Below are 72,089 nucleotides of genomic sequence, written 5' to 3'. Positions count from 1 at the left end.
AAAGACCATGTGGTAAGGGTGGAAGGAGGTGCTCAAATGAATCTGTCAATAGATCCTGATGAAGACTTCATCAAAGGCGATCACCCTGTAAGCGCCACGGTTGCGTTCCCAAAGACACCCAGATTGGAAACTCAATTGTGTTGTATTGATCCGACTGGCCATCGGTGAACACAGGGCTGGCTGGAGCACTATGTCTGTGGCCACCACCAATCTTCTTAAACGAAGGCTAAATACGGATTCTGTACTTCAGATCAATCTCCCGGGCTTGTGGAGTGGAGTGAAATAAATAACGATGGCCAGAGTCACGATGAAGCAATCATGCTATAACCAGGTTGACCTCTGACTGACATTGACCAAAATAAAAAAGCAGGATTAATGTGGCTGGCCCAGCCATGCATGTGGCAATCTAAGGTCTGTTTTTGCAGGTACGAGTGGAGCGAAGGAGCACACGTACGCATCCAACTCCAGTTCAGCTTAATTGGTAGAAAAGGTTTGTGAAATGAGCATATCAGGATTCACCATTGGCCTAATCCCATCTACCTTTACCATGTTGGAGCCCCCATCCTGCTGCTGTGTGCTTTGGAGTGAGCAGCCAGCCATGTGTGGCTTACCTCTACAAATGACCCCAGCAGAGAGAGGGGGGAGGGGGCTGAACCTTTGCCCCCCAGGAGAGCACCTCAGGATGAGGCAGGCTAGGCACAGAACAGGAGCCATCTCTAACACATGCACATCCATTGGCACTGAACCAGAAAGGGCTTAGAACGCAGGGACCAACACAAGAAGATGAATCCATGCTGTGTACGAACCATCATGTGAAGAAAAAGAAAGTGAACAAGGGATTTGCCAAACTAGATGGTGAATGACGGAAAAATAAAAACTTGAAAGACAAACTGGAACAAAATCGATCATCTACATCCATATGTCTCACAATACTGTACTAGATACATAAACAATGTGTTAATATCGTACAAGGATTCACACTTGTCATATCATGATGTGTCCAAAATAAGTTTGACTAACATCAGTGCAATGCTTCGTTAGCAGAGGGTCCGACTTAGAACTAGAGTTCAAACACAATACACAATCCTTTTCATGCCCAACACATCAAACGAGAAAAGGATTATTTTCTTAGCGTATTTGGCAGTGCAACTAAGTAACTTCCTTGTCCTAGTACAGCTAGTTAAATAAAGCACACATTGGACAATATCCAATATGGTACAAAACGCCGAAAAATTTAGCTGCATGAAATCAAACAGAAATGTAACACAAAACATATGCTGCCCACAGCGCTACTGACAACTGATAGGACTTTGATATCATAATGGCAAATACTGTGTTAGCACAAGGTCCAGTATTTCAGCAAAAATACTAAGCTAAACTCACGGCGTGCGTGGTACTCGGTGACCATCATAGGTAGTTTTTTCAATTATTGTATTTGGAATACAGAATTCCAGGTTTAGCCACAGTGTTCTCTACAAACAAAAAGTAAATTTTCAAAAGTATGCAGTCGTTCAAGTATCTCCATCACTGTACATTGTGTGCGCATGCGTATGTTAGTGTTATTGAAAAGTAGGGGGAGAGAAAGACAAGTATAGAACAGCATTGTGTGTGTGTGTGTGTGTGTGTGTGTGTGTGTGTGTGTGCGCGCGCATGCGGAGAGAGAGAGAGAGAGAGAGAGAGAGAGAAAAAGAGAGAGATGGGGGGGTCGTGCAAAGCTATTCAGAGCTGCACATGATTACAACACCAGAAATACAAACACTGCTTGGCTGTGGACGTTCGGGTCCCGCAGCCTCTTTGTATTTGCCTAATTGAATCACAAAAGGCTGAATAACTTTATTTACCAGCCTCCTGTGTCATATTTTACACAGTGCTATAAGCACACTACCCTCTCTTGCTCTTCCATGTCCTTCCACACGTGGCTCTTTAAAGCCTGCCACTTGACACTTTCAGGTTGTCTTTTACATCAGACAAACAATCGTTTCAGGAAAATAATTTCAGGAGATTAATCATCATTAATGTCCTATTCACTGTGTTTCGAGACAGACAAAGAGTCTAAAAGCCCCACTAGTGTCTCCTAGAAGTTGTCCTGCTCTTTACACATAACTCGCCTAATAAAGTGGTTTTAACTGACCATTGTGACCAATAGGTCATATTTTATTTTGTAAAATGTACTAAATAACACTAAAATTATGGTTAGTGCCAGAATTGATTGGAATGAAATTAAATAAAGTACCTAAAAAAAAGTGGAACATTGTGGCCCAATGATGGCGGCTAGAAGCCAAAGGGTCACCAAAGTCAGTATCTCTCTGCCCATTATAGTATGAGATTATCTTGTATGAAAAGTTAACATTTGGCGTTTGAGGAAAGGTGATTAGGGTCAGAATCTGAATCCACTCAAATGGTTAGGGTTGATCCTCCATTTGAGTGGACACATAGTTTAAACTTTTAGGGAGGAGTGCTGCTCATTAATGTCTCATTTGATCCTACTAGCTGTATCCGACAACAACCCAGTCATTTACTAACCGACTTTGAATCGCTACCACAACCATGAAACAGATGACACCATCGTTCGAGTATTCTGCACATTATTTCCAAAGTTGTGTTTTATAGAGTTCCTGTGCCATGCCCATGCACCTTATATATACTGCTAGTCTTTTTTGTGAACAGTGGTGTGAGATCAAGGAGAATTCACGATCATGATCTATACACTTATCACAAGCACTGCGCAGTGCCTGCGCACATACTGCGAATCTATAAGATATACTGTACATTCCTGATATAAGTAGCTAAAGGCGCCACCAATGTTTATATACCGGTACTGCAGTGTTGTAAATAGGTTTTCAATGTAATGAGTCCCGGGATGCAGGTTTGAGTCCCAGGGACATTTTATGAGTCCCACTTCAACGACGTTAGGAGTCTTTTTTTTTTTTTATGGTTATAATGTGGTTATATTCATGTAGAAAACTGAAGAAGAAATGATTATTATAACTAAAGCTAGCAAAATAAACTAGAATTAAAAACAGTACAGTAGTGCATCCCGTGGATGCAGAGGTCGTTGTTTTATTGCGTCCCTTAACTATAAACTGCGTTTTGGGATGCAAAATGCACCCCATTTTAATCTCTGATGCTGTATACGTTCCTATCCTAGTGTGGATATTTGTTACTAAAAAATAAAATAATGGTATGTAACACATAAGCAGTTAAGTAATATACAGCAATGATATACAGCCTTGTCAAATCACTGAGGCTCACACACAGGCACACGTTCAACCTGGGCCCCCAGACCACAAGCTCTCCGTGAAGATTTGCTCAAAACAAAATTACACTCTTGATAAAGGGGGTGGATATGTGGAGAGTGCGTTGAGGTTGAGGGAGGGGTGAATCACCCCGGTGACCAACGCAGCGGCCCAAAACCAAACACTGATGGTTATTGATCTAAAACTGTACTGCTGCTGGAATTAAGATCCAGGGTCCTTCGTAGCAACACCGCCTTCGTAACAACAGCTCCTCAGACTGAGGAGCGGGATGACGCTTTAACAAGACCAGCAAGGCTAAATGAAATCCAGGGAGAATTCACATCTGTGCATCTGTCCTGCACGACCGTCCTCTTATCAATCTGTCGGGAGAAGTTTGATGCATGTCAACTCTCGCTAGCCCTCCACCCCCTCTCGTTTCTCCCGCCTGCCCCCAGTCCCTGCATCTCTTGAAGGAAATTGGCACTTGTCGAAGGGGGCAATTAGGATGTAACAATGCTATGGAGCGCTATAAGGTCGTCTTATTTATTTCATTTTTTCGTGCCACAGTGGTATTTTATAGACGCTTTCAACAATGCCTCTGCACAACCTAAACAGGCAATTTGAAAGCCCCAGAGAAATTAAAACTTTTCCAAGTGCTTGAGAGGAAGGCTTGCTCACTTGAAGGGCTACCGGCCTACCGCCAGAGTACATTTCCTAGAGGGGCAAATGGAATATAGTTTGCATTTGTATATACAAGTATACATGCCATCTATGGTTCAGGGAGCAAAAGAGATCAGCAGATCTTGTACAGTGTTACTGTACAAAGGATTGACACAACATCCGACCTGCAAGCATCACAGTACAGCTATCGTACTGTACTGTGTACTTGTACTCCTGGGGCTTAGGCCTAATCAATCATCACACAGTCAAAGCTTGATAGCAAATAAATAAAAATCCATGTTTTAACAACTGTTCTAGTACCTTGCTCAATTTATCAATGTTGATTATAAACAGTAATAATGGCAATTGAAAGCAATGATTGATCCATGATGAATTCACGTTTTAATTGATGGCAACTTCTAATGGTAATAATGTCCCAAGAAGCTCGTCTCTCTCTCTGCCGTCTTAGAAATTAGAATATGACCATAAAGTCCATAAAGCCACCCCTCAATCTGCACGCACACACAATCACACCCACCTCGATCATTCCTGCTTTGTTTGCCACAATTGAGGCCCCGGTATTACAGACACCCCTAAAGACAAAAACAAACACACAGCAATGGCAGGCACCTCTGACCCAAAGGGCTGCATTCAAATTGCCCTTTGGGCTCCATATTGATCATTAAGACAAACTGGAGCTCATGTCACTGGGGAGATAGAGGCTTCCCATGTTTATGAGGTGTGAGAGAGCCTGTGTGAGACAGGATGATAGCAGGAGCAGAGGCATTGCGATCCAGACCACAGTGGCTCGTTGAGGAATGTGGGCGCGACACACCCCCACACATCCAATAGTCAAGGCTTTTCAATAATTCAACAAGAATAGTTCACATATCATTTTGTCCATTTATCTACATATACAGTAAATATCTCAATTTGACCGCTTAAACCCCATTTTATACTTTCTACAATCTGACAATGTGTTGCAACTTAGTTATGAGCTTGTACATACATTTTTGCTATATTCAAAAACTCACGCAAAATATTCAATATATAAAATATATGTACACCAAATACCACAGTGACAGTATACTACCACCGTACAATGTACTGTAGACAGTACAGTATGTGCTGTAGTATAAAATTAGAAGTAAGCTAAGCATTCAAAAAAAGGAAGTAAACCTAGTTAAAGTAAAGCGTGCATTTCAACAGCATGACTTCATTAGTGAACCTTGCCTGGGCTGTAGCCGGGGCCGGCGCTGCACTGCTTTGCACCTGTTATCCTGTACATAAAATGTATTTTCTATGCTGCATACTTCGCACAGAAGCTGTATTATTCCGGCGGGGAGTTGGCCAGGCCCCGGCGTCCAGTTAATGTGTTTCACAGCCTGCCGTCGCCCCTATGATGGATGGACAAATACTTTACGCTCAATCTACTTATAAATAACGGATGTTTTATCATGCTGAATTAAAACATATGAGTGAGTGACCGAGTGAGTGAGAGGAGAATGTGCACTGTGTTCACTTCCATGTTGTGTGGGAGTTTTTTTCTTTTTTTTAGGGGTGTGAATAAGTGGCAGTCTACAAAGTTTTTGTTTCACACACACACGCCTACAAGATATTCATGCAAATTTGTAAGTTCTCAATTACAACAACCCTTGTTATTCTGTGATGAGTTTGCTGGCTCTTTAAACCATTTCCTCCAGCTGCAAATGTGACCCTCTTACTAATCCAAATCTATCCAGTTAATTCTGATGCATAAGTATTTGCTTGTACTGTCATACAGAGGAGTGGTGCCCTTCAGACGAGGTGGCCTCGCATTATCACCTCTATTTCCAGAAAAACAAACAGTGGAGAGCAACACAGAACATTTCCATCCGATCCTTTGACCATGTACCCTTGCCAGTCTTGGTACGGTACATGTCTTGGGAAAGACACTGGGGCCCAAGGTGAGAGCGAAGGTTGGGACTGAGAAGGGCAGCGGGCTAGACATTCGAGGTGGGCCGGCCCGCAGCAAGAGTACGATGGCCATTCATTGGCGCTGGGTACAGTAAGGGGTTAAGCCACAGATGGCCGTCCACTCGGCAGGATAAATCAGCACACATGCTCCGGCTTGGACTGGATTTCACGCCCCTCTTGATGAGTAGTGCCATCCACAACTGCACGGAAAGAATGAGGGGAAGAGGCACAGACAGCGGTAGTAGAGAAGTTCAAGGCAGAACGCAAGACGATAAAAAAGAGGGGGAAATGAGAAAAGATGAAGAGCCGAGATTAAACTAGATAAAGTGCCCCTCGGGGCACAGGTCTCCACCAGGCCAGGTCAGGTTGTGGCCTCCTGGTGGCGCTATAATAGGCCAATGTGAAAAGGGTGCCATTTCTTCTTACGCCTTGGATGGACAATTGGATGATTTGAGGCATTTTGTTCCAAAAATGTGTTTTGCAAAAATCCACCCGTTGGTGGCGCTATAACAGGCCAATGTGAAAAGGGTGGGATATATTCCTCAGCCTAGTAGGAAAGTCTGTGAAAGATTTCACGTAAATTGCACGCTACGTTCATGATTTGAGGCTTTTTGTTCAAAACAGGCCAATCCTGCAAACTTTGAAAGCCAATGTTAGCCAATTAGGATGGAATATGAAAAATTAGACAGATCCGTCTTGAACACATGACTATAGAGATAGTGTGTAACGATTTGCGGGATTTGTGGACAGAATCTGGAGGACTAATATCCAAAAATGTGTTTTTCAAAAGTCGGCCTCCTGGTGGCCCTTTAACACATTTTGTGCCCAAAACGTCTGTGGACGTCCTGGGTATTACCGCACGTGCATAGCCCAAGACGTCTGTGTCCTCCAAAAAAAGATATATATATATATATTTTATTTTTATATTTTATTTTATTTATTTTTTTATTAAAAGAAATCAGAAAAATCTAAACACTTTTTTTTTTTTTTTTTTTAACACGTGGTGCCAAAGTTTGTGTTTTTGCCATTGAGAATGTATTTGGCGTTTAAATTAAATAACTCAGAAACTATAAAACATTTCAAAGTAAAAAGTTCCAGCATGTGTCTCCACAGTCAGCTGAATTATAAAAAATGTGAATGGATTTTCTAGGTGAAAGTGATTTTGGGCAGTTTTGCATGGGCTCTCAATGTGTTAACAGGCCGTTCTGGAAAATGTGGGGCAGAGGTTCATCGGTGGCATCCAGGGAGTGTGCGTGCAAAATGTCGCACCGACCGGATTAACGGTGCCGGAGATTAGCTGGTAACAGACGGACGGACGGACGCATGCACACACACACACACACACACACACACACACACACACACACACACACGGACGGAGTGCAAAACATACTCTCTCCCCATGCCTTCGGCCTGGTGGAGACAATGAGAGGGGAAGGAAAAGATGGGGAGGGAAATATAAAGGGAGAGAGAACAGCCGAGAGACAAAACGGGGAGTGGGCTCGTCCTTATTTGCTTCACCTGCTGCGTTCCTTCAGCTCCCCACTAATGGCATTCCCAGGGGTATGAGAGAATCCTGCAACCATGCACTGTAGTTTTAAACAACAGGCTGGGGCTACTGTGTTCACACAGGCCACAATGCCCATCGCCACACAGGCGCATACTAAAAAACCGCAGGCAGCCCGCCTGGAATTACAGCCCAACAGTTTGGACTCGCTGAGATGGCCAATTTTATTTGACAGACTGCCTGTGGAAGAAAGAGTCAGACTGCCGTTTCTAAAACAAATGCTTCCATTTTTGCAAGGAACTACTCTTAATCCATTTAGGCCTGACGTCGAAATAAAAAAAATGTTCGCTCTGAAATAATATATACCTATTCAAAGATTTGTGCCGCATGTTTACGATTTTTCAAAAATAGCAGACCTACAAGTTCATAGCGCACCACTCGGTGGCGCGCTATGAGCTTGTAGATCTGCTATTTTTCAATAGCTAAATTATAACATGTTTAAAACACCAAAAGGGGTTCCCGCCCAAAAGGGGTTAATACCCATTCTTACATTTGATGAGAGACCAGATCACCTGCCAAGGTTGAAGTTGTTGACGTTTTTTTCCTCAATGCCAATAAGATGCTATTAATATTAAAATTTCCACTATGATGAAATTTTAATGTCCTTTCATGTTGTTAAATTCTTAATTCAAGATGTAGGTACAGAAGTAGCCTACAGTATAAATACAAAACTAGAAAAAGTGCCCCTCGGGGCACAGGTCTCCCTCCACCAGGCCAGGTCAGGTTGTGGCCTCCTGGTGGCGCTATAATAGGCCAATGTGAAAAGGGTGCCATTTGTTCTTATGCCTTTGATGGCAAAATCCACCTGTTGGTGGCGCTATAACAGGCCAATGTGAAAAAGGTTGGATCTATTCCTCAGCCTAGTAGGAAAGTGCGTGAAAGATTTCACATAAATTGCAAGCTGCGTTCATGATTTGAGGCTTTTTGTTCAAAATGGGCCAATCCTGCAAACTTTGAAAGCCAATGTTAGCCAATTAGGATGGAATATGAAATAGACAGATCCGTGTTGAGCACATGACTATAGAGATACTGAAAACAATTTGTGAGGAGTAATATAAAAAAAATTGATTTACAAAATTCGGCCTCCTGGTGGCGCTATAAAAGGCAGATGTGAAAAATGCAAGTCAAAGGTTTGTCCTTGGGAGTGTGCATGCAACGTTTCACACAGATTGGTGCAGTTATAATGTACTGTAGGTAAAAATGGTGAAAAGCTGCCTCATGGTGGCACTACAAATTTGGGGCAAAGGTTCATCGTTGACATCCAAAAGTCCAAAGTTTGGCATCGACCGGGTTAACGGTGCCGGAGATTAGCTGTACACAGACGGACGGACACACACACGGACGAACGGACGGACGGAGTGCAAAACATACTCTCCCCATGCCTTCGGCTGGTGGAGGCAATAAAAAATAAATCAATTGTTTTCAGTCACACAATAGAGGGGTATTAGATTGTGTGGGGTAAAGTAATGATCTGTTGAAGAAGCAGCTTGGACTCCTCGTGCATATTAGGAAGCATGAGGTCAGTCTGCCGAAGTGTAGCGCCCAGGATTACATTAGATAATTGACACTGGTGAAAAAATGGGTTGCAAAATCATGGGATAAAAATTTAGGGAAAAAAAAGTAATGATCTTTTGATTGTTTATCCTTTCATTCATTAATTATTATAGGTTACCCAGCAGTTGGGGGCTCTCTAATCTGCACACTGACATTTCCATTGGGATGCTAAATAACACCAACATTTCTGTTAAAGCTAACATCCATTAATACAAAACTTTTTACGCTACAGGTGCATGATCAGGTGAGGTAATAAATTTACCATAAACTACGTATATGGTAAATGGTGCATTTATTTAGCGCCTTTATCCAAAGCGCTTCAAAATGTGCAGGAGCAGTTTGCGTTTCATTGTCTTCGACACTAACCAGGGGGAGCTTGGGATCGAACAGGGAACCGTTCCATTCTCAGCCGGCTGCTCTACCACCTGATATGCCACCGTCTCATATATTATGGCTTGCCACAACTCAACTCTTCTCATTTGGTATTGCGGTTGCAATTGTTTATGTATTTAAGAACGTTCATATAATACCAACAAAATAGTGGCTGTGAATGTGTGAGAGGATCAAGGTATACTAGTCATTAATACAAAATAAGTCATCCAGGAACCTGCTGCAATAAACCTGCAGACGTATAAATAGGGTAGGGAATAAAATAGGGTTTATGTGATTAATCGATATATAAAACATTAAGAAAAAAAAACATGCTTCTCTATTATTCTGATAATCAAAAAAGTAACTGATAGAATAACATCTCATTGCCCGCCACTAAAACCCACGGGCGCTGTTGGCTACCAGCACCATAGACTCTCGTTCTATTTCGCTTGGAGAACAAGACAGTTTACTGCCCCTCAAAAATAGTTAGCGAAACTCAGCTAAAGCTAATTCGATCGTCGTCTATTTAAGAGTCTTTAGAAGCATTGTAAATTAGGTCCTTGGCGTTCAATGAGTTTTTAATCACAAAGAAAATGGTTGATAGTTGCAGTCCTACTAAAAGGTTTTTGTTTATTATATTATACTGTCCTCAACGGTTGATCACCAAAAGTCTTACATTACAAACTTGGCTGAAGCATGCTGGACAATAAACCCCCACCGTCTCACAACAGGAGCCACACAAGGTTAATTAGATCAATCCCCCAAACTCTGGCAATCTTCCAAGAGAGACCTTTCCAACTTCTGGTGAATTATCTCAAGGATAGTCATTATTCTTATACAACAAAATCAGACTCAGCTGTGCTACTGTTTGTGGTATTTTAACTTGTGTGAGGCTGAGGCAAGGTGAGAATGACTAGTATCCCAACAATTAAATACTAAATATACACTACATTTGCCGATCACAAATAGGGTAAATGCGGATTACCGATCAGAGTGAATATTGGCCGATATGGCCGATCACCGATCACTGGCCGATTATCGGAGCATTTCTAATTTGTAGTGCTCTTGGTACACAAAAGCGACGCCATGCCTTTGATCTGCCACCCAGCAAGCATTCTGACTTTTGCACACTGGCACACCAGTTATGTGCACCCCTGACATTATCTAGGCTACTCAGATATTTTTGCTTTCAGTTCAGATCCATTTTCAGAGTGGACCAAAAGTCTGACCATAAACAATCTAGGTTCATAATCATTTTTGGCTAATTTCTGTGATAAGAAATGGGGAAATGCAATTAATTTAACACACAGATCACCTTAAATATCAAATTGAATTATGTTACTTTTCATTAAAGCTAGTGTGAGCAAAGGCTTGGGGAAGCACAAAGCCACTAGAGAAGATTCAGCTGCAGGTAGTGAAGTCAGTAATCAGAAACAACGTACAGGAAACGAGGATTCAGTAGAGGCTGGTCATCCCATTTCATCCTGGCCTCGCTGTGCGAGCCCCTTATTTGAATGCAACCATTCACAGCCGAGCTTCATCAGTATTAATAGGCTGATACCACAGTATTTAGACGCGATGCACTCTTTATACCCACTAAGCATTGACAGCAAATCCTCTGTGTGTGTTTAATAAATCGCAGCAGTTAGGTGGTACGGCTTAGTCTCAAGTCACCTAATGACTATATTATGAGCTGCGGCATTAAGGGGGATTAATACTAATCTTGGCTGTTTCAGTTTACCCTGGGATAGAGGTGGGTGGGTGGACAGGACAACAGATCAGTGTATCCCCCCCTCCAGTCCAGCAGCCTGTCAGCCAGATCCTAAACACAGCAAAAGCACATTAATGAGGTAGTTTTGCATGCTGATCTCTGTTGAGGAAAGGGCCAATCTCTCTGGGGCTTGATGCTGTTTAGCTAGTCTGGAGCGCATGCACACACGCACGCACGCACGGACGCACGGACGCACACCGAGTAAGCAGTCTATCCCCACCCATTCCTGAATAGCCCTGTTATGTGCTCTGTACGGCTGGGATAAACACCCAAACAAACAGATGCTGAGACTGGATATACTGGACTGAAAGCCAGCTTGGTTTATCTTTTACTTTTCACTTTTACGGTGTGGTTCCTAGTAGGGGGCGAGCTGTCTAGAAGAGGGTCTGTCTGTCTGTGTTTGTGGCTAATCTTGCAAACTACTAGATCGAAACAACTTTTTTGGTTGACTGCACAAAAGTGAATGTGTGCAAATTAGTCTAGTTCGGAATTTAAAAAAAATCTAAGAAAATTTAAAAACAATGTAAACCTAATATTATTTCACACTATTTAAAAGATATAGGATAATTACAAATTTAGGCATGACTTCAATTACCCTTATTCTTATACAAACAGCACTAGGGACAGTATATCTACAATGCAATAAGGGTAAAAGTCAGTACAGTTCAGTGTAGGCAGGAACAGTGACCTCTAAACGTATCTGCACTTGAACTAAAGACTAGTGGCCATTCAAGAAATTGCTCTGTTGAAGCCTGACAGCGAGTTGCAGGTTTGATTCCCGAGCCCAACAATTGCTGCATGTGACTTCCCGTCTCTCCCCGTTCCCTGTCCATCTTCACTGTGCTACCGTATGTATTAGTTGCACAGACAGACAACTAGTCTTGCGTAGCCAGACTGTTGCCGGTTCAATTGCTTCCGGTCATGCAGTTGGGTGCCCTGAAGTTTAGCTGCGTTTAGCCACTGCCAAGCTTTTTGGGTATTTGGTTACCTTTTAGTAAGGTAAGTAGTCACAGGTAGTTGTTGTCTGGCTACACAAGACTACCAGACAACTATTCCACAATCTCCGAATCCTACATAGAGCCTGACTGGAACTACACCTCCCGAAATCCAAGACAGGAAGCTGGCATGCGATCGTCCCATAGAGTAATACAAGGATAGAGACCGAACCGGAGCGCTAGCCCCGCCCCCAAGCTATTCATTTCAATGGAAGTTGATCAATGACGTTTTGAAGCACCCGGAAGAATGCCGGAAGTACAATTATAACTCAATGGCTCGAGCGAGCGGAGGTTTAGCCTAGCCCGGACCTCAAATTTGAGGTCCGGGGCTGACGCACATGACGTCATGAACTTCCGTCCACCTCCATGAAAGTGCTGCAATTCCTCTTTTCGCCAGTAGGTAGTGGCAGCTTCAACGTTGGATAGCCTTACTGGGAGCTTGGTTCGTCCTTTCCGTTCAAGAAAATATATTTTCAAATATCTTTACATATTTTAGACAAATGGAAGTGGGGAGGAGACGTCACATCCCTTTTATCACTTGATCATTTTCAGAGCTCCCGTAATCCTGACGTATGAAGGAAACATTTGAAATTGTGGAAAGCAACGGTCTGGCCGCCTTAGCGGTGTCCAATGGCTAACAGTTAGCCGTTAACGTTGTAATCGGCAAACACTAAACGGCTAATGGTGAACCGATAAAATAAAAACAAAAGCGCACGGGCACCCTGGCCTCTTCTAACTCCCTCCACGTTATTAGCCTACACTCCAGAGCTGTTGCTAAAGTGTGTGCACTGCAGCAGCCACTGGGCTTTCGCCAAACTTAGGTCAAATTAACTATCATTGCATCTCTCGGCACGGCATGGTGGCCATTGCACTGTCTGCGTGCGTCACGGTATTTACACACTGGAGTTTACGCATGTGGCTCGACTGTTGGGACTCACCAGAGAGCGATTTGACAATTTGTGCCGCTATATTGGCGAGGAGTGGAATGTTTATTCAGCCGTCTTATTGACACAGAGTATGCCTGACAGACACACTGCAGACATTCAGACAACCTGGCTGGTAGGTAAACTAAACGATGCGGTGATTGGAGGCTTGGTAGCCTAGCTGGCTTTGCCAGACAGCGTGAACTCACTCACGCCTCCTCCCCGCTATGATATCGGGGAGGAAGCGAGATTAAATCCACTTTATAATATGGCCAAAACCAGGCTAGAGGCTTGGGAACTGAAGGACCGGTGCATTCAAACCTGTAAAAATATGTTTCCACTGTCGCTTCACTTTGGTCGTGCAGGTCAGCGTTGGTGAAAAAAGGAACACACTCCAGCTCACTCTTGACCGGGCGGTCATGCAAGATCTGTAGCTGAGCCGTCTTCCCCTTCCCTCGACTTATTGGGATTATATCATGTATATTTATAATAGATATAAAAAGCACACAGTAATCCAACATTGGGGTGTAACCATATGGACCAGCGTCCCGGTCGCTCTCTCCCCATTTCCTGTCTACCTACTGTAGAACTATCAATAAAGGCAAAAAGCCTATATAAAAAAAAATATAATGTATATATATATATAGATATATGTGTGTGTGTGTGTGTGTGTGTGTGTGTGTGTGTGTGTAATGTAATGTAATGTACGATGAATGTATCGCAGGTGGCCAATGGCACAAAGACTTTTTTTGTAAAAGATGTTATATAGATATTCTGTGTTTCATAACATGTCTTCTTAAAAAACACAAACTTTCTGTCCAAAAGCCAACGTGTCATGTAAGTTCACCATATGTGGAAGGCCTCCATCCCCATGGCAACACACGGTGACTTTATAGACAACAGAGGCTCGCGGGGTGACATTTATGCCCAATGATGCCACACGGGCTCCATGGTGGGGAAACATTAAAGCCTATCGGGTTTATCCCCACTGGGGCTCTGAAATGTCCAGCTCAGAGTGGCTGGAGATGCCCGTGGCTGGCTTAGCAAACCAAGGCGACAACTGTCATAAATTACTCCCCTGTGGGTCCACATGTCTGCCATACTGTAACCAGCATTGGGGGAACGTAGGGGCCACATGGTTTTACGTGAGAGGGCAATAGGCCAAGGGGGGTTGATCTTATGGGGCGTCCTCCTGCCGGCAGGTTCTTGACGCGAGATATACCACATCAGCAGTCTCAGAAGAGGTTGTCAGCAAGAGAGGGACATTATTCACTTTTGTGAGACATTTACATTTTTGGAGAATGCATACCTCCATGGGAGCCCATGGGCAGACAACCAATATTGATGCAGTCCAAGTAAACGAACGCACGCACATCCAAATAGAACTGCAACAGGTGCTGGATAAAATATATGTACTAGAGAAAAGAGATGATGTCTGTACGCCAGTTGCAATGTTGACCTGAAATGATCTCCATCAGGTACGTGACACAGGCCACTTCATGTCTAAACGCTGTACAGCACATTCAAATATTATATTAGAAATTAGAATATAATAGTAAAATATTATAATGCTTTGGAAGCATTCTAAAAAGAAGTAAAGAACATCTCTTTCCTTCAGACTTCATCTCTTTCCTTCAGACAACCAATTTCATTGCATCTTCTTCCCTGTGCAAGTCTGAAAAACATATTTCTAACACCAACCCTAAAATTATATTTAGATTTTTTTCGTTATTTTGTTAGAAATAATATTACTTCATAGTGTTGTCACTACATTGTTGCACAGTAGCCTATTGTTATAGGTTGACAATGTGTAACCTAATATGGGTGTCTGTGCTTACAACATGAAATAGCTCAACTAGACTGGAACATCACTTTAATACAAACTTTCTAGCACTAGAGCTTCAGAAGATCCGTGTTTCCAAGTTTTCCTCAGTGTGTCAACTCAAGAAGAGGGCTGAGAGGTTGAAGAGGGGGAAAAAAACTGAACCACTTCACTGCAGTTCACATGGCAGCTCACTTCCAGTGATGTATAAAGTGCACTTCCCTGGGGCTTGCTGTTTGTCATAAAACATCTCTCAGCACATAATTTAACCAAACTGGAGAGGCAAAGGCAGGGGAAAAAAAAGAATACAAACACAATTTACAAAAGTGGCGTTGGAGTCTAATACTGAGGCTGTTTGCCAGGAGTGCAGTAATTCTAAACCAACGCTGTAGTAAGTGGCTCCTCAAAAGATACTGTGGGGTAATGTCAGGAAGCTGAGCAAATGGGACGGGATCCAGGGAGTGCATTATCTTTATGAATTCATGACAAAATCTGTTACTGATAGCGATGGAGTCCTAGGTGTTTGTAAACACTGCTTTCACAAGAGAATGCAGACAGAGGAGCAAAAATGTACACTTTTCAGCAAGCTACTTTACTTGCTAAGATTTATTATATCTTGCCGTAGCTTAAATTTGAATAGCAGGCAGTTTTTAATTTAGTTGAAATTAAGCTAAAGCCTCACACTTTAAAATACAATAATGCTCAGCATATGGAATATCAAAGGCTCAAGTTTCCTAGAATAACTTTGAAAATAAAGAGGTCTTTTCAGTGGTTTCAAAACTGTAGACAATTTTCCCCCCACCCTGTCCTTCAAACCATCCAGTGTTTTCATGTCAAAACAAATATACATTGGATGCACTTCCCATGAGAAACGTGTGCCAATGATCAACAATAATGAAAAGATACATGAAAATATTGTGTGGGGAGACTATGAGTGTCTGGTTTCCAATTGATCTCGTAATGTGGTGCAATACATCAGGTCGATCACTGAGCCAAACGTTGAGACAACTCTGCTTACATTGCAGGCTTTACAAGGATTAGGTCCAAACCACAAAATGGTGGGCCTCACACTCTACCACTTTGTAGACTTCAGAAATAAAACGAAAAAGAGCCAACAACAACATGTTAAAGGTTTAAAAACCCAACTGTATCAGGTTAAAAGGACAGCGATAGTAACTACCACTTTGCTATTTACAGAAAACAAAATCTATTTTAACAGATTATCAACAGACGTGCTTATTACAAAAATAAATCCCACTATTTTCTCTGTTTGTTGTTACTTTCTATTCCAACCCTATGAATATATTCTTTCCTATAAAGTTGAGTTTCTGCAGTGCAGCGCGTCTCCATCACACCCAGCTCGTTTTGCACACGCAAGGCTGCGCCTATCCGATCCGACTGGCATCACGGCCATGGAATGCTGAAGTCCACATTTTTCCCATTCAGCAAGGAAAAACGTCCTTTCAAAGCCAATCAGCTAGAAATGTTGCTTTGTTTTTATTTTCAACTGAACTTCCTGGAACCTATTATGGAGCTGTCAGGGATGTATATTTAGCTATGGCAACACAGGGCCTCCTCTCCCCCTTGCGCCACTGGTCATGTCACCTCTGATAAACAGAAAAACAATTGGTTATCCCTTTTGTCACCTTAAAAGAAAATGGCTGTGGATAGTGTGTGTGTGTGTGTGTGTGTGTGTGTGCACGTGTGCATGCATGTGTACAAGTGAGATAGCCTGTCTGACAAACAGACAAAGGTGGAGCATCTCTCTGTACACAAGAGGAGTGTGTTGTTGTATAAATGTACCACGGATAAATTCATCCTCTCTATACGGCCTGGGATACTAAATTATATAAGCGCATCGACGCAAACGGACGATACGACACTACTGTACATTTCCAGTGATTAATTGAGAACAGATAATATCAACCACCACTTCTACGTCCTTTGGTATGATCCCATTGCCCTATAATCGTCTTACATGTGTGTTGAGAGATGGCTGAATCACACAGCTTATCTGCTACAGCTGTACATGTAAGGCTTAAGAGTGGAACAATGGTATAAATATTTTGCCATATAAAAATGTCCGGTGACTACGCAGACAATAAATACTTTGATGCCCTTATGCAAGACTATATTTTGAGTAAGAAATTGAAAATGTGTCTATATTGTTGCTTCAGTGTAATAATGTCCCACCGTCCCTCACCGTGACAAATTCTGTTTAATGCAAAAAGTTAAAGAAACAATTAAGATTCAAATGTCTAACCACAGTCTTTAATCCTTAGATAATACCCAACAATGTGAAAATCATCACTACTGAAGGTAGTTCAAAATAAATCGATTTAAATAATGAATAACCTAACCAGTGCATATTAGGTTAACTTGGAGGCCAGACAAAGACTACATAAATGTTGAACATCAACACACATCAATCACAAATATAATGCTAAATGAAATTCCAATTATATATACCACTGGGACTACTTACAGAAAGAAACCTACACAGAGTTCACTACTTCTTTTTACTTCTCTGCATACACAGATTTTCTTTCGAATAGGTGGATGCAGACGTCGGTACATGTTACTTTCTATATAAAGAGCAGACCTATACATCTGTGGTGTTGAGTTCAGAGGAATCTGTGTTTTGAGCCGTGGATTAGTCTGACCTATACTTGACTCAACAGTAACAGTGCTGTCCAGCAGTTCGTAAGTTCAGTGACCTGCCTTGTCTCGAGATAAAGAAGGCCTCCAGCCCCCCATCACCACCACCCCAAAGGCCAAAAAGGAACACAAGACATGGTGCCACTGCACCCCAACAAGTGTTCCCAGGTCGTAAAATCAGAGACAACATTTCACTACTCATAATCTGCTCTTCGACTCGATGGTTTAGCAGGAATTTTTTACAGTTTAAAACCAACATGGGTTTATGTGCTGTGCATAGCTGGCATGGCTGCAGACCGTGCCCTGGTCAGACACAGGGGAGGCAGAGGTCTTTAAATTGAGAAGGGCGCCCCTCTCACTGACGGATTATAAATTACAACGGGCAAATCTGAGGAAGTGAGGATAAATACTGCATCTCCCACTGCCTATTTTGTTATTACAACCTCAACTCTACAATAATTCATTTAAACTTTGTGTTAACCGACTGAATATGGGGAGTCTAGCTTGTATAGAACCTCAAATCATCTAAGCACAGTTTCACTGTATACATGTGCTGTAGCAAAACAATGAATTGAAATGACACAATATTTAGCTTTTACCGTTTAATCTGAGACAATGCATGGCACGTGCATTTCACTTTGATTCAATTTGTCCAAAATAATTATTTAATCAAGGCTTTTTGAACTATTAAAACATCCAGGAACCCTTCAACCCCAATACTACCAACCCTCGTTATACCAACTCTGTGTCTAAGCTACACTCAACTGTGTCTAAGCTACAGCACATCTCTTTGCTAGAGTAACACCATCCAAGGCCATAAAAATCTGCAGACAGAGAAACTAGGGAGTGAAACTGGCGGCATAGATCGGCAGGTCTATTTTGCTTTCAGACCAATCAACACCTCCTTGTTGTCCCAGGTTGTTAGCATGTCCCCTCGTCAGCTGCACTGGCTCACGGCGGCCCCGTCGGCTCCCTCCCCTGTCAGCAGGCGGCTTTTGTCAAAATTTGTAATCGGCAGCGCTGATCCCATTCTATTTAAGAAGGGGTGCGTCAACAGGTTTAAAGCACACTCGCCGCATATGTCACCTCTTCTCGATTCAATATTTATGCTTCCAAACGCATGTAGTTGTTTAATCACCCCCGTCCCCTCCCTGTATACACCCGCCAACACGCCTCCATCCAACTGCCACCCCCCCACCACACACAACTACACACACACACACCCCTTCATGAGCTTCATCCCTCGACAAGAGAGTTTTGACCCTAGTCACCTTTACAGCACACTCTCCTTTCAAAACCCCCAGCTGCAGCCCAGAAATAGGTCGTCTTTTTTTAATTCTATGTGTCCACTTGGAAGCTATTGCCTTTTACCAGTGTCCTTCTGTTCCGAGCTGAAACAGGAAGGGGGATGACAACCCTATGGATGTCCGGCAGAGTTTTGTACAGTGATTTCACTCAAGTGTAATGGAGTATCAGCCATGGCATGTTCAATGAACAAGGCGATGAGTAATCTCCTCTACGCACCACCGCCTCATCAAACACACAAGGCGGCGAAGCCGCCATTCTGGAATCAACAGCGAGTTATGTCGCATCTGGAAAGTGAATTACTTGTGCACCTGATAAAAGTTCATCCGTTTAACTGTTGCATTATGTGAATGGAAATGATCATTTCCAAAGCATATTCATCACAGGATTTAGATGTTCGCATGCATTTCTGCAACCATCAACAACACAAACAATTCTCAATATACTTGCATAGTATACTGTAGCAAACTAAAATAGTTAAAACAAAAAACTAAAATAAGACAAGACAAGATAATAAGTGGGAGAGTGCATATGTATCCATGAATGTACAATGTACAATAGGAAACTGTCATGACAAGCAAACTACATGCAAATTAAGGGTGCACAATATCGAAATATTTTCCTGATATCCAATAACCAATTATTTATTTCCATGGTTCCATGATATGGAAACAGATACAGCTAGTTTCCATCATTATTATATGTTATACTGCAACACTGATGCTGGGTGGTATCTAAACAACACTGCCTTGATTATTAGGCCTACTGAACACTAGACTGTGTCCAATGGACAGATTTACATAATTGCAACATCGAAGTGGGGCATATTATTGCAATGTTCATTTACGATCATTCTCTCCAAAATGTGGGATGTTGAATCTATATGCTTATTAAGTTTGGGGTCAAATGTGTTGTCACTTTCAGAGACTGTGGGCTCCATTTTCGTCACCGCTAAACCCCTTATCCCTAAACCCCCTTATCCCTTTTTTTATTTAAGACGTTTTTTTTTACATTTTTGAATAGTTAAAATGGCCAGTCTACAAGCTCACAACGTGTCAATGTAGATTGGCTAGTTGAACTATTCAAAAATGTTTTTCAAAATAGTAAAAAAGGCCAGGGAGTTTAGGGATAAGGGGTTTAGCGGTGACGAAAATGGAGCCCATTGTCTTCTGTGTAGGTATGTTTAACACAAGCAGTTTTTTTTTCACCAACGGTTCCCGAGACATGTGGCCCATAGGTCAGAAGCTCATCTCCTTTTTCCGTAGCATGAGGCTGCTCGATGTAAAAGTACACCCCTTTACATTACGCTAGGCTAGACTTGCATCTAATCCAACCCTTGGTACTGAGTGCTAACTGCTAAGTAAGGTTATGACTCAGCTGGGGATTGAACCCTGACCTCCCTGTCTCAGGGTTGACTCTAATCACAGGACACTGAGCTGGTAACACATCGTGTTACACATGTGCCAATGTGGTTGGCACATCATTAATGCGTCATCATATCAGTAAGACCCGTCGGTAATATATAATTTCTATTTGATACTGATAACACCCTTTTAAGTCATACTAAGCCAGTACCCATATGTTGACCGATATATTGTGCATCCCTAGTGAAAACTCTGGCCTAGGTAGAGAAATGGGTTATCAAATTGCATACATCCTGTAAATCTAACAAGGGCAAAAGCCAGTGGTTACTGCACACAGCGGATATTGGTGATTCAACCCAATGTTCCAACAAAGCAAAGTACATCTTTAAATAAATGTAATCACTTACGGCAAGAGTTAAAGAGAAAATACAATCTATGCCCACCACATACAAGTGTGGATGCATTGATACAGTATATGCATCTGTGAGAATCACAGTTTGAAACTAATGTGGGATGCAATGCTTATCTAATTGGATATGTGTATTAGAATGTCCGTGGTCGCAGCCCCCTTATGGGGCATGAAATAACAAGCAGCTGTGTGTGTCAAGAGTCCTCATGTTAGTGTGTGTGAGAGTGCGAGTGTGTCTGAATGCATCTGTGTGTGTGGGAGGGAGGAAGGGAGGGAGGGAGGAGGGCGGGCTGCCGAGAGGTTTATTAACCCAGTCCATCAAGGCAGTCTGGGATTCACACTGGGACGCCCAAGGCTTAAGGATGTGAGCGCCACACAAGCAAGACAGTGCCTCCTCGCAATACTAATATTGGCCCTTATTTTCCAGAACAACAAAAAGCACCTCCTCCCAGCTCCCCGAGACCAGACTCTGTGCTTTGATTTCACCGGCTTTACTACGCCACGAAGGATTATCCCATCGCTAGTACCAATGCATTCTCCCCTACCTGCCATTGTTACAAATATGTAAACAAAGTATGATATTGATCGATAGGCGAGAGTGAAACCAACTTTAGCCCTATATAACTAGCAATATTGACGCTCTTAGGCAGAAAACATTTATCATTTTGTTTTTTCATAAATGAAAGACCTATTTTGTACTTTGTCGTATGACAGTATCAGGCAAAAGTAGTGAAGATAGAAGATCTAAAAGCTCACAATGCATCACATCATGGCACACTATTTTTGCTATTGGGGGGGGGGGGGGGGGATTAGTATTTATTTTTGCCTATAATGACTGCCTGAATAAATAGGGATGCCAAGTCTAAAGTGGTTAAATCTGTCTTTTTAAAATATTTATATATATACATCAATATTTAACCAATGAAAAGTATTAACCCATTTTGGGCGGGAACACCTTTTGGTGTTGAAAAATAGCAGATCTACAATCTCATAGCGCGCCACTGACATAGAAACGACATCGACATAGAATTTTTCAGAAAACGGTCAGGATGTAGAAGACATTTTTAGAATCTGATCTCAGGTCAAAATGGGTTAAGAGAGCTTGTGACTACATTGGATCCATTGGAACACAGGTTCTTATTTCCATTTCCCGAAATGTAACCGTTGCAAATAATACTTCCACCGACAGTGACGATATGCAACAACCACTGTGTTGTCGCAGAGGAGTGCAGGACTGGCAGACCCTAAATCTGTCCACTCAGTGACGAACACATTCTGCATTTCTGCAACCCTGTTAGGGCAACACAGCATAAATTTAAATGATGGGGAAGACACTAAATAGCAATGGTGACTTATGTGCTGTCCACATTGCAGAACTTCCTGACTGGCTAGCGCCAACTTACAGCTCCGTGGCATTTTCAGAGTGTACGCATGTATGAAATGCTGCTGACGTTGTGCTATAAAGTCTACTACAGTTATGTCACTGTAATAAAATTGAAAACTAGTTTTGACATTTTTGAAAATGTTGGCACCTAATCCCATGTACAACTCACCGACCAGGTTTTGTTTTTTAGCACATTAACTAATATTCATAAGAATATCTTGCACAGTTTGCATCTGGTGCTATGCTCACGCACTTTTTATGTACTTTATCTCAGGTACCAACGACGCACAAAAACTAATTTCACCCACTTTTTTACTTCTGTAAACCTGTGATGTGACAATAAAGCTGATTCTGCTTCCAAATGGAATGCATTATGCATCATGGGAATTAAGAACACAGACAACGGAATAAACTGAGAGAACAGGGAATTTGATATACTAGACCTGTGCCCGATGTGCACCGGACTAATCGGGAACACCCTTGTGTTCTGATGAAAATCCGGAATGCATACCCCACCCAAGGCTTCGGCTAGCAATAACCGAAATATCCGTTTGTCATAGCACGCGTTTCAATTGTACCCATATATGGAGCTCTCTATACATGTCTGTCCTTATCCCTTTTATGCCCAAATATGGAGATCCCTGATATTATCAGTATAAGGGCATATACAGTATGGGCCTGGACATATACTGTAACACTTTAATTGCCCGGAACTATTTAATCCATTACATTCATGCGCCCAGTCGATTTATAAACACGGACGTTCGAAAGTTCATGATGTGTAGCAGCTAACAATAGCCACAGCACTTTAGAGTCGATCGACAACGGGAAACAAGAATAAATCTATCGAGACTAGCGACTGGACCGCAGAGCGCCGTCTAACACAGGATATTTTTTCAGAAAAAGACGGGATGATTTAGATCGCGATTTATGAACGTTTTAAGATTTTCGTTTTCATCAGCTAAACAGAGGAGGGAGTTTTTTGATGACGTCTCACTCTTGCGCGTCACCGAGGAGAGCCCAGCAGGCGCCTGGGCTATACAGCCAGGTGATCCGTTCTCGTATCAATAAACTGTCTTTAGGACAATACTTCGTCCTGAGCGTCGGGCGTTACTAATAGAAAGGACAAAGAACTTCGTCCTGGGCGATGGGAGTGTTACGGGCAGATGGGGGGGAGATCAGCGTCGTTGTGGGAAGTCCTTGTGCAGTGGTAAACGTCTGTGGAGAATTTGAGGAGAAAGTCTGAAGAATGCAAACTGAAAGTGGAGTGGTTAGGTAATCAAATGGCAGCTGTGGGGTTGCCAGGGCAATCAATTGGCTCAGCCAGAGCCTGTAAATTGTACAGGTGTGGTATATTTGGTCCACTGGCAGAGCCTGACCAGAGCCTTTTCTGGCGGTTCTGGACCACCGTGTATCCGACCGACTCAAGGCCAGGCACTGCACTCCCTGTGGTGGTGTAGAACGTGTGCGTCAAATTTGATTCGGTGGGGCGAACGGTTCTTGAGTTACGTGGATTACAGATGTACATACACACATACGTACACACAGACACGGAACGGATAGCGGAGCGGTCTTGATACCGGAAGGTCGCCAGTTCGAATCAGCGGTCCGACGTTAAAATTACCACCGCTGAAGTGCCCTTGAACAAGGCATTGAACCACTACGATGAAATGTGTTCTATGAGCAGGGCCTGGCTGGAAACAAGTTCTTGAGCCTAGCCCAGATACCCTGGGTAAATATAGTAATCATTTCATTTCATTTCATTGAAAATCGCCTCAACAGCTCCCCCAGCAGCCAGAATAGGTAATTTATCAGTGCAGCTGAAAAGGGCTCAGAACATGCAGACGATGAGATATTGATTGATTGAACGGGGCAGCGGTGGCCGAACGGTTTGCGGAGCGGTCTTGATACCGGAAGGTCGCCAGTTCGAATCCCCGGACCGGCACGTTAAAATTACCACCGCTGAAGTGCCCTTGAGCAAGGCATTGAACCCCTACCATGAAATGTTCTATGAGCAGGGTGTGGCTGTAAACAAGCATCTCGAGCTTAGTCCACTTCCCTGGGTAAACAAAGAACTTTGCTTTGTTTTGCTTTGAACACTAACAATTTGGAAACAGTACAGCAGGTACAATTACACAGTAAGTAATGCTAAAAGGATAACAACCACTGTGAAAGCATAGGTGGACCCCAGCCTAACATGACATGGACTCGCTGTGCATTAGAGCCTATTTATGGTATCGGCGCCACGGTTGACATATTTTTAACAATAACTAACCTCTCATATTGTTGTACAGCCAGATATGTAAACAAAAGCCAGGTTGCCTCTTTGTCTGAACCACTGTTTCAGCTTTGCGCCTGGTGCTAAAGTTAGAAACAGTCATTTACACATTGAAATCCAACACTTGGCACCTCCAAAAATTGCAAATACCTGCTTGTATTGCAAATCCTGTCCACCCCATCAAAGTGTCACCACGAGTGGCCCGTGAGTTTGTTTTTAGAGCGCTCTTCCAGTGAGCAGGGGGAGCAGGAGGTAGAGGTGTTGAAATGTCCCAAACTCTACCGTAATACCCACTGCTTTAATAATGTTCTGAGCTCAAAGTGTGGAGTCATTAAAGCAGCACTGAACTTAAGAGCTCTTACCTCCAGGGAAAACAAAGACAACATAGAGGGGTATCTCTCACACGGAACCAAATTACCACCTCATAAGAATATGCTTAACAGAACATTAAAATGTGATCCTGGTAACACAGGGGAACCTCAGCACTGATTCACAACTGACAACTCAAATTATGCAGGGACTCCAGACATGAACTGATCGATTCTAGACTCTGTGGGACCAGGATAAGCCTGGCAGGGGAATACATTTGGCTTTGGGACAACATCTACAATTGCACCGATAATAAAAATAAGAATACGTATTCAGCCGTAGGGCAGCTGTGGCTCAGGAGGTAGAGCAGGTCGTCCAATGATTCCTGGGTCGGCGGTTCGAATCCCGTCCACATGTCGAAGTGTCCTTGGGCAAGACACTGAACCCTACATTGCCTCCAATGAGTTGGTCGGTGTGAGCTTGCCACCATTGGTGTGTGATTGTGGGAAGTGAGGACGCTGGCGTCGACTGTTCGCCGCTTCACCTCCCAATGTATGAATGAATGGACCATTGTAAAGCGCTTTGAGCACTTGGAAAAGCACTATAAAAATGCAATTCATTATTCACACCCCAAAAAACTAAAAACATCTGCGCAGGTGCTGAACATAAAGTATCAAATCCAAGACAACAGATCACACTGCACAGTGCAGAGCTCCTCCGAGGGTCCGTCCGAGCACGGAAATAGCGTCAAGGTAACAGTCATTTCTCAACCGTTTCGATCACAGGGCGGCTTGCCAGAACCCAGCCGGCACCCTGGGTGCGTTACTGTGGGTCTGGAAGTTCCGGGGACCCCCCCGGGGACCCACACACGGAGTTGCACCACTCAGTTCACACGGGTGTGATTTTTATGAAAAGGAACGATGATGTCGGCATGGTCGTTCTTCAAAGGTTAGTGAAATCCAGGCAGTGAACGTGGCACTGCAATTACATTAATTCCGCAGTCAAACTGTTAATGATATCCGAGTTATGGTTTTTATAGGAGGGGGTGAAATGGTTCTACTGTACATGTGATATACTAATCTTATCTAAAAGTATAATCTACAGATCTACAAGAGCTATTACTTTTTCAGCTCGGTTGTATACTCTGTCGTACTGAGGTGTCGCAAGTGAAATTAAGCCGATCTACAAGCTAACAAAATACTTGTAACTCGACTATTTCTAGGGATGCTCCGATCAGGTTTTCTGGGACCGATACCGATCACCAATTGTTTTTCTCATGATCGGCCGATACCGATACTGATCTTGTGAAATGTTGCAAATTTTAATATTTCCAAAATGATTGTTCCTGTGTGTGGAGAGGAAGGGGAGAATGTTTAGGCCTGTCACAAAAATGCAAAATGATGTTATACTATATATATCTGATTGACATTTATACCATGGTGTAAAAGATCAGTTTCTCTAGATATGGTAAATTGCCAATCATAGATACGGTAAATGCCGATTACCGATCAGAGTGAATATCGGCCGATATGACCGATCACCAATCGCTGGCCGATTATCGGAGCATCTCTAACTATTTCCAAAACGCATCAGCATTGTATGACGAAGCGTAATGCACCAGTAGCTACACAAAGTGACTTAATGTTGAGGAGAAAAGGCAAAAAAACACAAATCATCTGTAATTAGTGACCACATGGCCTATCCTCTATTGCCATTCAGGTCAATATTTCCACTTAAATATGTGATATCTCAAAATCTGATGGTTGAATTGGCATGGCACTTGCTTCAGAGTGCACATCATCTTTTAAGGGCATATGGTCAAACTGATTACAAAAGTACTACCACAACAGATTTTTGGCCACAGATGTTTATCGGCGGAACTGATGGTTAAATGCAGAGAACAAATTCCAGGTATGTGCAAATGTACTTGGCCAATTAAAACTTTCCCTTTACCCCCCACAAACAGGTGTGCAACCACAGGGTTAGTCACAGGAGTTAGCTTAGGTAGTTAACAAAGCAAACAAAACACCTGCTTCTCAAGTTCACCTTTTTGTCTTTTCCTCAAGCTACGGACACTAGTTCGAAGTCGTAGGAATTTCTTTAATCTTACTTTATCTTTAACGTAGCACTAATATAGTGATCCCCGCTCACTCTTTTTTATTTACTTGTCCAAGTGAGCATAATTATTTAATAATTTCTATTTGCATGGGGGGGGGTTGCCACCAATTTTAATCAACATTTTTTGTGACTCCTTTCAGGCTGCAGGTTCAGATAACCACAGTCTAAATCAGAAAGAGATGGAAGTCCTTGGCAATTCCATGTGCAATCCCATTCACGGCATATATGCGCATCCTTTGTCATCTTCTGCTCAGAGTTAATTTCACATTTTCATTCAAGGTATCATATGTTTCTGACCTGTACGCTACAATCTGTGACATTCAAGTCTCATTCAGATAAGTTAAAAAAATGGTGCTGAAAAATGTCCCTGAACATACAGATGGCTTTAATGCAAGCATACGTGCCTGCCGCACTTTTGGGGCGCACAGGGTACGAGTTTGTTATGCTCACATCTTGTCCTCTGTTCCTGTCAGCACATCCGGATCCTCCATGACACCCTCCGATCCCACCCCCTCCGATTCCCTCCAATACTCCCACCTATGATCACCCAGTGCCTTTCCACAGACACCCCGGCCCGGCATGATTAATGGCCCACTGCTGAGACTCTCCATCCACTCAGCACATTGTTGAGAGGCTGTGTCTGAAACAGGACAACAGTTGCATCCACTCTTCACACCGGGTCTAAGCCCCGCCTGTCAGTCCCTGGTTAGGGCACTGTTAACTGGCCAGATTTACAGCTACTAACCAGCGCTAGGTGGCAGCCTGTCTGGGGAGGTGAACCCCCCCCAATTAATCATGCTCCATTTTGATGGGCACTTTTATGACTACTGAGCCACAGGCTCGACACTCGGACTGTATACAATTTTAAAACCAGCACAATACCATATCAACCACACACATTTATACACATACTATTTATACCAATTGCCAAGCAAAGCCATTTTGTTAGTTGCTTGATAACTAGCTTGATGGCAGCTGCTATCATCCGGCATCCACCTAATAATGAAAACCCAAGACCTGTTCTTAGACATTTTTAACTCTGTGCCTCACCGAGTCATTAACCCTGCTGAGGTGCTAAGCACCACAAACGAGAAGAGATGAAAGCTTTGGATCAGTGGCAGACACGATACTATCTAGTCTCTGTAATGGAAACCGAGGTCTCTGGTTTAGTTGCAAAGGAAAGCAAAGCCAGAGTTAAACTTAGTTGAGGGTGTCTCGCACCGAAAATAGCCGACCTACAAGCTCACAACGCATCGAATCGCAACGTGTTGTGAGCTTGTAGATTGGCTACTTTCGGTGTGCGACACCGGCGTGCAATCAAGAATAAATCAGGCTGATGCTTTACTATCTCATCGCTGGGCAGCAGTAGTAAATTCCTGAAAGGGTGAAATACATGCAAGTGTAACCGTAACCAAAGATGTGAGGCCACTCAGGCCAAACATGTTGGCTAAATACTGTATTTGTCTGGCACAGCAGAGTTTAATCAATTTGTTTAGTTGATGAATAAGTTACTTATATTCCTCCTGTTTATACAAGTAAGTGGAATTCATTCACAATCTGAAACTTGTTGAAGCATATGAGCTAGCATGATGAGTCTGGCAATATATTTACACAGGGAAGCCTACACTATTCTCCATGGTAAATATGTCATATATCTAAAGCACATGTTTAGACTGCTATATCAGTTACCGTGTGGGGGTTCCCGGAGTGTCCCTCTACTGTACTGTAACACTCCAAATCATCATATATACAGTTTGTGTGTGTGTGTGTGTGTGTGTGTGTGTGTGTGTGTGTGTGTGTGTGTGTGTGTGTGTGTGTGTGTGTGTGTGTGTGTGTGTGAGAGAGACACACAAACATAGCTGTCTAGAGGAGTGGTTGCACCACTCAAACAAAAGTGACAAATTATTCAAAATTATTTTTATGGACCAGCTCTGAACAACTGAGCACAAACAAAGTACTTGAGCACTTGATTTGCTTAAAAGATTTAATTAGGTGCAAACAAACATACAACTAAGGTTTCTGTATGTCAAAGATGACGCACTGTGAAGCACTGTCAAAATTGTATTATATTCACACTCCAGAGCGCCCGGATTTTCTGTTTGTTCTCATGATTATTTATACTTTAGTTTGCACCCAAATAAAAAAGGAAACAAATGGGCATTAATGAGGCATTAACTTCCAACTTTATTGTCACATCAAAGGTTTACAGGTGTAAAATTCATTACATACTTACATACCCCAGCCATACAAATTATGGTAAAGTTAAGACTTAAAGCAACATAAACAAACACCGGACTGAGAATTTACTATAACATAACATAAATCTATCAGACACCCAATCACTTTCAATCACTGCTAAACCTGTAGGCTAGTTTACGCTGTAGACGTTATCATTTTTTGGGGGCGGAAGTTGTGGGATTTTGGCAGAAGTACCGCTCAAGGAATTGACGTTGACGCTTTACAAATCAGTTTACATTCTCCGTGAATGAAACAAGTGTTGTGATTGGTCGAAAAAAATATCGCATCCGGGGAAAATACATCGGACAGATGTTCCGGTCCGAATTTCCGCTGATACCATCTCTGCCTTAGGTTATGACCAGGCTTTTCTCTTCGCAGATGAGTAAGCCTGGGACCGAGGCTAAGTTAACACAGGAGATGTGCAAAGAGTTCACATGGGGCCAATTCCTTTCTTGCAGAATGTCGTCATGAGTACATACATTTGCATAAGTGATTGGGGCGAAATGAATTATGGCTGTTCTTCTCAGGCCTCATTTGCCAACTACATTCTGCTGGTTCAATTGGGAGTGATATATGTGCGGATATCAGGTGGCAGAGGAGAGCGGGGGCCTAAAAGGGTGCAGTCATTTCCCACGTGCACAGGCTGCGACCCTCAGAGGCCTAGCTATGCCTGCTCGAGCGCAGCTGGGTGGTTGAGATGACACACACACTTGACCTTGAACTGTGATTGAGAGCGAGCGCGTGTGTGTGCTCACTCTTGATGATTGACAAGACAGTAAAATGAGATGAATTAGTGAGGCTGTCAGTAATGCCTGGATTAGCCCATATGAAAACAAACTGAGAAAAATCAAAAACCAATCAAATCTCAAAACACACTGTAATGGTATAATTAAGCATGGGCTTTTGAACAAGTTCCACTTTACCAGAATTTACCAGACCATATTTAAACTTTTTAAAGTAATTTATCTCCTGCCTAATTTTTGCTATTCCGCACAAAATTATCTCTGCTTTGTCCTTTGCTTAGGGGACAGCGAAATAATTATTTGAAAGGTCAGCAGGCATGTGATCAAATCATCCTCCCACAACGTTCGTTCTGCAAATCCACTGCCATGCCCCCCATACCACCCCCCTACCCCACCTCCCGATATCTACCTTGGGGGCCGTGCTGGTGATTCGAGTCAATTAGAGGTGTGCTTGTGAATTTCGTTAGTGTTTGGAGGAAAAAAATTGAGAAAGCTGTCAGTCAAAAAGGCTGCCCTGGCTTTGGATCTGGTGGGTGTCGGAATCTCTAAACCTGTATTTGTATGAATAAAAATGAAGGGATTTAGGGCCGGCTGCTTCCTCTGCAGACTTGTCAAAAATCTGACCTTCGCTATAAGGGAGAGGGGGTTTGATGGGGAAGGAGGGCAGAAAAAAAGAATTGAAGATTTAAAAAGCTGAGGCTGGGACTGACTTCTGCATAACAAAGGTAGACCAGAGGAAGAAAAAAAAAAGACAAGGGAGCACGAGAAGGAATAAAATATATTTCTGAATGAATTGCCGTGTTCAACGAACACTTCCTATTCTCCAAGGTATGCTCTACCAATAATACAAATCCACAGAATTATTCAACGGGGGATTGAGACAGATTTGTCTTTTTGTAGATCCTATATGGAATATTGGCAATGTCATGGGAGAGGTGGAACACTCAATATATTGCTGGGGGGGATGCTTGATGTTAGAGAAGCCAGCGTTAATGCGTGTGGGGTTTTTATGGGTTCAAACATGAGAAGTAGACTCAAATGGAGAGTTCATTCTTACTGAGCGCACAACTCATATCTCAGTGCCAATTGTCACTATTAGTTGCTTGTTTGCAATTCCAGTGCAGTGCCAGGATTAGACAAGACATGCCCACATGGCCAGGCCTGTCATCGCATTGGGCTACTGGTCCATTTAACCAAATGTTCACCGACTAGTGCACAGCGGAATCATTCAATACCGTTTCAGTGAAGACCTAGCATATCTGAAGAGCACACTGCTATTTGTCTGGGGGGGTGTATGTTGGATATCCAATAGATAATCATACCAAAATACTGCAAGAAAATAAGAATGTGTCCCTGATTATACTTCCTGCTACGGTGCATACATAAGTTACATAACAGTCTTCCTATTCCGCTTTTATGCCACAATGGTGCACATCTCTGTCTCTTCCTTCTGTCTGTTTAATCTACTCACTCTCCTTTTTGACCGGAAAGCCCCATCTCATTAGTTTATAATAATAGGGGCAAGACATTTCTTTTAGAGTTTGCAAACAAGCAGTTCAGATGTAAAGACAGATGCCAACCGCAAAGCTGTGGAAAGCACTCAATTATATGGGTCTAATGAGCTTAGGGACGGAAGATTAGGCATTAGGTCCAATCCAAAACATCCCATCCAAATATGAGGCATGGGTTCTGCTTTCTGATGATGAGGTAGAGCGGCTGGGCTAGGTGGGGATGAGGCACCGCAACACATGTTCCACTGTTGGCCCAACTTCTCTAACTGTGCCCTCTTTGTTTGAAAATCAAGCGAAAACCTCCCGTCTTCCAGAAGTTATAGGAAACTCACACCCCCCTTTTCAGAAAGAGAGACAACACTTCCTTTCCCAGAACAATTTATCTCTCTGCTTGACAAGACTCCCTGCTATATTTACCCAACTAAAATTGCAGATGATATACTTCCAGCTGCACTGCTCGCCAGCGCCATAGCACATGGTCCTGCCAATCACACTGGGCAGAACAAGAGGAGGCAGAATTGTGGGACCTTCAACAACGGAATGGAGGAGGGGGAGTTGAAGCAAGAGAGAGAGAGTGGGGGTGGGGGGTGGAGGGGGGGGACACAGGGGAGACCGCTTGAGTCAGAGAGAGAAAAAGAATAAGAGAGAAAAGGGTCTGAGAAACCTTATGGGGACTAATCCACATTTCCTTCACTGGTTGGCTTTTGTTGTTAGAGGGAGCTACGATACACACCAGAGTGAATGGAATTACTGGGCTTTCATTAAGCAGACAGCTGGGCCACGAGGAACCCTCAGAGCAGCAGCACAACACAGCCCACCCGGAACATTTCACACAGAAATATTGGTGGGTTTGTGTGTATAGAGGAGAAATAGAGAAAGATATAGCCTGTGTGTGTATCTGTTGGGAAGGGGGGGGGGGGGGGTGTTGTTATGCTGCTGCAAAAACAAAAATTGATCAGCGCATCAAGCACACAATTCAGCTCTGCCCTGGTTATGTGATTTCCATTGTGTCTCATCATAACAAAGACATTAATGTTATGGATGCGACAAGGGCTCTACATATCCTGTATAGGAACTCATTAAAAATTCTTAAATCCTATTAAATTAAGCAAAGGTTAATAGAACATAAAAATAAAATTTGTTAAGAAAAGCAGTACATACAAAGTCCCCTTTTCAAATACATTTAACCTACAAGCCAATAGTAATGGAATCATAATATGGTACAGATAACAGCACACTTGCGCCATGATGCTGGTAGCCATGGCAAACTAACAAGGCTTTTTGTGATCCGAGGGTGAGAAGGGAGGAGGCTGGAAGTTGTGAAAGGGGGGGGTAAAAAAAAAAAAAAAAAGAAAAGAAAAAAAGTGCTGCGGATTCCTACCAGGCCCCTGGCACAGCCGTGCCTGTCCATCTCATAGCAGCAGAGGCATTCCCCTGAGGAAGGGAGCACTAGGGTTGTGGGGGAGGCACTGAGACCATGGCTGTTGGGACTCCATATGTTGCATCTCTCCCATTGCTTGCGGCTGCTACAACTCTGACTTGTTGGTTTGTGGGAGCTGCCTGGAGTGGACTCTCATTGCAAAGGCATGACGACATACATCGGGCTGACCGCAGCGCTGGCTTGGTTGGTCTGAGGGCTGTCAGCTAGCGCCACTCCATTTACACAGGCTGGCACTCACACATGATCAATCACCACCACACATGGTGATAGAGAAATAGGCAAAACACTGAGGTCATGTTCAATCTTTACACTCAACTAGATATCTGTATTGTTCCAAGTAACATCAAGGAACAAGGAAACAAATATAATCTCACGATAAAAAATGCCTTAAATCAATGCAACGACAAGTATTCAGAAGTAACATTTTACAACCAAAAACAGAAACAGGAAAAGTGACTACTTGCCCTACTATCTTCAGGTAATGCAAATTGACTATTAAAACAAGATTTGTTTTTAATGTATGTGAAAGATTTTGCTGTAAAGAATGTCTATGGGGCTGTCTCGATCCGATCACATGAACAGAAATCGGGGTCGATCACGTCATTTTCAAATGATCGGAATTGGATCGGGAGCAAAAACAACCTGATCGGAACATCCTTAGTATCAATATTATATCCATATCATGATATTAGACTGGATATTGTCTGTGATTTTGGATATTCTACTATTGTGATATGGCATAAGTGTTCTATAAAAATATAAATATCAGATCAGGAAAATCAGGTATCAGATACTCAAAATCAAATGATCAGAATCGGATCGTAAGCAAAACAAAACATGATCGGGACATCCCTAGTCTCTATGCAATAAGAGAGGCTGCATAACCTGTCACACAATAAAGGTTCACCCATAAGTGAAACTAACCGAGCAGTGACAGCTAAACAACTTCCTAGACAGACCTATTGTATCTGCATTTCAACTGTATACTATACGATTATGTTAAACAGACTATTTTAGTAGGGTTTGGATGGGTTGTTGTCTCTTTTTTGAGCGGTGTTGTTCCGCTCCAATGACTGGCCCCATGTGTCTGTCTGTCTGTCTGTCTGTCTGTCGTATGAACACGTTGTCGTTTGTTTTTTTATAAAAAAAAATTTCCCCCTTTCCCTGCTCTGGAGGACATACATCATAAGTCTAGCGTTCTTATCTTTGTTGTTAGTACGACCTAGCAGCACACAACAACTTTTAAGAATGTGTACAATCTTGGCAACTGCCAATACTATCTCTATTTAGTGTTGTTTTGTGAAAGTTTTGAGTAAGATATGAATTAATTAAAAAAAATCAATTTACGAATTCATCAGTCAGGCGTGCATTGCAGTAGTAATACTGGGAAAAATTATAAGTGAACTTGTCACAGTATACCCGTGTGAAGTGAGTGGTGCAACTCTGTGTGGTGGAAGTTCCAGACCCACAGGAACTATCTGCTATCTTCAGGTAATGCAAATTAACTGCTATTAAAACAAGATTGTTTTAGTATGTGAAAGAATATACTCAAATACAGAATGAGATCATATCGATTTTTATCGGTTATCGGCCATAATAGCAATTAATTATATCGGATATCAATATCGGCCAACTTGTCTCATCGGTACATCCCTAGTACTTGTACATCAAGCTGTCTCATGCTAAGGCTAACACCTATGGGCAAAGGTAATAGAGAATGCACATCCACTCTAGCCCAGGTGCTGGACAAATGGCAGTACAAGGGTCGGGCTCATTATCATAATTGGTGGTCGGGCTTCGGTTCGGGCCGGCCATGCTGTTGATATAGAGAAAATAAAGTGTAAATATGAATAAAAACGATCCGACTAGTCTGTCTCTGTGTGTTTCCTGGTTAACCAGGACGGATGGTGCACTTAGAGTAGCCTATATATTAAGGTGGTGCAGCGTGACAACGCACTGTCCAATCGAGATGGAAGATGGGAAATGGTGCCGCTCCATGTTGATCACATGACTATGGAGATAGTGTATAACGAATTGTGTGATGTATGGATAAAATGTGTACGAGTAATCTACATAAATGTTTTTTGCCTAAATCGGCCTCATGGTGGCGCTATAACAGGCCGTTGAGGAATATTTGGGGCAGAGGTTCGTCGTTGGCATCCAGGGAGTGTGTGTGCAAAGTTTGGCATGGATCGGGATCCATGCCAAACAGAGATTAGCTGATAACGGACGGACGGAAGGACGGACGGACGGACGGACGGAAGGACACACACACGGACGGAGTGCAAAACATACTCTCTCCCCATGCCTTCGGCCTGGTGGAGACAATAATTAAGGTCGGGCTCGTTTCGGGTCGGACACAAAGCTGTCGGGGTCGGGCCCGGGTCGGGCTGTATAAAGTCGGCCCGATCCCAGCTCTAGTCCGCAACACTGGGAAGGAATAACTCGGCTCCACTGGTTTATTAATTCAACGTTACCATCACTGGAATCTTCTTCAGGAATGAAGAAGACCTATGGGCCTCATGGCTCGGCAAGGCTTGTACTACTGTACCTACTTAACTCTTAAATGCATTTGTATTTTGTATTATGAATGTATTTTTTTCAAGATTGCACCTGTTTTTATTGTGCAGTGTTATTTTTTATTGTGTTGTGTTATATGTTTGTCATGGACCCCAGGAAGAGTAGCTGCTACTTCGGTGGCAGCTAATGGGGATCCATCTGAATAAAGAATAAATAACTACTGGTGTACACTTGCAAAAGTCCCCATAAGGCAGTAACATGTGTCTTTATGGACTTGATCAATATGAGGCATTTGGTTTAAAAGATTAACAAACAGCAGTATCATGTATGACGGATGTGTCAAAATGATCTAGTGGAGAAAAAGACCATGCACAGTAAGATGTTGAGAGAGATAATATTGACCTATGTGAAAGGCCAGGACATTGCTCAGTGGAAATCTGCTAACCTGATTTAAATATGCTCTTCTGATTCACGCAAGGGGGGAAAAGCCACATTGTGATCACAATCGTCCCAACTGACTGAGGTTTATCCACATACACTGAAAAGTCCTAAAAGGTATTTACACACTGGCAGTGTTGAGAAATAAAATAATAATCACCAGTGTCTTTCGCATCAAAATTAATGATATCGGTCATGCCTCATCCATACAGGTTGATGCAATATTCATGGGATGCACTCATGACACAAACAACTAAATGTAGGCGGAATTACGGACCCTAGGGACATTTACTCTGAGAGTCCAAGGGAACTGCATATGGGTAATTCGGTCCCATTTGTAGACTCGAGTTAAATCAACATTAACGATTCTAATGTATTGGAAATTACACAGGAAAGTGAAAAGAAAAAATAAATGAAAGAACAATTCTGTTTTTGGGGATCAATACAAAAAGCACTGATCTTTCTGAAAAATGGGAAGAGCAGAGTAGATAGGTCGCTATCAGAAACAATACAACACTAGACAAAAAAGGGGAGATGTATTAACATTTGGAAGAGAAACAGGGAGAAGATGTCAGAGACTTACCTGCTACATCCGCTCACAGTGCTCTGTGACAGTGGATCACAGATGGTGAAGGGTGCTTTATCACAATGATTATGATCCCCTCTAATGGCGGTATAGCAACACCCATCGCTGACTCCCTTAACCAGTTGAACCCTATCTTCCCTATAGTGAGCAAGTCATAATCACCAAAAATCATTTAGATCTACAAGGTCACAATACTTCACCAGCTGACAATCGGCTATTGTCAGCTGGGGAGGTCCTCGAGGCACGTCCTACTGGGAGGAGACCCCGGGGCAGACCAAGGCGCAGTTGGAGGAAACACATCGACTCACTGGCCTTGGAACGTCTCGGGATCCCCCAGGAGGAAGTCACAAATGTTATGTTGCCCTGGAGAGGGAAGTCTGGAGCTCTCTGGTGGAGCTGTTGCCCCCGCGACTCGACTACGGATAAGCGGTTGAAGATGGATGGATGGATGGATAATAGACATGTAATAGACATTATGTAGGTTTACATTTTATAGACGGTCACTGCACACATGATCTATATCAACAAAAAGCTGCATACCTGTTATGTTGTTGAGTATATCTTTGAGTTGCGCGAAGCTATTAAGTAATGGGTCCTGTTCTTCATCCTGTGCAGACAGAAAGAGAAAATGCTAGCATGAGGACATTTAAAATCAGAATTGGTGGAACCTAATTTGTTTGATGACAGCAGTCTCTAAAGGTGTCCAATTAAATGTATACTACAAACCCGGTGCTTCAATGTTTTCTCCACACAATAACAAATAATCAGAAAAGGCGCCGACGTACACATTTAGTCACGACACGTACACAAGTATTTTTTATAAACGTAGCTTTTCCCAAAAACACGTTTGTGTGGGTGAGCCCCCCAAACACATAAAAAGCTACATTTATAAAAAATAGCCGGCTATGTGTGGACGGGGCCTGAGAAATTCAGACGACATTCAGATCTAACTCAATTTAGCTCTGATTGCCCCGTTTGAAAAGTGTGTGTCACACAACTGTAATTTGAAAAATGCAAGGAAAAAAGGTACACGGTACAAGTATTTTCCTTCCCTGACTGGAAGAACTCTACTGGAGGGATTGAACAACATTCTAACAAAATATATTCCCCCATTTGATGTTTTGATGGTGATGGGGAGCACTGTCTAACTACACATGCGTCCAAAATCCCCCAAATGTGCTCAACTGGATTAAGATCTATTCATCTGGTGACTGTGAAGACCATAGCATATGATTTTCATACATTCGTTTAGTTGTTGTGGATGCATCCTGGAAGAGAGTGAGACCACTCCCATCAAGCCTGAAGTGTTTTTTCATCATTCTCACATTCAGAATAACTTTCCATCGATTTGCATTGACCCTTCTCTCTCTTCATTAACACAATCAGTGCCGGGATTCCTTCAAAATAGAAGCTCTGGGGTGCCAGAAAGACAACCTGCTTTTACTCTGAACCCCCAATTTAAAAAGTATTTATTTAAAGACGTTTACGCCGCGGACAAAGCCAACTCTTGTCGTGACAAATCATGACAATAAACAATGTTTTGGGCCGAACAAATAATTAGAAAGAAGAAAAAAACTGCAGGTTACAAGACTTTTTTTGTTGTTTTTCTTGTTTGTAATTATTTGTTTGGTCCAAAATATTTTGTTTGTTGTCATGATTTGTCACGACTCGAGTTGGCTTCGTACGACGCTTAAAAGGTCTTTAAAAAAATACTGAATTACGATCACTATGTGCTTTTGCCAAAAACTCCTTTCTGCATAGTCGCTGATGTACTACTAACTGTTCTTGCTGACAGTCTGGCATGTCCTGACATTCTTAGTTGCGTGAAGACGACCTGCACGTTTCTATTATATAATTGGACAATACCAAGATACCAAGGAGACACCACAGGAATTGGCCTGTTGAATGAACGCAACTAATGTCAAGCACAAATTAGGGTTGTGCGGTTTTATGGTTTAATACGGTTTCATGAAATCTTGGCGGTCTTGTCGGCCAAACCGTGTCATATGACATGTGTGTTGGGTGCCTGTGATTATCGTTTATGGAAGCAGTAGAGAGAATGGCAGCGTCAAATAACAGTTGGAGAGACTAGTCTCAAACTAAATGCGACACGCCTTTGGATTTCTACTAAGGCCCTAACCACACCAATGATTTGAGGTGCAACGAAACCGTTTTAGCGGTCGTCGCAGCAGTCCGATATGTCCCGTTGCACGTCGGCGCATGTAGTTGCATTGCGTCGCAAGTGATTCAATTTAAAGGAGCTTTATTTGTATGAGAAAACGCTAGTTTCCGTCTGTGTGTGTTACAACTAGCCGGCTCTGGTGTGTGTGTGTGTGTGTGTGTGTGTGTGTGTGTGTGTGTGTGTGTTACAACTAGGTGGCTCTGGTGTGTGTGTGTGTGTATCTGGTATGCAGGTGTGTCGCGTTACGTCAAGTCTCAAAAACACTTGTTGCCGCGGAAACCCAGCGGTTTACATTACGTCGCAAAAAACATTGTTGTGCACTGGAAACAGATATTCGTTGCAGCTCGGCGCACCTCGTGCTTGTGTGTGTGATATGTCCAGTTAAAGCACCATTCCGTCGCACCGTAGTTGCATGTTGCAATGAGTTGCATGACGAATCATTGGTGTGGTTAGGCAAGGTTGGGTGATCTGATATGCCAAAATATTCCTATCAGCCGCAAACTATGCGATCGTACTGAAATGTGATGTGAGAACAGCTCTGCTCCTGACCTGGAGTTAATGTTATACCTCACCGTGCAGTGGACTGCGTGCAGAAAATAGTAGATCTACAAGCTTAATGCGTGTCGCACCCGCAACGTGCTGCAAGCTTGTAGATATGCTACGTTCGGCGCACGGCTCCGCCCTACGTCAACAGTACATTCGGCTGTAACACAGACGAGATGGCACGAGTCATTCTGCTGCCATGCTCTTGACTTGTCTCCCAGTCAATAAATTGTTGTTCATCGTTTATGCATGCATTCATTTTAGGTTTGTTCTTGACTCGTTTGACACCAAAAGATACTTATGTAATGCGCAAAATCACTGAGATCCACAAGCATATCAGACGTGTGTTCAGAGCAGAGCAGAGCAACGCTACGGCAGGCACAGAGAGACAGTCTTGATTCTAGACAGGCGAAACATGACAATACATTACAATAGGCCATCTTGTCTCGATAGACTGTAATAGCAGCAATCTCGACCAATAATGAGACCGCATGGCCACGTTAAAATTAAACGGTAAAACCGAGTACCCTGGTTTTTGGGGGGATAGTAAACCGGGGTTTAACATTTTGGAAACCACCCAACCTTACCACAAATATGTATATTCTAGGCCAAATGAGGACTGCAGCGTTTTCATGACTTCCGTATTGGCCTCATCTCCTAGAGTGAATGCTTGCCGCTTGCTCAGAACACACACAGAAAACATACCATGATTTACCCGAGTGTTTTTGGTTTGTTTGTTTGTTTCTCAGAAAAAACCTCAGAAAAAAAGTATTTTCTTTTCAAAAACACCATGTCACAGAACCTTAAATCTCTGGATAAAAAGAAAAACTCAAATCATAATATATAATTATAGCTTACCAATGGAGTGTGGGTATTCCATCTGGAGTTTCTCTTGATGGCACCAACTACTGCACTAATCTCACCTTGGACGATGTAGATGTTTTTGTCCACCATCCTGCTTCCTAAGAGGAACACAGAGGAAGGTTTGGTTGGTTAAAGCTGAAACTGTAGCAACTGTTGTCAACACAGATCATGTGAAAGATCTGGCCATGGCCAATACTGTACATCTTCATCAGGTGACCACAGAGATAGTGTATCAAATCGATTTGTATGAGTTTTAGACGATATCTGTAGTAGAGGCAAAAAGTGTGTTTTGAAGAAAACACATTTGAAGAAATGGGTGTGGCCTAGTTGAGCTGTATAAAGATCCAAGGGGGGAATGTATGACTTACAGTTTAAGAGTTATAGGCCAAAATGTGAAGTGGCCTGTTAAAGAAAATGGAACAGAAGTTCTACTGGGAGTGTGCAAACTGTGCATGCAAGTTTTCACGACGATCAATGCAACATTGCTGGAGATGCTGGACACAGACAGACAGACACATGGATAAACATATGGATGGACAGTCAGGAGCAAAAACATAGTCTCTGCGGCCTTCGGCAGTCCGGATATCCTTAAATGAAATATGGCATTGTATTGTTATAGTGCTGTTTAAATCTACAACACAGTCTCTAAACTACACTGTGGGCTACAGTCAGTGCCCTTTCGGTAAACTCTGACAATGCTGCCTGTCAACTGTGCAAGTTAAACAAGTAGGCCTAGTTATCTCTTGCATCCCCTGCAGCAGTTTAGGCAGGCAAACTGGAATGAATCGATATGAATTCAATATGCCAAAAAAACAACACCACAAAGTCACAAAGTTAAATACAGACCCAGAAAGAAAAGCAGGTGCGCTTCCTCTGGAAACTGCACTTGGTTAAAGGCAGTGGGTGCTCAGCTTTGAAAACCAACTCATCTCATAAACCAACTAAGTGGAAAAACCGAAACTCCAAAATAAAATAAAAGACTGGCTCAGATGCAATTTCTCATGATTATTTGAACGGCGACGCATTTCTGCAGTATCCTTCTTCAGAGCAGAATAAAAAGACCCCTCAATACAACTGCCAACATCTGCTGAAAAGTATGGTAAAATAGAATAGCATAATACTGAGCCTAGGTTATGTGGATATAATGCCTCGAACCAATCTGGATAACCAAACAGTATCAGGATGTCATAATGCGCATATTTGAGAAGTAGGGCATCTTGAAATGGTTGGATTAACCTTTTTGCCACGCCATGTCAGGCACTGTAGAGACAATATACTTCGCTATATATATATATATATATATATATATATATATATATATATATATATATATATATATATATGTGTGTGTGTCGCTGTCGAGCGGGAAGTGGGAACCATGTATGTCCAAAACCGTTAGTTGGAGGAAATTGGAACTTTTTCAAATTAATCCAATGTAGTTATTATTTAGTCATAGGCTCTTTATTGGTTAAATATTTATAAAATCTACAGATAGATTTAACCACTTTCAACCTTGTATCCTATCCCTATTTTGGGCATATAATTATAGGCAAAGATTTTCAATATAATCTCACAAATTCCTTGTAGATCAGCTAATGTGCTATTTGTTTAATAGTGTAATAAAAGTGTAATAACAGTGTAAAAAGGTATAATTTCTGAAAAAACACTTAAAATATGGAGATACAAGGTTTCTGCTCGACAGCAATGACTTGCTTTGCCGGTAGTCTGAATTGCAGGTCATCTTTTGTTGAAATTCATACTAAAGCAATCTATTCAAAACAATAAGAGGATGAATTAAAGATGGATGAATGAAATATGGAAGAATGAAAGATGGGTTGTAATGGTGTCGAGACAGAATAATAGGCTTAGTGTTGGATTCAGCTAGTATATCTGATTGACAGACAAAAATGTATTCATCCATGCTTGAATAGTGATGGCACATGCTTGACACTGACAGTAGGCTGTAATAATATGGTGTTAGGACACAAAACTGGAAACTATTATCCTACATTGACCTTGCAAAGGCATAACCTTTTTTTTGTATTATCATTGTGTAGGTGTAGACCGGTTGGCATACAATTTCAAAGTTAGAAAAGTAAATGTAATCTATTCTACTCTCGATACTTAAGTGAAATGACTTACATTTCAGACTCAGAGCTGTTAATCATATCATAGGTTATTAAGTTACACCTTAGGGATGATGTGTTGGGAGTTACGTCCTGGGTCTCACTTAAAGAACCTAGGCTTGGATCAAGACTAGATTCATAGATGTATGTAGTCTGACTTTTGCATTCGTATCAGCAAACATCTATGATAGTCTTGATCCAAGAAGTTTTCACAGCACACATTGATATATTTCATAGTTGTGTATAAACAGAAGCTGAAGGTCTGGTTTTATTTAAAATGCTACATTTAACTTCATGCCGAGTGCTGACATACAGATCCACCTAAACTGGATCAACCTTCAGCTGGGCCTGGGTTCACCCATCGCTTATTCGCTGACATGTCAAAATGTCTGCTATGAAAAGGATCAATATACACATATGCAATGATACAACACATACATTGCATTGCTGTCAAACGGGCTAGCATTAACCACATAGCTAATTGGATTAGCTAAGCAAAGAGAATGCTGACTGACATTACATTGTGATTTCAGCTTGGTAGACAAATGACAGCTCATTCGGGAGACAAATGCAGGAAAAATAAGTTAGGATAGGGCCGTTTGGATGACTGTCGACGTGTTAACATGAGCTACACTGTCACTTCTACCAGCTACACCGGTTACGTAGCCAGTTAGCCTAGCGGCTAACGTAAATATACCAAGGACACGACAGTGATGTCACAAACAATATGAACACACAACAGCGCTGTGCTGAGGACCTGAACCACTTCCGCTACATAATGTGACGTCAACAAAACATCCTTGGTATTTTGTATTCCAGCATAGCGGAAGCATCTATGCGAGCTAGCTAGCCTGAGAAACAGTCGTCTAGCAGTTTGTTTCCCCCCCAATGTGTTTAACTTGACAACACACCAGACATCGTGGCATCAATACAGCAGCACACCACAGCGTAACAAACAACCCTCCACAGCCGAATGAAGCACCCTACCTGTGTGTGAGCACTATTTCCAAGATGGAGTCCTCCTGCAGCTAACGCTAGGCTAGCTCGACGGCTAGCAGGCTAGCCGAACAACAGTGACTAAAGAAGACCAAAGTTCAATTCACAGTGACAGACCACAGTTCTCATGCATCGCAGTTCGTGGAAAGCATTGGCATCAAACACGGTTGATTCATTCACTCGCGGTGACGGTCCAAAAAAGTGAACAAATTCAACACATCCAACCAGCTGTCAATCTGGGCTTGGTAAACACACTGACGTGTAAAAGCTCTGCGTCCTCAACCTAACGCGAGGCTTTCGGTGTTTGTTTGGCAGATTTCGGAGCCAATCATTTATCAGCGACGCGCCAAACGTGATATGGAATTCCTGACAATACAATGTGGCAATATTTGTCATGTGTTATGGAATACATTACATTACAATTACTTTATCAACAGAATTATGAATGAGATACAATTGTAATTAAATAAATCATCATGGATCAAATTAGCAGTTTATAGATCGCAATTAGGTTGATTAGGTCATGTGATGACGAAAGCACTGCCAGCATCTCCAGTGCTCTGATTCCTTGGGCATTGGTTGTCTGGAAAAAATAACTTAATACTTGTTGACTGTATTGCTGAATGTTAATAATTACTTTAATAGCTATAGCTGAAGAAACAGGTGCAGGGTTCATCACATCTGACAACTCAAATCCATAAAAAACTAGATGATATTTGCAATCTTATAGGTTAAGGTTATAATGTCCAGGCGAGTGTTTGTTTCAGCTAGCTGACTGACAGACACAATGTTGGCTATTCATCCATGCTTGAATAGGATAACACGTACATTCTTGACACTGACATGCTTAGAAATAGGTGTTAGGACAAGGTTATATTATGTTCTGATAGTTCAGGTGATAGCCTACTTTGTACAACACTGGGCGTGTGTGTGTGTGTGTGTGTGTGTGTGTGTGTGTGTGTGTGTGTGTGTGTGTGTGTGTGTGTGTGTGTGTGCGGGCGGGCGGGCGGGCGTGCGTGTGTATGTGTGTGTGTGGGGGGGGGGGGGGGGTCCTACATTATACAGAGAGTTCAGTTCATAGATCACAGATACATACAAACTCTTATCTTTCACAATGCAATCAGTGGTGGACCATTTTCCCAATGCTTACACTGAACGTATTTGTTTGCAGAACCAACTTGTGTCAGACCTTTGTTTGCACTCAGCAAAATGTTTGATCACCTGTTGGATTTGTCATTGCAGCATTTCATCTGCAAATATGAGTGTGCCATTTCTACAATAGAATATATTTTGGCACAACTGAGACAATAACAAGTTACTTCTTCATAAGTAGATATTTGTCATGCATCAACCAAGGGATTACTTACCAAATGCATTTTTTGAAATCCATCAACGGTTGGCAAGTAAACATGTGGCCGCCCATTAATTTAATTTCAATTGCTTAAAGTGGCATTAGCCCATTTGAGGGGAGGATTAAAAAAATGCATCTATATGTAACCTATATATTCATAACAACTGTATTCATTTAAACTGGTTTAATAACCATAATGTTGTGTTGCATATCCTCACCATGATCCACCATATCCTTGTTCTATCCTTGTTCAGCCCTCTATATGAAACATCTGGATTTCTCTTGATTACATTAACTTGATCCAAACTGAAAATATTTATGTAAGCTAGTGTCTTGGAAGTAAGACTGTTCATTATTCATTACAGTCACGAGAATAGACACGAGAAAAAAAGGGCAAAATTCGTTTAACTTCAACCATTCATTTCCCATGAGATCCATATGACACATTCCATTCACAGCAGACTAAGAGATCATATTTATTCACCCTGGGGTCCAATGTGCGGTTTTGATTTGAATTGGGTTTAGTGATTCCACAACCGATTCCCTCCCTGCACATATATCTGTTCTGTTGAAGTTATAAAGTAAATGGACTCAATTGAATATACCTTCAAGTTCAAGGTGTATGTTGGGGAATAAAAATGGATTGTGATGGTTAAATGTCCTCCTGAGACGCCTTCTACCGTGGCTCACATTTGGGTTTTACTTGAGACACGAGTTAGCCTAGGTTTGACATATATAGCCTTTTCCTCTGTCTGTCTGTCACCCCCATTCTTCACCTCTGACGTGCCATTTATCATCTGGAGATGAAAGCCAGATCGATAGAGGCTAGAGGACCGTGGTAAGAAGGTCTCACCAATTTTCTTTTCACTTAACTATATTTTACAGAAAAATAGCTCTCCCTGGCCTGTCATATAGTTTGGTTAAAATCACGAAAGGGAATTGGCCCTGGGCGGGGATGCAGATGCGCACCTTCATAAGCATGGAGACCAATCTGTAAAAAGCCGCTGTGATGTGTGATTCAACATGAAAGCAACGGGATAACTCGCTAATCTCGCAGATGAAGCTGATCACTAACTGAATCCAAATGATTTAGAGACTGAAAGGGTGCAGAGGAGGTCGCGTGCATATGTTTACAGTGTGTGTGAGTGTGTGCGTGTTGGCGCGCGCGTGCGTGCGTGCGAGAGAGAGAGAGGGAGAGGGAGAGGGAGAGAGAGAGAGAGAGAAAGAGAGCGAGCGAGAGAGAGATAGAGTGTGTGTGTGTGTGTGTGTGTGTGTGTGTGTGTGTGTGTGTGTGTGTGTGTGTGTGTGTGTGTGTGTGTGTGTGTGTGTGTGTGTGTGTGTGTGTGTGTGTGTGTGTGTGTGTGTGTGTGTGTGTGTGTGTTTCCGTGCGGGTGCCCTGGAAAGGGCGGCAGGGGACAAGAAAAAAGCGGTGAAGTGGGCCGTCCTTTCTACAGTGGACCTGTCACACAATATTTAGCATAAAGTCAGTCCCCCTCTGTATGGGGATCAAGCCTATCACTCTCCCTCTGCCTTCATGTCTGACAGCGCGCAGAGAGGGAAGGAACTCACCTATTTTTTGTCTTTACAGACCGGGGACTTTGTCCATGTCAGCAGCCAACATCATCAGTCTAGGACAGCTATTCCCCCGCAACAATTTTGCCTTTTCCAGGGATTAATTTAACCACACCGGGATTTGATGTAAGTGCGTAAACTCTCCGTTTCTCTGTGCTGAATGATGCGCGTTTGTTTGTGCGCATTCGTTTGGAACATCTATACAATTTTATGCGTATACGTTTACCGGACCCGCGTGGGGTGTTGACACGCGAACATCACTCATAGTCATAGAGAAGGGTCCATGGTTAGTGCCTCCTGAACTATAGGCTATACAGGCTTAGCATTTCTCTGTATTTAGACTAACATTTAACCCCAACTTCCCAAGCCAGTGTACAGACCTAAACTATAAAGGCTACTCATCTTTGACGGAATTGACTCAAACTTTGCTAAACAATTGGCTTTTGGTCATGGAGATCAGATCACGATAGCGCGATTTTAATTATTAAATGCGATCAGCCACATACACAAATAATATAGACCTAATGTTGCCTATATGTGTGTACTATTCTAAGCTATAAACATAAATCACTATTTATCACTATTTAAAGAGTTTAGAGTTAAATACAAACTAAAATCACATCCACTATATACATTTTATTCCACGTTTGGTAATTGTTTGCGTATATTGTTTCAAATTCGGATTATTCTCATGTCATTATAATTTTGAATTTCACAATTTACACACCGCAATGTTTTATATGCTATAAGTTCAAGTTGATCTTTTAGACTATAGGATACACAATGATCCAAAAACCAAACACACAAATGCTATTGACTTGCCGAGGGGCAACACTGTGAAAATATTTCAGAGGTCAAAAATATTTGGGGATCTAGTCGAAATTGATAGGTGGCAGGTGCTCGCGAGCCACAAGAGACCACCGAAAGAAAAACAGAACCATAGCCTATATACCCACCCCTGACTCCACACTCCCTCACTGCATCCAACCCTGTCTGGGCCTATATATGCCACCATTAATCTGCAAATTGAGCTAATCTGCAAATTGAGATAATTGAGTTTTTGCCATTCTCCTGCGGCGAAAAAAAGGCTAAAAGGCGGACAATGAGACCCATTTGTTACTACATTTCCTAATTCCTACAAATTGTATTATACATTTCTAGAGCAGTCCTCATGTGTTTCACATGAGAAATGTAAACGTATATTTCTTTCCGTTATATTTTATACAAATATAAATCAAATATCAACTTAAAATAGTTTTTGTAAAATGTTGGGAATATGATTGATGGAATGTGGAATTGCTTGGTAGATCTAAACTTGCAATTCGAGTCACGAGTTTCAAGACTTCCGTTTATTTATTGTGTTTGGCATCATCTTATATTTATTAGACTATTTTGAAGTTAATTTTGACACGTAAAATGTTATGTTTTTCATGGGTAAATTTGTCATCAAAGCCAGGATACTGATAGTTCTTTTTTTCTTTTTCTTTTTTTTTCATTGGCTACTGAACATTTGGTTTATTCCGATAGGCCTTCCGTGCATGGCCTATTTTGCATTTGCCCCTAAGGTTAGGTCATATGAAAATAATATTTGTTTAGCCGTAGTTCAAGTTTGGCCTCCGCATGCAATGTAAACATTTTACTGCATGGTTATCAGTAAGGCTATTGGCTCTCACAACAATGGCCTGTGTACATGGCACAATACACGAGAGGCCTGTCTGTCTGCACGTTTTAATTACGCATCTTTTGCTATTTGATCAAATGCATTACAATTATTCCGCCTATAAGGATAATATCATTTTATTGTTAAAATACATTTGGTTTCGGTTGTCATTCACTTATAAAACTGATAGGTTTACAGGATATAAACAGGATATAAATATGTCATAATAGTGGAGGCTGTGTAATATAGATTGCAACACAATGGTTACATACAGTATATCGGCATCTTACATAATTAAATCATAATTATATCCATCTATTCGTCATCCGTTTCTTTCTTAGACTCCCACAATAAAGTTATAAGATGTTGCTATATCTTTATTTTTATTTTAACTTCGATTTAATCACTAGTCGTTACTGATTAAATTCCTATCATAAATGAATTACATCAATCAGTTTACAGGCAATAACAAACTTATAATCAAGCATGGTCTAGAAATGCACATTTTCCCAACAGGAAATTGGGGGCTATATTTTCTGTTGAACACGGTTCTGGGTGACATATTGTGCAGGTCCTATATTGAACAATATACTTTAACACTTTTGTTGTATAGGGTTTATAGCCTATACTTCGAGAACATAAAATGTGTGATGCGCGCGTGCAGGAAAATATAGACTCCCTCAATCTTATGCAAATGTGTGTTATAGGAGGGGAGAAATTAACATCTACAAACATTGGACTGAAATTCCATCTGCCACCTACTCGAGGAGGCCCTTAATAAGTTCTCAGACAGCAAAGTGACACACATCTTAATCAACTCTTAATCCAAGGAATTAATTCTCAACGCGTTTATGAATAATTCCAAGGCTAATGCCGGAGTCCGTGGAAATGTAAGCAGCCTGCCTCAGCCGCACCAACAGATGGACCCAGCAATCTCCTGAAAAATGAGAGGATTTTTGCTTCCATTATTTGGATATATATATAAATATATATTTTTTTATTATGGCCAGATATATATTTTAATTAGATCGATGTCACAGGGCTAGCCTACTACTTATGCAAAGCACTCCAGCGTATGCAAACGGAGGCCTCATCCTCTCTCATCCATTTTGATTTGTGTTCGTTGCTGAACACCATGCAGCCTATGCTGCATGTAGCCCCGCTAGTTCAAAGCAATAGCCTATAGTAAATATACACATCTATTATGGCAACGTTTCATGGTGTATCAGACTGTATATGTGATAGGAAATCTTGAAACCCTTGAGGTCGTTGTCGATGCTGGGCACAAGGAAGACTATAGTTTCAGCTGCATGCTGCAGAATAATATGCACTAATAACTCACAAGACCCAGAAACACAATTGTCTTTCTATAAACTTGTTGGAGTGTAGAGGTTACTCTGCGTAGGTTTAGGACTGTCAGCAATTTGCCATAACATTTTATTATGGCATGTTATGAATATGATGATATCTCCATCAGCATAATGCCCAATGACCTGTTTTAATGTCAACACCTTCTTGCATTTTGAAAAGAATAAAATAAAAATATTATGATGCACATATTCAGTGAATATTTGGCATTTGTGTAGGATAGAACCGATCAAATACCCTTTCCTTAACAGGAAAGAAATGTTGCTGTCCTTGCAAAGGAGGCCTGATGAACTTGAGCTTTTGACATCTCTGCTGGTTCATGCATCAGTGAACCATATATTAATCTTAAATTAATTTGTGATTGCAGTACTCAATAAAGTTTTAGCTAATACAGCCGATTTAACATCATGAAAATGACAACGATCTCTAGAGATACAAGATAATAATAAATAAAAATAATATTGAAAGTGAATTTGGTGTTGAGATATTAATATGTCCCCACGGCAGTTTAATGCTTAGTGAAGTACACTCTCAGTATCTAACCTATATCTATTTCTGTAATATTCTAGAACGGATCAGCCTGCTTGTTAACCCAGTGATAGTTATTGGACATGGCAATGGCAAGCTCCAAGAAGGAGGTCTCTTGCTTTGGAAATATAATCATGTCACACCTCCGAGGGGGCACTAACACCTTGTTCTATACAAAATGACAGGCTTGCGTCACCCAAGCTCTTTGCCTGCCAAGCCAGTCTGCGTCTTAGCACCAAGTTGACATAAAGAACATGCATTTTATTGGTGCATATAGGTCTGACTGACATGTTCATATTTCTGGACAATTACATGGTGTTCCATGGTGATACTAAACCTGGGTCACACGAAGAACAGCTGTTGCCCTCTATAAGGCAAGTATTCCACTTGAATTTTGTCAATTGGCCTCACTAGATTTTACTCCACATAACTGGTGTGTGTTCGTGAAATACAAACAGTGAACTATACACTACAGTATGTTGACTATATAAATAGGCATTTATCCAAGTGTATCTTTTGATGTCAAAAGGTTAAAGTGCAGAGAAAATATAAACGCCTGGATGCATTTGATCTCGATTCCCTTTACAGTCAGTTTAAACTCTATTGTTAGACTTTCAGCAAAGGTAAAACACTGTGGTTATGAGGTGGGGGAATCTGAGCTTTTTGACCCAAGAGTCAACTTTAACCCACAAATCCATATCAGAGGCTCATTAATACAAAGCCACAACACAGAAGCAGTGCTTACTATAGTAATCTCTCTGCTGTGAGATTCAACCTTATCCTCAAATCTCACATCTTTTTTCCCAGGGATACAGAGATAGCCTGAGGGAGATCGTCAACAGCATAGAATACCCATTTTCCTGTCGTGTAATCTTCTTGAAATTCTCTTTTTTTTTCTCACGCATGTTAAACAAAAAACAGATGAAGTTCTCTCTTTAAAGTTCTTGAAGTTGTGCTATTCATGTTGGAGTAACTATACACCCAAAGTGCATTAAGTTAAGTTTTGAAATGGTTTAGGCAAATTGAATTTTGCTTGACAACAGACAATATTTTAATTCAAGTTTTATTGTTAACATTGAAGTTTCACTTTAATTTGTGCCACTGAGGATATAGGCTTTCTAAACAGTAAATGTAAAGCTTTGAATAAAAAAATAAATCAATTATTCATTCACTTTCTCATGATCAAGAGCCCAGCTTTGATTCTGAATTATTTTGATATGCATTGTGTAACTTCTGTAGAATGCTAAAACTACTGACAAACAACTTAAAGCGAGTAGACTATCAGGAGATGATTGAGCTTGTAAACAATGTTGATATACATATGACAATTTTACAGTTTAGGAATTTGCAGGCACTCTTATCCAGAGCAAATTACAAAGTGCAAGGTCAGAGTAAGTGCCATGAACCTTTGCCAACAACTGAGTAGTGATCGAGTGCAGTGTTAAGAAAACAAGTATGTGCTATAGCAGCAAGTATCAAACCTGGCATCGGTCTAAATAACATACTTACCATATGTCTACAAATAAACAACATACCTAGCATCAATACATAACATAACTACAATCTACATGGTCAACAAGTAGGAGGTGCAAATGCAAGCATAATAAGTAAGCATGAGACGATGAGGTGAAGTTGAAAGAGATAGGTTTCCAGAATGCGGCAGAAGATGGGGAGTGACTGTGGTCCTGACTGACGATGGTACGTCACACCACAGCCAGGAGGGACAAAAGTCTACTCTATAGGCTGTCTGGAGCATTGGCCTGCTTGTCATTAAGCAGGTTAGGGTGGGATAAATGTGTCGGATGATTTGGGCAGGAATGAAGAGTGTAGGCCTGGATCAGATATCAAAGCAAAAACATTATTTATATATATTGCTCGAAAACACTGCATCAAATTGTTCTGGTTCATGATGCCTGCATGTGTGAGTCGTGACCCCATTCACCTGTTCTTCCCCTTGTGATAATCAGTTGGGTGCACCACAACCTCTTTCTCCTCACTATATTGACCATTTGTTGGCATTAATTAGGTTTTGATAGCACCTGTACCATACTGCGCAATATGTCTTTGCTGCATGGCTCTTGCGTGCCATGCCAGCTGCTATTCACGTGGTGTCTTAATTCCTTCCAAGGCTTTGGCTTTTGGTTCTCCTTATGAAATCCAAAAATTACAGTGCTAATATATTTTAGGGTTTAACATTAGTAGCTATCATCAGCAAAATAAATACAATTCTGGCTGTGGATGTTAAGTCAGTCATTTTTATGCTTTCACAGGCAGCAAGCCTATGTGTTTGATCCTTCTATTCCAGAAAGACTTACTGCTTATAGAATAGAATTCTATGAAATTGCAGTGACATTCTGAATCCTCACTGGCTAAATAATTCCATGCACTGGCACTTAAAATGACTTCATAGAGACATTTAGCATTTTTGTGAAATAACAAAAGTTGCCTATGATGAACACTGAACTCAGTTAAGTCCTATAGCAGCAAACACACTATAAACATGAATACTTAAAAAACGTATTCGGACTTGTTGAAACTTTCTACCAATAAAAACCATATATTTAAAAAAGAAAAAAAAACGTATTCGGCTTCACAGGGCCAGCTCATAGAGAACAGCCATGCTTTAGATGTTCAAAGGGGAATGCATCACAAAAAACATAATTTCAATGGCTTCGAATGGTGACACAATGTCTGGTTCACAAGTTCAACCAAGTATTTCTGTCTGACGTCCACGTACAGTGGTTTTTCTGATGTTTGGCATGTGGACAGAGCAGGGGGCGGGTCTTGTCACAGTGCCATGTTATGTGATGGACACACGGGTGGACCTCCTCCAGAGAGCTTCACATTTAGAAAGCAGCAGAGGTCACGTGGTCTGACTGGTCTCACAGACTGGCACACGATGTGGCATCTGAATCTGATCTGCGGCTAATAAACCACGGAGAAAAGATGGCCCGGATTTCACCAGCACACACTCCCTCATGGCTTTATTAGGCTATGATTTTAACACAATTTTGATGACATATGTGGGAGGAAAAAAGAACGGAGCGAATTCAATCACTCGTCGTCCGCCAGTTCTCGAATTCTGAATGTAATTTTGGTAAACGGGCTTACACAGTAGAGCACGCCGATCATACTTCTAGGGCAGATGCCATTCTGTTTTTATGGGACTCATTTTGGGAGCTACACCCGAAACAGTTGATAGACGGCTAAGTGGACAGCATATGCTGCACAATACCGAGCCACGACGCCGTAAATCTCTTGCTTTGAGGGAGTGACTGTCCCCATATATTCAAGGTGTTAACTGCGCTTGTATAAATAAATGGCCTGCTATTTTAGGCTCCATTAAGTATCGGCCTATTCTATTCCACCACGAGGTTTCTATTTGGGGTAGGGGGTGTCGTCGCGTATATAACTATTGCAGCAATAACTGTATTAGCCTACTTCAAAGCAATTCGAAAAGAGTCAATTCAAGGGGATATAGAAGAGTGCATGGTATGTCAGCACTCAGCAAATATCAATGCAATATACAATGTTTTCTAGTTGGCACATAATGTTCACATTAGCCTATATAGTGAATCACGTTGACTTTTGAGAAGATGATGAGCGGATTTGAGCGGTGGTGTCGTGATGTGTGTGTGTGTGTGTGTGTGTGTGTGTGTGTGTGTGTGCGCGCGCGTGCGTGCGTGTGTGTGTGTGTGTGTGTGTGTTTTTCTGTGCTGATGTGTATTGCCTTGCTGTTTTCAGAGCCTGGCCGCCGGGGTTATGGATTTTAACCTTCTGACGGACAGTGAAGCCCGTAGCCCGGCGCTGTCACTCTCGGACTCTGGGACTCCTCAACACGACCAGGGATGCAAAGGCCAGGACAACAGCGGTCAGTGCACGTTGTTGACCGATCACGTCCATGTGTTGATGCATGAAATTACGAACTTTCAGGGCCCTGGATGCAGAGCTATACTTACTCAATGCAACACGGAAAGGAAAATGGGCATAGACAAATAATGATAGTGAATATAGCCTATACAAATATTGAGAACAGTCTAATCTAATTTAATAGAAGTCAAGGATTTTTTCCCCAGGCGATATACTTCACTGCTTATAGCTATAAGCTAGACGTGTGCATGAACATGTGCCAATTCGTTACAATGATGTTTGGTGTGGCCTATATATCCACACTAAACATGTGAATTTCAAAAGGCTATATTTCTGGCTTGTATTTCATCCAGTAGGCCTATATAATCGCTGAGAACTATCATCTAATATAGGCCTATATATGCTAATTGGAAGAAGAAAAAATGTGAGTTTACTATTTATTGTGTTATGTTATTTGTGTGTTGATCTTAATTACTCGAAACATTAGGCCTATATATGATATGCGAAAAGTCTAAAAATTAAGAGGCAGTTAGCCGAACTCGAATAAATGTCTGGAATGTGCCTATACTATATAGATAAGCGAAGCTTTTTATGTAGGCTATTCTGGGATTCATGTCAAAATGTAATGGACACGACATTTTAAATTAAAACAGTGCAGTTAAGCAGGTCGTATAATGGATATAGGCCTTCATTAAAAATTAAAGGTGTAGGTATAGGGCCTATAGGCTAAATCTCACCCGCTTCCGTGATTTGCGCATGCAGATCGTAGGCCTATATCTTGTTTTAGTTTGCAATGCATGCAGTGTAATTGTAAGACTATGCATATTCGTTTATTATAGGCTGCATGCTGCATTGTAGGCCTACAGTCTTGTGTATTTATTTCGGCCTATGCTGTCTATATGCAGCACAACACTTGTGCTGCATAACATTATGTATGTCGGTTTTCTGTTGTAGGCTATAGGCTAATATTGTGGCTTATATTGTAACACTAAATTTAAGTGGGCAGGTTGTGTGATAACGTGGTCAAAGCATCACATTATAACAGGCCAATAGCACACACCATCACAAACATCTTATAATAAATAAGGAGTTACATTCCTGACATTTTCAGGTTGCAATGCAATCCCATGTTGTTTACAGATGTCATTTTAAAATCTGATAAACCAATTCAAGTTCACGATAATTCACGATAAGAAGGCCTCTGGAGAATGTCACAGGCAACATGCAGTGTTGATCTGTTGACATTATAGGCCTACAGGTCTGAAATATGTAGTAACACGACATGATCTTTCCAGCGGGATCTTTCAGAAAAATCAGTTCTGCAATTGTTACCGGCCTCAGACCTAGGGGAGTCTGGGTCGGTACAAGCGATACACAGGCTTGAATGCGCTGTGGATCTGTGAAAAACGAGGAACGGGACACATTCTTTAGTGTTGCGTAGCTCGGTCAGCAGCGGTTTATTACTGACTCAATGTATCAACATTCATTTGCATTCAGTATCAAAATATATCAAAATAATAACAACAGACATCTTAGTTCACAATAGCTTCAAAAACACAAAATACAATAAACCAAATAAATCAAAAATAAACTGTATCCTTCATAAAACCAAAAATAAAGTGCATAATGATAACCCTTTTGACAATATCCAATCTGTATTCTTACTCTCAACATACAAACTTAATACTGTAGTCAGAACACTCAGATTCCATTTATCATCATAACAATAATACATTTCCTGTCAGAACACTCAGATTCCATTTATCATTATAACAATAATACATTTCCTGAAACTAATACTCTTCTTCATTCACACCATCAGCTCAAATACACATTCAAAAGAACACATTTTCATTCAGACACGCGCGCACGCACGCACGCGCATGCGCACCACGTGTGCTGTCTGTGTGGTAACACAGTGTAAAACCACCTGGCAAACTACCTGGCAGCAGCCATTATTCAACTCAATCAAAACGATAAAACTACTGGTCCAAACTCACTTCAAGTACACTCAAAACGTTACTAAACATGTCACTGACAGTTCACAGTAGTTTCAACATCATTAGGAATGTTTAGATATGATATTTATACCTGTGAAAAACGAGGAACGGGACACATTCTTTAGTGTTGCGTAGCTCGGTCAGCAGCGGTTTATTACCATAGAGTATATAAAAGGATAGAGACTGAACTGGCGCGAAGCTCCGCCCCCCCAGCTATTCATGTCAGTGGAAGTTGCTCAGTGGCGTTTTGAAGCACCCGGAAGACTGCCGGAAGTACCGTCTCAGAACGTCTACTTCCGCATTTGACCACCAAATTTTGGTGGTCAAATGCGGAAGTGCAACCGAGCGCTCAATGTTAAAGCCCAGCTGCACGGGGTTTCCCCATAGAGTATATAAAAGGATAGAGACTGATCTGGCGTGAAGCTCCGCCCCCCCAGCTATTCATGTCAGTGGAAGTTGCTCAGTGGCGTTTTGAAGCACCCGGAAGACTGCCGGAAGTACCGTCTCAGAACGTCTACTTCCGCATTTGACCACCAAATTTTGGTGGTCAAATGCGGAAGTGCAACCGAGCGCTCAATGTTAAAGCCCAGCTGCACGGGGTTTCCCGGTCATGAATCCACGGGTCCGCCTGTAGTCCCTCCTCCTACCACTAGGGAGGAGAGCTTCAACGTTGAATAGCCTCACTGGCCCCTTGGGTTTCCCGGTCATGAATCCACGGGTCCGCCTGTAGTCCCTCCTCCTACCACTAGGGAGGAGAGCTTCAACGTTGAATAGCCTCACTGGCCCCTTGTTTATTACTGACTGCGCATGCGTGGGACCAAGACTATAGGCAGTTCCTCTATGATTCACAGAAGCGCAGGAGCGCCATCTATTGACTAGGAAGTCTAATAAGATGTGGCATCTCATAGAAAAGTGTCAATAATGTTAGAATAGTTCTAATAAATCTTAAAAAATGGGGGTGTATGTTTTAGTGCAAAACTACAATAGAGGCTATTTCTGAACCCTCTACACAATCTGCCCTCTCTGTATTAAACCAGCCTAACTTAGAACCCTTGGGAGCTGCATTTATTTATTTATTTTGTGCGCGCACGGAGCGAAAGCGTATAAATTCACATTTAATTGCCAAACAACTGTGTCTGACTGCTCGTAAATCCACCCCTAACAAGCCTTCAGACATTCTCCTCGCAAGTCAGCTGCAAAATGACTTTGAAAGAAATGTCAGCGCGGTATAAATCCATCCATGTAGCATGCTCCTTAAGAACGCTAATTTACTGTAAAGCCTTTACCCTATTTATAATCTTGTCTGGTTAAACGTGCAGCAGGTCTTACTCATGCGGCCCCTCTCGCTTTCTAATAATTGTCATCGTTTATGTTCGGAACTTCGAAGTCTAAACTAAAACGGCCCTGAAGGAGAAGGGGGGGGGGGGGGCACACATTTATTCTGTCATGCATCCAATGACAGAAAAAGTTTGAAAGGGTGTTATGTGGGATTCCCTTTTGATCCCCTCCCCTCTAAGATAAATATTAATGGTTATGGTTAATATCACAGAACCTTTTTTATTCATATTTTTACCAAACATGTTTTGTAAAATAAAACAGTGTTTCATGTTGTAATGTAGGCTATACTGTGCGAGAACACATGCCATTTCAAAGTTTATATCTTTGTTTGATAATTTGCGTCTCAGAAAACAAAATAGAGGATGACACTCAAATGATGCAATTAAAAAAAGGTATTTATTGGACCAACGTTTTGGCTGTGAAAACTGCATCTCCATCACCAGTTTGTTCAGATTATGTTCATTGAGAAGTTGACCCTCGAACAGCTCTCTCATGTAGGCACATTATCAGCCAGATTGCTCCTATTGTTGTTGACTACATAGGTTTAAAAAGGTCTGCCCTTTCCTCTGTATTGTATTATAGACTTTGGCCTTAAGTGACGGCTAACCCAGTGTCAGTTTACTGCCAGATAACAGCCCAGCCTCGGCCCTTATTGGTTTTGCCGGTGGCCCTGCGGAGTCTCTTTTTAAATCCTGCTGATCATTTCAAACTACTCCCAGAGAGTTAAGCCCTCACCAAACAGAGCCCAACCTGCCCCAGTCACAAAAGCCTGATCTGTGGGATTAGGTAGCCAACTAATTTCACTGCTTTCTGTGGGGTCCTCAAATTGCGGAGCTCTGATCATGGAGGGCTGAGAGGATCCCCGGCAGACATAACAGGGTTGTGTGGTCCCATAACCTACCGCGACTGGGCCAAATATAATGACTGATGGGCTTGGCACATCTTTGAAATGAGAGAGGGTAATGCGGTCGACTGTGTTAGGATCCACTCTCAGTTGGCACAGTCACGTTTCCTATGTCATATTGTGGTGGAATTGGAGGGATGCTGCTGCCACACTTGCCCTATAAGGATTTGATCTGAAATTACAATAACATTTAATGATGGTGAGGAACGAAAGACAGAGGGGGACTTTTGGGAAAAATATAAATAAATACATAAATAAATAATAATATTATAATGATAATAATAATTTCATTAAATGTCAATACTTGATAAAAAAAGTGATATAGTTTCTGCTCAGGCACAAAAATGTTAGCCTGACAGTGTGTTGCAGGTTTGAATCCCAAGAGCATTCTTAAAAATACACATATCAATACATTCAGGCAATCCCCAAAACACATACTTTATTATGTTTTACATACATTTTTATTTCCTTGACAAACATGTGAAAACAGGCATGCAATGGTGTCCATATCTCGACCACTCACCAGCACCCTTCACACCTGATCGCGTGACATCTGTCCCCCTCTCTCTCCAGATACGGAAAAATCCCAACAGAACCCACTAGACGAGTCGAACGCCGACGACGGCTCCCTGAAGAAGAAGCAGCGCAGACAGAGGACCCACTTCACCAGTCAGCAGCTCCAGGAGCTGGAAGCCACGTTCCAGAGGAACCGCTACCCTGACATGAGCACACGCGAGGAGATCGCCGTCTGGACCAACCTGACAGAGGCCCGTGTCAGGGTGGGTACAGTCCCAAATACTTTGCATCACACACTCAGTACACAGTCAATAAAGAACATGCATATAGTCAAACATGCAGGCCCTGTGCCACGGGGTTGCCAGAGGGGGCCTGTCACCCTCAGTTGCAAATTCCGCCCCCTCAGTTTAAGTTTTATGTACATATTGTTTTACTAGGCTATATAAAAATCACACCCGTGGCCTGGGCCGTGGCTCAGAGGTCCAGGCACCTTGGCCGGTAGCCCGAGTCTGGCAGTCTGCCGCGGGTTCGACTCCCGATCCCGACGGCCTTTATTGCATGTCACTCTCCCATCTCTCTCCCCCATTTCCTGTCAGCCTACTGTCTGTCCCTCTATAAAAAATGTAAAATAAAGGCGAAAGCCGCAAAAAAACCAAAACATTTAAAAATCACACCCGTGTGAAGTGAGGGGCGCTCTTGTCGTCGTACATCATCCAATAAAAAATGAATATACTTCTTCATGAATTAATTTGTCCACTTATGTTATTATCTTTTAACCATGATACAATGTTTTTTTTGAGTGGTGTAAACCACTCCTACAACTGGCTTTTTTGTGCAGAAAAAATGAGCATGGTTGCTATGTTCACCCTGATCTTGATGGTGCTGAAATCACACCCGGGTGAACAGGGTGAACATAGCAACCATGCTCATTTTTTCTGCACAAACAAAGCCAGTGTAATGAAATTACACCCGGGTGTGATTTCATTACGTCAGACATGATTTCATTACGTCAGACAGGCTATATTACACCACTCAGTTCACACGGGTGTGATTTTTTTTAAAATCACACCTGTGTGAAGTTAGGGGCGCTCTTGTCATCATACAAATTTACATCATATTTGGTGGACATTTTACCTAATTTCTCCTTTCATTGTCAATGGCAAGTATGAGACATGTGGGGACAAGATTTACATCATATTTGGCAGACATTTGACCCAATTTCTCCTTTCATTGTCAATGGCAAATATTGCGACGTGGGGACAAAATCTGTATATATAGGAGGGGCTAGCGCCACTCAAAACTCATCTTTTCACCATGACAACTGATTTTATGATTTTATCAACTACCCCCTCGTTGTTTCATCCTGGAGCCGAGCCGAGTCAATATTCAATACTATCTGCATTCCGGGACCGGGATGAGGGGTTCCATAAAGACCGGGATGAGGGGTTCCATAAAGACAGGGATGAGGGGTTCCATAAAGACCGGGATGAGGGGTTCCATAAAGACCGGGATGAGGGGTTCCATAAAGACAGGGATGAGGGGTTCCATAAAGACAGGGATGAGGGGTTCCATAAAGACAGGGATGAGGGGTTCCATAAAGACAGGGATGAGGGGTTCCATAAAGACAGGGATGAGGGGTTCCATAAAGACCGGGATGAGGGGTTCCATAAAGACCGGGATGAGGGGTTCCATAAAGACCGGGATGAGGGGTTCCATAAAGACAGGGATGAGGGGTTCCATAAAGACAGGGGTGAGGGGTTCCATAAAGACCGGGATGAGGGGTTCCATAAAGACCGGGATGAGGGGTTCCATAAAGACCGGGATGAGGGGTTCCATAAAGACCGGGATGAGGGGTTCCATAAAGACCGAGATGAGGGGTTCCATAAAGACCGGGATGAGGGGTTCCATAATTGATTCATGGTTTCAGTGATGCTTCACAGTTGTTAGTTTTGTTTAGCTTGTACTGATGATCAAAACTAATGGCTTTCCGAAACACCGTGGCCCCTTTTCCACCGGTTGGTTCCCAATGGGAACCGGTTCAGTTCTTTTTGGTTCTTAGTCCATGAGCCAGAGCTCCAAAATTGGAACGTTAATTATGAATTGAGCGGGCAAAACTATACCTATATTAGATTGTTATCACCATGAAACTTCCCCTGCAGTTGATTACTTACACAAAGACACTTCCCCTGCAGTTGATTACTTACACGAAGACAATGATTTATTGTATTACAAATTTTACCTTTTTAAAAATGCAAATGAGGCATTATGTAGGAAAATATTCTAAATAATAGAAAATGTGAAAAAGCTACTACTGTGGAAGGGTTATCATGTATTAATTTACTTGTATTGATCCTATAAACAATTTAGGTCTAGTTTTGCCCACCAATTTTGGAGGGCACCAAAAAGAATGGACTAAAATGGACTAAGAACCAAAAAGAACTGAACCGGTTCCCATTTGGAACCAACCGGTGGAAAGGGGGTCAGTGTGTCATGGAGGGAAAGGTGGCTTTGCAACAGAGTTTATTGCTCCTTGGTTTGAAGTGAATCTCAGAAGAGAGTTTAATATATTTTGGGCTTAGTCATTAAAGGACCACTTCACCACTTTTCAACCTATCTTCATATAATTGGTCCTCACTAATAATCATGATTTTTCTACTCAATCTGTGTCTCATAGGGCAGTTCAGAAACCCGTCCACCAGTGACATACATCATCATTAGGCAGATTTCTTTACAAAAATGTTTAGATTTTAATGTGAGAACGATTTTCGCATTGCAACTTTTCAGGACTGGAAAGCCTGCAGTTTCTATTAGCTCGGATTCCCCATCGATGATGTCACTGGTGGACGGGTTTCTGAACTGCCCACAGCCCTCCTATGAGAGTCTTGAGACGCAGACAGAGTAGAAAAAAATGGTGGCATTTTATCATGATTATTAGTGAGGACCTATTATATAAGATAGGTTGATGGTGATAGGTGAAGTGGTCCTTTAAAAGGTGTGTTGTTGATCTATATTCAGAATATCATGTATGTCTGTTGTTTGGTTGCGCATTAAGTACAGTTTTTGGCAAATCAAGTATTCTTGGCTGAAGTGGCAAACCATGTTTCAGTATGTGTTTCTGTATGTTATATGTACAGGTATACACATACGACAAAGTCAAACAACCATTCAAGAACATTTTTATTTCCCCAATTGTTATAATTATTTGAACTAAGAACATTTTCTTTAATGTATGCAATTCTTGCATTGCGACGCATTGTGAGCTTGTGGATTGGCTAATTTCGCTGTGGTTAATGTATAATGTAATGTATTAGACTAAAAGCATATAGTAACATATAGTAACAGAACTGATACCAAAACGTCAGAGGTATGGTTCACCCTGACCCCATCTCACTGCCATGTCCTGTTATGCCCCGTCCACAGTGGTTTTGTCACTGTGGGTTTTTTTTGGAGCAGGTGGGCACACATTCTGATGGATGACAATGCAATCGCTGGCCTGCTTGACTAGTAATGGATCAAATTAATGTTGGCGGGACGAAAGGTCACATAACAGGCGCTCCTGGTTGTTATTTTGAAAGGACAACAGACCACACACTGCCAGCGTCCTAATGTCCATCAGTGGCCTTTTGAACTCCTGCATATAGAAGCTCATGCAGACGTGGACTCCAGCATGCCCAAAATACTTTACCTGCCACTTTGATTCATATTCAGTCGAGGTGGAGTAGAGTCGGAGATTATCTATCAAAGAACGGGGAAGGAACTCGACAGCGATACTGAATAAGTGTTCATCAACATCACATGAAGGAGGAAAAAGATGAGAACAGATTTCTGGTGTATTTGATGTCTGTTAGAAACTGAAATTGAATTCTAGTGGGTTTTGCTTTCGGCACCAGTGGCTCAGTTTGCTTTGACACAGAATAAATAAAAAAAATCACACCCGTGTGAAGTGAGTGGTGCAACTCCGTGTGGAGGTCCCCCTGGGGGTGGGGGGAAGCTCCTGACCCACAGGAACGCACCCAGGGTGCCGGCCCGATTCCGGCGAGCCGCCCCGGCCGCGTCCGAAACGGTTGAGAAATGACAGAGTTACCGTGTGGGGCTCCCTCTACTGTACTGTACTGTACTGTCACACCCGAAATCACCATATATACAGTTAATATGTGCGTGTGTGTGTTTTTGTGTTAGGTTGCGCACAGGTGGTGAAAAACAACCATGCTGTTCACCACACACATAGCTCCGTAAGGGAGTGGTTGCACCACTCAAAAAAGACAAAACAACATGCACCTGTTCTTAGAATATTTAGAGCAAGATAAGATTTTCACCTAAATCCATGCACAAATATATTTTAAACCTATCTTCAGTGTTAAAGGGACACCCTTTAAAAAAAAGGGGAAAAAAAGAAAAATGTTAATGACGTTTAGAAGATTTAGAACACTTTCCTGGGGGTCTTTATGTGTGTAATATGTGGTTTTAGATATTTTAGATTTTAGCAGTGAGCCCAGTGTCTCTGATGTCATCAACACTGGGCTCACTTCCTTCCTAGACTACAATTCCCATAATGCTTTGGTGCACTGCTCCTCCTTGTGGATAGGGGGAGGGCTGTCCTACTGAGACAACATGTAGTCCAAGGACTGTCTAAGAAGGACGAGACGAGAAGACCGTAAGGGCGACGCCATGTTGCTCACATGGTGCTCCATGGAAGGAAAGAAACATGCAGTTGAGACCAAGGACTGTCTAAAGAGGACGAGACGCGAAGACCGTACGGGCGACGCCATGTTGCTTATGGTGCTCCATGGAAGGAAAGAAACATGCGCAATGGGCTATATGCAGCCAACACTTCCGTGTTCAGCTTCCTTGGTCTCAACTGCGCATGTTTCTTTCCTTCCATGGAGCACCATAAGCAACATGGCGTCGCCCGTACGGTCTTCGCGTCTCGTCCTCTTTAGACAGTCCTTGGTTGAGACCAGGAAGTTGGACATGACAAATCATAGATATGGCGCAAATGGCCCAGCAGATGGCGTGATGCCACTGACAGGAGATATGCTTGTACATATCATGTCACGTCATTGCATTTTACCTTTTATATTAACGTTTTAACAGCAAATGGATAAGTAAGTCCCAGCATGGATCATCACACAGACAGTAATGTTGGTCGGACATGACATTATGTACAAGTATCTCTCCTTTCATTGGCATCACGCCATCTGCTGGGCCATTTGTGCCATATCTATGATTTGTCATGTCCAACTTCCTGGTCTCAACTGCGCATGTTTTATTCCTTCCATGGAGCACCATGTGAGCAACATGGCGTCGCCCGTACGACGCCATGTTGTCTTCGCGTCTCGTCCTCTTTAGACAGTCCTTGATGTAGTCCAGGAAGTAAGTGAGCCCAGTATCCATGACATCAGAGACACTGGGCTCACTGCTAAAATCTAAAATATCTAAAACCACATATTACTGTACACACATAAAGACCCCCAGGAAAATGTTCTAAATCTTCTAATCGTCATTAACATATATCTTTTTGCAAAAAGCGTGCATCTCACAATGCAACAAGAAACATTCACTATAGGAAACGTTTTCAGCAATGTACTTTGCAGAAATATTTAGATCCGTGAAGATGAATGCCTGATTTGTACTTGGTTACGCGCTGATCTACGAGCTCCCTTTGTGAGCTTGTAGATCAGCTATATGTGGCACACAACACCGTCATGCAACAAAGTATAAATCTTAAGACTGCAGACAGTCCATCTGACAACCTCGACAGTCAGATGTTTCCAAGGGCATTTGACTTTAACATGGCCTCAGAGTCACGTTAAAGATGGGGCAACTACTCTCCCTGATCGAGGGGTTTCCCCATGCAGTCACTGAGTACGATGGAAAACTTAAGAGTCGTGCACACTGTACGCCTGCTATAATGGTCAGCAGCAGCATTCTATTATTATCATTATCAACAGATGCCTCCCGTGCTGGAAGTGAATTGAATAATGCATCGTCAATGCCAAGGGTAGTAGGGTAAAGACTAAAGAGACAGATTCATTTCTGGAAACGGAAGGCCCACAAAAGTTTTGAATAGAATTTAACCATATGAACTCGAGCGTCCATATTCTAGGGCAAACATTTGGCAAAAATAGCCTTGCGACGCGTTGTGGGTTTGTACAGAGGGTAACAAAGCAACAGGCCTAGTATAGACCTTTTGTCTTATATTTGTAGTCAAAAGGTTGTTTTGAGTTATAAGGAAAGTTTGTAAAAAAAAAAAAAAAAAAAACTTTATTTCTGATCTGCATATGAATAACCTCAATTTAGATCTGCCAATAAAGCTTTGGCTTCTTCCTCATAATCTCCAAATATTGGACCTTAAATTGAGAAGAAAGAAAAATAATAAGATTGCCCTACCTTGACATTTAGTTCATTGGGATCTCATTATTCAAATAAATGAATAATTAGGTTTAATAAGCCTTGCCTAATATGTCTGTTCGATAATACACTTCAACTTGGTTTCAGGGATCACTGTCTTTCTGAAATTTTGAATACACACTCTTAATATTACAGAAAGTATTTTCGAAGGGGTTAGGTAACTCCAGTGTAAGTTTATCCGCTGTAAGAAATAAATAAAGTATGTTTTTGTCGTTCTCTGTTCCCGCAGGTGTGGTTCAAGAACCGACGTGCCAAGTGGAGAAAGAGGGAGAGAAACCAACAGGCAGAGTTATGCAAAAATGGCTTCGGTGCCCAGTTCAATGGACTCATGCAGCCCTATGATGATATGTACACAGGCTACTCCTACAACAACTGGGCTACCAAGAGCCTGGCGAGCAGCCCACTTTCTGCCAAGAGCTTCCCTTTCTTCAACTCCATGAATGTAAGCCCACTGTCGTCCCAGCCCATGTTCTCCCCCCCCAGTTCCATCCCCTCCATGAACATGGCCTCCAGTATGGTGCCCTCGGCGGTGACCGGGGTTCCCGGCACGGGCCTCAACAACCTGGGCAACCTCAACAACCTCAACAGCCCCACGGCACTCAACTCGGTAGCGGTGACGGCAGCCACCTGCCCCTATGCCACTACGGCGAGCCCCTACATGTACAGAGACACCTGCAATTCAAGCCTGGCCAGCCTTCGGCTCAAAGCCAAGCAGCACGCCACCTTTGCCTACCCGGCAGTGCAGAACCCAGTGTCAAACATGAGCCCATGCCAATATGCTGTGGACCGGCCGGTATGAAGACAAACTATGACCCCTGGCCTGACCGACCGACCCATTGACACCCCCCCCCCCCCCCCATCTCCCCAGTCCCTACCTTCACCACAATGCTACAGACTGGTGAACACAGTGAGAAATTGATGGTACACAACAGAACGGAGACAACAGACCCCAGATGGACCACCAATGCTTCAAAGGAACTCTCTCCAATATGTTGAGACTTTGTTGCTGAACCGACCAACTGTTTCAAAAGGATTTCTAAAGATTATTATACACCATCATTTTATTTTTCCGTCTTTTTGAGCTGCATGATTAGAGTGAATTTAGGAAAACAAACAAACTGGATGCTTCAACCGGACCGGACCGGTGGTCTACACCTTGGCCAAAAAAAATTCATGTCAAATGTGACATTTTCTGCCACCATGGGAAAAAGGACCTGAGGTTGCAACATGGGAGAATTAAGAAGATGTATATAATGGACTTTTTTTGTTTTGTATGTGACAAAAAAAAATATATAAAAAAAAAAAAACGTAGTACTTTGAAGATGAGAAAAGCATGTTCTTCAAGAGCAAAGACACTAGGTTGATGTACTATGAGTACCTCCTTTAGGAATTTTAATCTTTGTTGTGAATTCCATTCACCTTGGAAGGTCATAAGTGAAAGGTCAACTTGAAGGGGCAAGAGGAGGGTAAGGAACGTCGTCTCGAAAAGTAAAAATAACCACGAGCGGTCAGACACAACAACAATTTACACACACACACACACACACACACACACACACACACACACACACACGCTACCTTTATCAAGTAAAAACCCTGAAAAGCCATTGAATATATAGATTTGTGTGGTGTTATACAAAGGGAGTCCATGACTGTATAAATGTATGTAAGAGTGCAGTTGTTATAACAAAAAACAAGCTTTTTTCTGGTGTAGCCTGCTTTGTCTCATTAAAGAACCAATAAAAGGATCCGTTTTTATGAACTACAAATGTGCTTTGCTGCTGAAAGAAACAGCACATGTCCTTCCCTATCTTCAATCTATGGCCTATGACATAAAGAAACAGCACATGTCCTTCCCTATCTTCAATCTATGGCCTATGACATAAAGAAACAGCACATGTCCTTCCCTATCTTCAATCTATGGCCTATGACATTAATTGGCATGACCCCGGTCAAGACAAAATGTTCTCCTAACATGACCACGACACCATGGAAACGCTGTCTCAGCTCCATGGCAACGGTTACACAAGAGGGGCATGAGGAGAGAGAGTTAATGGATGGAGAGAGATGGAAAGATATGACGTGCCCGATGCCTTGTCACCGATACGTTTGACCTACACTATCCAGAGGCTATCCAGTAACCCAGGAGAACGTCTTAGAGGCCCTGTCTCTGGTCGTATGTGAGCAGCGCCAATATTACATAAGAGCTCATCGAGATGCAGATGGGTGACACATTAAAGGAAAAACCAAAATAAAGTGTCTTAGTAAGGCATTGGGCACTGCAAGCTCCCAGAACAGCTTCAATGCACTGTGGATATTCCCTCATTTGGTGTTTTGATGATGGGGAGGTGTTCAATTGGGTTGAGATCTGTGACCTCAAACAAGGTCATCAAACCATTCATTTCCTTATAGATGGGGGGAGGGGAGGGCACTGGAAGGGACCACTCCCATCAGGATAGAAATGTTTTAATCATTTGACCCTTCCCTCTAAAGGGAACAGGTGGACCGAAACTATACCAGGGAAAGAGCACACCAAGGCCAAGCATTCAGGCCTGTGCTGTTCTCTTGGGGTATGCTACAAATGCACTCACCCAGTGTCCACTTGTGGAGAATACGGTGAAGGATGACTCATCTGATGCCACCTATGTCTCTGTAGACTGAATGAATATGCATTTGTCTTTGAGGGGTATATGCACTGCAACCCTCTAGTATGACATCACTATCTATGTACTGTAGTTGTTGATGCACTGTTCTTGCTGACAGAACTGCATTGATGAGTCATACGAGTCTCAATCATCTCTTGCTAGTGTTTTGTACATGCCATAATCAAATGTTAATTGCTTAATCCATTGAGACCTGGAACGCATCCATGTCACGTTAGCGTTTAACCACATTAACCATTAAACCGGGAACCCCTTTTGGTGTTTTAAACATTATGTTATAATTTAGCTATTGAAAAATAGCAGATCTACAAGCTCATAGCGCGCCACCGAGTGGCGCGCTATGAACTTGTAGGTCTGCTATTTTTGAAAAATCGTTAAAATGTGCCTCAAATCTTTCCGAAAATTGTCATGATTTAGAAAACTTTTTTTTTTAAATTTCGACGTCAGGCCTGAATGGGTTAATTGTATGATGCGGTACACCTATATGGAACATCTGCATTTGGTATGTTTCGCCACTGATTTATTCACGTTCTTCCTTTAATTTGTCACCCGTCTGTGCCGCCCCGATGGTGTGGAGTAACAAACAAGCAGTACACAGCGAAATCTGGTGTTAATTCAACTCTGAGAGACGGAACATTTTTTACACTCTCAAAGTTAATTTAACCCTATGAAGTTTACTGTACCATAGCTCAGGGGTGGGCAACTTTGAAGATGGAGAGGGCCACTATAGTTCCACACTCACTCCAGGAGGGCCACTATAGTTCCACACTCACTCCAGAGGGCCACTATAGTTCCACACTCACTCCAGAGGGCCACTATAGTTCCACACTCACTCCAGAGGGTCACATTGCATATTCTGATGTATCAAAAATAGCACCCCCCTGGCCACCATTGATTGATTGATTGATTGAAATATTTATTAACAGTTTGCAGAATTACAGTACATTTCAAGCACAAACTCAATACAAAGACTGTTAACTGTGAGTGGACGACCCAATTAAGCATTACACTTGCTTACAAGAGGGTCCACCATGTTCAATTAATCAAAACATTTAGAGACACTTCTATATAGACAAAGAACAGAACAGGAATTCACCATAATAGAGGTAAAAAGGGAAAAGAAACAGTGAGTTGCCCATGTATGCCCATGTATGCCATAGCTCATGAATCCCTATACTAACATGATGTATTGTAGATTTTCATGGCTGTGAGATCTCCCCCTTTTTAATGTCAAGTTTTCCATCACACTCACCTACATGAGATTGTTCAAGATTTATTAAGTCCCATTTTCTCACAGTAACTCATACCAGTCACATAAGGCAGCATAAAATACTTCAAGTTGCTTTAACAACTATTCTTCTGGTGGTTTACTCTACTCTTTAGTCTACACAGCACTGCTTCTCAACATGGGGTCTGTGCACCCCCAGTGGTCCTTAAGGTGGTTCCAGGGGGTCCCCAGCTAAATGATGAGATGAGTTAAATTAACACTGAGGATTTTACAGTGTAGATTGGGGTGGAATTGTTCTGTGTAGAGTGAGGGGAATCCTGCCACACAAACAATCAATACTCCACTGGAGGGACACAAACACACCAGTCCTTTATGTTTACTCATGGTCCAAAACTACTGGAGCTGAGAAGGGACAAAAAGTGCATTCACTATGGCCGAAACCATGATCTGGAAATATCCATGCAAGTCAAAGAAGTGATAACGATTACCTCTGAGAATAGAGAGAAAGATAACGGATAAATAGCGGATTGAAATTTGAGGTGGACATATTTAGAGGTTTACATGTATATACTGCACTGTGTACTGTATACAATATGGAGTAATATCTCTGCACACATTTTCTTTTTAGACAATTAGACATTAGACATGATTTGGCCTAATATTAGAAAATGTTCTGAAAAGGTTCCAAAAATGCACCAGCTTGGTCATAAAGTCAATAGTGGAAACATCAATGGCTAAAATATGTTGTAGAAAGAAAGAACTAGAAGGAAGAAGGCCAACATTATATACATGTAAAGTATACTAAGATATTTTGAATAATGGAATGATAAAATAAAGCAGTAGGAGGAGTCACTAAACACAAGTTAATATTCCTCTCCACGTCTACGGTACCGTAACAGACAAAACACCACAGTACCACAATACTGGCACCTAGTAAGAACTAAGAACTACCCCTTTTACAGTTAACTGCTTAGCCTGAAGACAGCATGCAATCCTTTTACAAAAATATCCACTAAAGAGACAAATGGGACTGGTGTAGAATAATTAATCAGAAATATTAATTATTTTACACAGACTTTGTACCTTTTCATAACACTAAATTATGTTATGAATAATGATACATACCATACTTTTAATTCTTACACAGGCATCAAATAATTAGCATATTTTAAAGCGATGGATATTTTCCACTGATAATTAAATTATCAAGAATACAGACGGCAGAGACTTTTAGGGAGCAAAACAAAACAAAACGTGACTCACCAGCAAAATAGCTTTGACAAGTAATTTCGAAAACATGCAGAGCTTTTAATCTCCGTAGTCACTATAATGACACGGGCATTGCAGTATTTTAACCTTTCAAAATGTTGGATATGAATCTTCCCCACGAAATCCATCAAGAAAACAATTTCATTAAATGCAATTACACATTTAATATTCACAGACTAAAAAATATTTAAGCCAGTATGTGAGCTCATTTCTAGTAACCTGCGCCAACGTATTAATTGTTTAATGTCTAGTTATATGTTTATTTGCATTTCATTATTCTTGCATGATATGGTAAATTGTCACGGACAAAATGCAGGATGGATGCAAGGAGGAAATCTTATAAATACAAATAGAACTCAAATGGAAATAAAAAAAGGGGGGAAAAATACTGTCAGCATTTAGTGTTAAAATAATGAAATTGAGTAGAACTTTTTTTTACAGCCCGTTCCTTGCAGAGGATTAGAAGAAATTAAAGTTTGGCAATATGGCTTTCCAAACTTATTAAGTAGACAAAGTGACTTTTTGTGATACTTGTTCCTGAGGTGTTTGCACAACCTATTTAACCCATTTAGGCCTGGAACGCATCCATGTCACGTTAGCGTTAGCGTTTTAAACATTGTTATAATTTAGCTATTGAAAAATAGCAGATCTACAAGCTCATAGCGCGCCACCGAGTGGCGCGCTATGAACTTGTAGGTCTGCTATTTTTGAAAAATCGTTAAAATGTGCCTCAAATCTTTCCGAAAATTGTCATGATTTAGAAAAAAAATAAAAATAAATTTCGACGTCAGGCCTGAATGGGTTAAGATGGGATAAATCTGATTAATTAATCACAAGCATTGATTTTGGGAAGGATCATATTTTTAAAGTAAAGTTGGGCGATGAAAGAACTTTATTTTTATGACTTTGGATGATTTCTTGACTGTGGAGATATCCCCCACCCCCAACGCACGCACGCACGCACGCAGGCACGCACGCACGCACGCACGCACGCACGCACGCATGCACGCACGCACGCACGCACGCACGCACGCACGCACGCACGCACGCACTTTTTTGTGTCTTTTATGCTTTTTATTGATAGGAGGGAGAGAGAGATGGGGAGTGATATGCAAACAAAGGTCGTTGGGATCGGGACTCAAACCGTCAGGCTGGAGCACAGCCTAGGTACCTGGACGGCTATGCCAGTGGCCCAGCCACAAATAAACATATTTGACCTTTGACCAGTGTGATATCTATATACCTTGAACCATACTAGGAATTCTGCTGGGTTAACAGAGATTTATTCAATAACACGGTAGGCGTCAGATCACATACAATTAGCACTTCCTTGCAGCTGCCGTGTGTTGTAAAAGCTATAAAGACGTTCTTCGTGTCTTTGATCTAGTATAAAGCTTTTCTTTTCAGAAGCAACAAAACAGCAGATATGCTGACGCACAATAGGAACAATGGCGGTTGTGTCTAACAAGCAGTTTCCCTCAGGGAGTGTGCACCGCGCGCACGTGCACACGCGCGCGCGCGCACGCGCACACGCACACACACACACACACACACACACACACACACACACACACACGGTCGGATATGAAACTCTTGCACTTTGGCCTCCATGTTCTGGGGCCTGAAAAAATGTTTTGACCTGAAGCTTCTTTAAAGGCTAGCTTGTTATCTCAGTCATCGTTTTGAACGCACACACAACGCACGCACGCACGCACGCACGCACGCACGCACGCACGCACGCACGCACGCACGCACAAACAGCAACCACACTGTCCATTGTTTTGTTGAGGGCGGTCGTGGGAGTCTAATTCTATAATAAGAGCCCTTCTATTCTCCTCCATCACCTAGTCTTAAGATGCTCTGCCCTGAAGGCCCAGTTCAGCCTGTGGTCCTGCTCTCCTCCAACTGTAATACATTAGGAGGATTAACATTCCTACAATAAGCCTCCACTGCCACAAGCCCAACCTGCGAGTTCCTCCAGCCTGCTTCGTCTTGCACATAATTTCCCTTTTCTCGCGCACGCACGCACGCACGCACACACGCAGACATGCAGAAACACAGACACACACACACACACACACACACACATACACACGTAAGCAGCCGGCCCAAACGTATGTACAGTAGACACCCTCTGTAACTACAGAGTGAGGACTCTTATCTCTCAGTTTCTCAATCGTGTGTGTGTGTGTGTGTGTGTGTGTGTGTGTGTGTGTGTGTGTGTGTGTGTGTGTGTGTGCGCGCATGCGTGTGCTGCCCACATGCAGACCGTAACACGTCTTAAATTAGCTATAACACATCTTAAATTAGCTATGATGCATTTGCTAGAGGATTAATATGATGAAACATAATAATCATGTCACTGGTGGCCATTTCCCACGGTTCCCTCCACTCCGAGCAGAAAAATAAATATTCTTATTAGCCTAGTAAATAGTCTTATTTAGTCCACTTCCATTTACTAAAACAGTCGTTTTTACTTTAATATTTTTATTCTTGCCTGTACACATATCCTAATGATTTCATAAAACAATTGTCTACTTGT

General features: G+C 42.0%; 1 protein-coding gene and 1 long non-coding RNA gene across 3 annotated transcripts; one reads left to right on the top strand and one right to left on the bottom strand.

Annotated features, from left to right (window-relative positions):
• Positions 1 to 36,697: 36,697 nt before the first annotated feature.
• On the bottom strand, positions 36,698 to 43,170 carry LOC306931581. Its single transcript, XR_013791026.1, has 3 exons — positions 42,861 to 43,170; positions 39,742 to 39,845; positions 36,698 to 36,765 (listed from the first exon to the last, which is right to left on the bottom strand). It is a non-coding gene; the product is annotated as an uncharacterized lncRNA (long non-coding RNA).
• A 2,592-nt stretch (positions 43,171 to 45,762) lies between these two features.
• On the top strand, positions 45,763 to 66,126 carry pitx3 (paired-like homeodomain 3). 2 transcript variants are annotated; one of them, XM_079511521.1, is made up of 4 exons: positions 45,763 to 45,918; positions 53,093 to 53,219; positions 58,034 to 58,239; positions 64,617 to 66,126. In XM_079511521.1, exons 2-4 carry the CDS (start codon positions 53,111 to 53,113, stop codon positions 65,184 to 65,186), a joined length of 885 nt encoding a protein of 294 aa, XP_079367647.1. In that variant the 5' UTR covers positions 45,763 to 45,918; positions 53,093 to 53,110; the 3' UTR covers positions 65,187 to 66,126. The 2 variants fall into 2 exon arrangements, with proteins under 2 accessions (XP_079367647.1, XP_079367648.1); XM_079511522.1 differs by having other exon boundaries at positions 45,763 to 45,922.
• The last annotated feature ends 5,963 nt before the right edge of the window (positions 66,127 to 72,089 follow it).

This window comes from Electrona antarctica (assembly GCF_951216825.1).
Source record: "Electrona antarctica genome assembly, chromosome: 10".
NCBI classification, from domain to species: Eukaryota; Metazoa; Chordata; class Actinopteri; order Myctophiformes; family Myctophidae; genus Electrona; species Electrona antarctica.
The sequence above is the reverse complement of the archived record's forward strand: the minus strand, read 5'-3'. Positions and strand labels throughout refer to the sequence as shown.

Coding starts and splice junctions, on each gene's coding strand:
- pitx3 (XM_079511521.1), top strand. CDS start 53,111: ATGGATTTTAACCTTCTGACGGACAGTGAAGCCCGTAGCCCGGCGCTG. Junction 53,220..58,033: donor CAAAGGCCAGGACAACAGCG/GTCAGTGCACGT, acceptor CTCTCTCTCCAG/ATACGGAAAAATCCCAACAG. Junction 58,240..64,616: donor TGACAGAGGCCCGTGTCAGG/GTGGGTACAGTC, acceptor CTGTTCCCGCAG/GTGTGGTTCAAGAACCGACG.